Source organism: Protopterus annectens, chromosome 3.part1 (genome assembly GCF_019279795.1).
Source record: "Protopterus annectens isolate FY-2018-M chromosome 3.part1, PAN1.0, whole genome shotgun sequence".
In the NCBI taxonomy this organism is placed as follows: Eukaryota; Metazoa; Chordata; order Ceratodontiformes; family Protopteridae; genus Protopterus; species Protopterus annectens.
The window spans coordinates 1068346474-1068418562 of NC_056732.1; positions in this window are offsets into that span (position 1 = coordinate 1068346474).

A 72089-nucleotide genomic window follows, 5' to 3' on the forward strand; every position below is an offset into this window, starting at 1 on the left:
GAAGTGCTTCAAAACTGCATGGCTCTCCCTTCACCCTAGCGGCGAGAGGCGGTACTTGTGCTTTAATCCAGGAGGAGTGCTGTTCATATATTCCTGACCATAAACACGAGATAGACAATCACCTTGAGGTAATTCAGCAAGTGTCAGCCATGACCAAACCAGGACCAAACCCACTGATGGACTTTTTCCAGAAATGGTTTGGGGGGTGGAGTACTATCCTAATGAACACTCTGACTGCTATTTGTGTAGGAAAGATCCTACTGGGAGTATGTGTTTGCTGTGGCATCCCCTGCATGAAAAGACTGATTAAAGACTTTATAGACATGTCAGTTTCTGAAACCTTATATCAAAGTACTGAGTTTGAAAAACTGTTAAAAGATTGAAAATGCTTTCATAAGTTTAAACTGAATGACTCTCTTAACTGCAAATCCTAAGTGGGAAGAGGTTAGGAGAAGAAAAAAACTGTTTATGCTTATTTTGAAAGTAGAATAAAAGTATTAAAATGGGGGAAATGTCAGAAAAATATGTATTAGTGTATGTATTAGTATTATGCTTAGTGCATTTAAGGCTTGAAAAGGGTTAACACATTTATTCTATTTCACACTGCATAAAATCTGTACAAATTGCAGAAGCTTTCTAACCTTGTATTGTCATGAAATATGCGCAGCTATAATCTTTGCTTATGCTTTGGAAATTTACAGGGAAGCAGATAATTTCTGATTGTGTCAGGAAAATAATGAATAGATGTATCACTTGTATTAGACTTAGACAAGGAGTTCCGCTTGTGCTGTGAGAAAATACACAGCTGCAGAAGCTATAGATAATCAGAACAAAGACTGCTTGAAAATATGAACTGCAATCAGCATTTGCTTGTGCCTGAGCTAGAAAAGTACCTTGAAATGTAACACATATATTAGAACTACACAATAGAAGCTTGTAATGGGCTAGAGCCCACCAAGGTCAGGTTGTTTTTCTCAAAATGTTTTTCATAAATCCAGTCATGTCAGCAGAAAATCTGAGTAACATCTGCTGTAGAACAATACTGAAAGTTGTGTTTGATTACGTCAACCACAGAAGGCAATGTCTTGTAGAACAGTATAAGAATAGCATTCTTCCTGTTAGTAGTTAGGAAAAATCCTGTATTTGCATGTTTTTGTCTCCTTGCAGCAAGTTATTAAATGTGCCTTATCTGAACCTTACATGTATTGGTCTTTGAAGTTTTTTCCTTTGACACCTACACTCTGTAGATAAATATTCATGAGGTTTATTGCACATGCAGCTGAAGGAATGAGTAGAGAGGTGGGTTCCGGCATCTTTATGAGAACGCATGCCCGGATGCCCGGATGCAATTTTGCAGAGCCTTTTAACTCTTCATTTGTCAAAGCCCATTTGATGGCTCATCCCTTTTTGGCCCCAAATTCAAAGATACCCTATCCAGGTGTGAAAAAGAAGGTAAGATGCTTTCTGCCATGGACATATGTTTTTCTGCTCCTCAGAGACCTCACCCTACAGGTCAGAGAGGTGGTGGAAAAATGTGGTTCAAGAAGTCTCAGGACTCTTACCAGGACACATGTGGAGATTTTTCCCCCAAAGGCAGAGGGGGAACAATAATGGAAGATGCCACCCTCATGGCAAAGGAGCACCACAGAACCAAGGGTTATGAGATTCTTTCTTTGGAAAACCTTTTCAGTGCTCCTAAAAGGAGACTCGATGTCCACTTCTGAGGCAATCAGAGGTAAATTATCCCTGTACTGGAAAGCCTGGCAAAATATAACTTCTGATTTATGGGTGCAGAGGATAATATCCAGGGGTTCTCAAATTCCCTTTTCTCAACAACTGCCCCAAACAGGAAAATCCCAGACATTCCATCCAGTCAAAGGGATCAAGCAGTCATTCAAATTCAAAAACTGCTGGAAAAAAAGAGTGATCCAAGAGGTGCCCCAAGACCAGAGTGGATTAGGAACTTACTTAAGGTTCTTTTTATTTTGCAAGAAAACAGGGGACTGGAGATCAGTTCTGGATCTCAGTAGATTAAACAAGTCAGTTTGACACCAGAAGTTCCAAACAGTCACGGTTCAGTCTATACTTTCTTTCCTGGAACAGGATGATTGGATGTGCTCTATAAATCTTCAGGACACACACTACCATATAAAAATGGACAGATGCTCCAGAAGATACCTACGCTTCTGGTTGAGAGCCAGTCACTACCATTTCATAGCATTGCCCTTTGGTCTCACTACCACCTCCAGAGTGTTCATCAGATGCATGCAGTGATTGTGGCTCACCTGAGATGACAATGATTCTGGGTGTTTCATTACTTAGATGACTGGCTCATATCCACTCTAACCAGGCATTTACTTATCCATGCAAAAGACTCTGTTCTTCAAATATGCACAGAACTAGGCATAACAATAAATTACCAAAAATCACACTCGGACCGTTTCCAAACACTAGAGTTCATAGGAGCAATATTGGATACCACTCAAATGATTGCAAATCTTCCTCCATCCAGACTGTTAACAATCAGGTGACAAACACACAGATTAATTTGAAACAAGAAAGTAGCTACTCATCATGTTCTACAGACTTTAGAATCAATAGCGGCAGCAATAGTGTTAGTTCTGTTAGCCAAATTTCACATGCAGATACATTAATGGCTTCTAGCTGCCCAGTGGTCAATTATCCATTAACTGATGTCTCACCAAATTCTAATAACAGACACATGCAAAAGGATCCTCTCATGGTGGATTCAGTCAGAACAGTTGACGCAACGTCGACCCTTTGTTCTCCCTCAAACACAGGCCACAGTGACCACAGATGCTTCCCAGATGAGGTGGGGGGCATTATCTGGAGAAGACAGTACAAGGAACCTGGTCTGCAGATGAGGCCAGTCTGCACATAAACATCCTGGAGATGACAGCAGTGCTTCTGGTGTTGCAAGCATTCCAGACTGTTCTTCCTCTGGGAACAGTGGTTATTTTATCAGATAACATGTCAGTGGTCTGATACATAAACAACAAGGAGGAACCAGATCATACCCTCTGTGTTGAGAAGCCCTCAGAGTGTGAACATGGGTGATCTCATTTAACCACTTTTTTATAGCAATGCACATTTTGGGGAAGTCCAATGTGATTGCAGACAAGTTGAGCAGATCTATCCTCATGCCTCACAAGTGGTCCCTCAAACTGGCAGCAGCGAAGGACATTTTCTGAAGATGGGGCCAACCTTGCTGCGACCTCTTTGCATCTCCCCCAAACAGCAAATGCAACAGCTACTTTGCCCTAATCCAACCACCGGGGGAGTCCCTGAGGGATGCTCTCATACATGATTGGCTTCCCAGCCTGTTGTATGCCTTTCCTCCGATTGATTCCCAAATTCCTTCAGAAAGCCAACAGGTTGAAGAGAACAATAATCCTCATTACTCCATACCGGCCTTGACAAGTCTTATTTCCCTTCCTCTGGCCTCACCTACAGAAGGAACCCTGGATCCTGGAAACCGTGCCAGACCTGCTGTCACACCTGGCAGGAATGACTCATCCCAACCTTTACAACCTCAAGCTGACAGCTTGGTTCCTCCAATTCCATTGATTGCCAGACAACCCATGCTCTTCCTTACTGATCCATCATATTTTGATCACATCTCATAAGTCATTCACTCAAAAACTTTATAGGAATAGATGGAAGAGGTTTGTAATTTGGGCTCAACAGCACAATGTAGATCCCTGTACAGCACCTATTCAATCTGTCCTAGAATTTCTATCCCACCTTTTTAATAATGAAACATCTGTCTCTACAATTAAAGTACAATTAGCAGCCATTTCAGATTTTCATATTCGGAAGGATAACTTATCTCTCATCTCCCACAAACCTTTTCAAAGCCTTCTTAAAAGGGACTCTGTTATTAAGGCCTCCTCAGAAGGATCCTTCTCCCCCATGGGACCTTAACTTGGTATTATGTCTGACTGTTCAGCCCCCATTTGAATCTGCAGTGACTTGTGATATTAAATTTCTGTCTTAGAAAACTATCTTTCTAGTGGCTATTACATCGGCAAGACAAATATCAGAAATCCAGGTACTATCTTCCCAGCCTCCATATCTAATTTTTCTTAAAGACAGAGTCTCTCTGCATACTAATCCCTCCTTTCTGCCCAAAGTAGTTTCGCAAACAAATATTAATCAGGCTATATATTTGTCTGTTTTCTTTTCTAATTTCAGCAATAAAGGCAAATATGTTCTACATTTGTTGGATGTCCATAGACAGTATTTGCATAGGAATAAAGAGTTTCAGAAAGCAAGCCAATTGTTTATTGCCTTTGCAGGCCCTAGAAAGGGCCTACCAGTATCAAAGTTACCTTATCTAAATGGCTGTCTAATTGCATTTCCTTTATTTGCACCACAAAAAGTATAAATCCTTTTAAATCTTTCAGACCTCACTCAACCAGGGCAATGGCTACATCAACAGTCTTTCAAACCAATGCCTGTATGGACGAGATTTGTGCAGCCACATGGGCCAATTGTCATACCTTTATCACTCATTACAAGTTGGATTTGGTCTCCAGGGGAAGATCCTCCTTTGGTTCGATGGTTCTGAGAAATATCCTCCCATGAGTCCGCCCTGGACTCAATTCCATATGTAAGGATGAGATGAAAACTTGACAATATCAAATAAAGAAGTTATGTACTCACCATAATGTTCCATCTGTATTGTTGATTTTTTCACCTCTCCTCACATTCCCTCCCTCCAGCCATCTGCCTTTGTTTTTTCTGGTTGATTGGGAAACAGAATTTCAGGATGTTTTATTATCGCTAATACTCCAGAAGTGGTCTCCTTAAAAATGTTCAGACTTAAGTTCTCTTTCTGTGTTTTTATGATAATAATTACAGCAAACAAGTCCTAAGGTGACAGGGAGAGACGATTGTGGATAAGGGGAGGTATCCAAGAGCTTTTTTGGTTTCCACGAGCTTAGTAACAGTTGAGTCAGATCTGATGAATTGGATCCAGACCCATATGTGAGGAGAGATGAAAAAATTGACAATACAGATGGAATGTTATGGTGAGTACATAACTTCCTTTTCTTTCCTTACTAGGGACTTCCTGCCAAGTCATTCATCATTCTAGTAAATGTAGTTATGATGCAGCAGACTCTTCTAGGGCTGCTGTTTTTGGTTCAGTGATGAGGAGGTATCCATGACTTAGGCTTCAACCTCTACCTGATGATGGATGTGCCTCTGGATTCCAAACCTTTGTTGGGGAAGCTGCTGCTGATTTGCTTAAGTCTCTACGGGCTAAGGGTAAGGCCTTACAGGAGCTTAAACATGCGTTTGTTTCTCCTGTGCCTAAATTTCATAGCAACTACCCCACTAAGCCTGCCTTTGTTTGCAGACAATCCCTCCCTTCTACTAAAGGTAAGAATAGTGGCCATACCTCTCAACCTGGAAACATCAAAAATCTGGACAAGGCCCTTGAAAAATCGGTACAAATCTGTACACTGATTAACATCTAATTTACATACATAATTATGTAACCCCACCCACTCCATTGGAATTGTGGGATACCAACTTTCAAACATAACTGAAGAACGGGCAACCAAAATATGGCACCAGAGTCCCCCTGCAGCCATTCCAATGTCCCATTACCTGACTATGTCGCCCCAATTACCATAAACACTAGTGTGTGCATACTGCTTTACTTCTACAATGATTATTCGGATTTTATTTTTACAGCACTGACTGCACAACAATGCAAAAACACTACTAGACATCTAGTAAAGGCAATATTGTCTCACAATGAAAATAGTTGGCATTAAAACTTGTCTGCCCTCGAAACTCACATTCATTGAAACAGCATTGAAACCCACTCACACCACATCCAAAGAAAATCCATTTGGCCAGTGCACCAAATGCAAACACTCGACTGTTAGCATTCTTCAACTAATGACACACAATGCATTTTAACCTGAAAATCCAATTAAATTTCAGGCGAGCTTCATGTATTGGCCTGCATTATTTTGCACATTATCATGAGACTTGTAATAGCACTATCGGAGGACCTTTCACAACCCTTCTAATACACAAGTACAGCATATAGTAAAAAGGAAACTCAAATGGCAATGAAGGAAAAAACAAAACTGAGGCTAAGAATGTACACAGCTTTACATGTATATCTGCAAAGCATATTACGATACACTTGTGTCTTTACAGACAAACGTATATGAATTATTCATTCACAGAGGTAAAACCATCCTTAGGTAATGAAAACTGCAATCAGATATATTCTGAAATGTCCAGGCCATTTTTTTTGAAAGTGCAAGTTGTTATGCTGTCATAATGAACTGTAGCCTTAAAAGAACAGAAAAAAAACAGAATTAGATAGATAAAAACATTATGATTTGCAGGGAAACCACACAACAGCTAAAAACACCACTTGTAATCAACTGTACAATAATACAGATTTCTTTACCACTAGAGTTACAATAGAGGAAACAAAAAACAGTGCAACGTCTTTATATAATCCATCCATCCACAATCAACAACATGGTTTAACAGCAACAGTCATCTACAGCCAAGTTCACACTACCAGGTGGCATTATAATCATTTAAGGAAATTAGTAACTACTGATTTTGCTATATAGGACTAAACTACTTAAGGGCAGTTTGTCAATCCGAAAAGCAATTACAAAAGCCTTATGTAATATTATTGCAACTATGCTGTGGGTCTGTGAATGTGAGCAAACTTTCCAGATGTGGTCATGAATATAAAGAACATGAAATAGCAGTTTAATTCAGGAAGCACTGGCAAACAGCAAAGCACAAAGGATAAAAGTTCTTTGTTGCTAATAAGATGGAAGTTACTTTGATAACAGCTGGGGTTAGATTTTTTGAATGAATACCATACACCATTAACATCACAGAGATTTGACTGAAAAAAATTAGCAGAGAGCTAAAAGATTAGATGCCATTAACATCTGAAGCAGCAAAACGTTCTATCAATGATATGCGTTGTTGTAGAAGAAACTAATAAAATAGATCTCTTAACTGCATTTGTTACTTAAGCAGTATGTTACTTTAGCAGAAGTTTCACTCAGAAGATAAGAAGTCTGACAAATTCCATAACGACCTTGCAAATTAAAACTAAAAATATTTATTTTATTTTTATTTAATTTATTTAACATTTGTTGACTGGGAAAGTCCGAATAGGTTCCACAGATCCTGTATTCAGCGGAGGCCCGCGGAGAAATGCTCCAGAAGCATGTCTTTAGAATGTGGGAGGAAACCCACGTGAACGCAGGGAGAACATGCAAACTCCACACAGAAGGCACCCCAGCCGAGAATCAAACCGGAGAACCTCTTGCTGTGAGGTGACAGCGTTAACCACTGCACCACTGCGCCGCCCCAATATAATATATCTGCTTGCGAAAAAGTGCATTCCCAGCAGGCCTAAGAGAGCTGTGGGTAGGTAATAACTATCAAGCAGTGTAGGTATTCTCAGCAAATATTAAACATACTAAGCAAAAAGTAAAGAGCTTATTTATTCCTTGTTTATGAAAGCAAGCGACTGCCATTATTACTTTGAATTTACCTTGGTAAGCTACGCTCACATTTAACTAGGAAGGTGCAGTAACATTCCCAAACACAATGTGTACTGATACTACAGCAAAAGTAGTCAATGTCTTTATCAGATAATGTATCTGACAGAGACTCTGCACAATTCAATGTCATATAAATACGTTCTTAGAATCCTTTATATTATATTACAATCTTCTTGTGCACTACAAGTATGTGAATACAGTAATTGTGTGTTTTGTTTGCAGGCTTCAACACTTATCCTTCATGCTCCAGTTTATATTATTATAAGGTCATTTTTACATAAAGACGATAGATGCACCCCCCCAAAACACAAACTTCTCTGGCAGTTATTTTCTTAATCCTTAATTTACTTACTTTGCAGAATAATCGTATCTAAACAATTTATTTTCTTCATTTTGATGCCAAAGAATGATGCTGTATAATCCAACAACCTTACCAGTCCGATAATGATACAAGAGTAGTCAGAACATGAAATAGAAGTTAATCCAACACCAGCAACTGTTTGTTGCCGTTCCAGGTTCCCGCTCGCATTTCAGACAGGCCGGAAATGCATGAGCTCCTTGAGCTCAATTCCGACAGGCTGTGAGAGTGAACTGACATCATCGCGCAGGCTGGTAACCCTGAGGGAGCTGACGTCATCACGTACGCAATGACATCAGCACTAACAGCCGTGAAAAATTAAAAACAAAAGAAAAAAATCAGAACTGAAGGGGTGCCACTCAGGAATCATGGCACCCCTTCATTTGAACCCCAAAACTCGGTAAAAACCAAGCAATTCGGCACAGTTGAGAGGTATGATAGTGGCAAACAGGCTCCTCCTACTAAGGCTACTCAGTTTTCAGGGACTCTGAGGCTCTCCTTTCCAGACAAACCAAGTGCTGTATGACTCTCTGTCTCTTCCCAGTCGCATTCTCTTTCTCTTCCTGTTTGACTTCAGATCACTCAAGATTCTTGGATTCTGTTGATTATTCATCAAGGATCCTTATGGTGTGGAAATCCCGTCCTCCTTTTATAGACATTCCTCAGCCTCCTTGGGAACAACTTCCCTTTTTCCCAAGGGTTCTTCAAAAGCTCTTGACTCAGGGTACTAATCAAGAGGTGCCTGTGTCCCAAAGGGGGAAAGGGTTCTACTCCAGACTGTTTCTAGTGTCCAGAAAAGATGGCACTTGGAGACCGAATCTAGACACCTCTCATCTAAACACTTTCTAAATGTGCCTTCCTTTTGGATGTTGTCCCTTCAGATTCTATTTCCTGTCTTACTCCCAGAGGCCTATATGGGATCTCTGGATATCAAGGATGCTTATCTCCATATTTCGATCCATCCTCTTTTCAGTAAGTTTTTATACTTCTCTGTTTCTTCCTGGCATTTACAGTTTTCTGCTTTGCCATTTGGTCTTTTTACTGCCCCACAGGTGTTCAGTTGCTCCTGTGATTGGATTTTGCAGGTTCTGAGAGATTCAAGTATTTCTTTACTTAGACAACCTGTTGATTCATGTGTCCTCTCCAGAAACCCTTTTGGAAAATCTTCATTTTGCCATTTCCCTTCCTCAGAGTTTGGGGTTCACTATAAATTTCAAAAAGTTTTCTCTGACTCCTTCTCAGGATCATATTTTTCTGGGTTGCTGGATTCAGATGGTGCCAATGCTTACTTTCCTAACACTTACAAAGGCCTTAACTCTCATTTCTTTCTTTCAAACTCTTCTACCTCTGGTTTCCATTATCTCCAGGAAGTTTTTGAGAGCTCTGGGTTTTATGGCATCCACCATTTCAATGCTCCTTCTTGCCAAGCTTCACATGAGAAAGTTTCAGTGGTTTCTGATGTCAGTGTGGCTCCAACATGCACATCCTCTAGACTTTGTAGTTCCTCTTCTTCCTTGTCTCAGACAGGAACTTCACTGGTGGATTCAGCAGTTGTCTCTGAATCCAGGGATCCCTTTTCACCCCCTTCTTCCATCTCAGGAATTGTTCAGAGATGCTTCAGACATGGGATGGGGGCAACATTTGGCTTCCTAAATGTACAAGGGGGTGAGGTTGCCTCACCAGGAGAAGGAACACATTAACATCAAATAGATGAGAGCTCTTCTGCTGGCACTTCAGGCCTTTCATTCTATTTTCTGTCCAGGGACTCTCAAGGTGTTCACAGACAATACCACAGTGATGTGGTGTATCAACAAAGATCGAGGAATTAAATCTTATCTTCTTTGCTGTTTGGCACTTCTGGTAAGGGATCTTGTTGTCAAGTATCAAGTGATTCTTCAAGCAGTTTATATCCCTTCCAGTCAGAACATTGTGGCAGACACTTTGAGCAGGTCCTTAACTCAGTCCCTTGAATGGATGCTTCGCAGGGATGTGTTTCTGGACATTATCCACCAGTCGAGTACTCCTCAAGTGGATCCTTTTGCCTCCCCTCTGAACAGACAACTTCCTCTGCTTTGTGCCAGAGTCCCAGGTCCTTTGGTGTAGAAGGTGAATGCCCTGCCATTTTCTTGGAAGGGGATGTTTCTTTATGAATTCCCTCCCCTTCCTCTCATTCTAAAAGTCTTGTTCAAGATTCAACAGGATGCTCCCAAAATCTTGCTGGTTTCTCCCTTTTGGCCACTACAGCACTGGTTCCCACTACTTCTGCATTCTGCATTTAGCCATGGGCAAACATCATAAATTACCTCACAGCATGATCTAATCACACAAGACAAGGGACCTTTCATCCATCCCCACCTGTTCACACTTCAACTGACACTGTGGGCACTAGGATTTTGATTCCTCACAGACATCTGTTTTCTTAGGACATGCTGTAAGTCCTGCAGGAGGCCAGAAAAACTACTACTAGGAAATCCTACTTATCCAAATGGAAGAGGTTTTCTATTTGGTGTCTCTCTCATAACCTGGACACACTTACTGTGGATGTTCCTTCTGTTCTCTTATTTGTGTGAATTGTTCAAGGCTGGTTTGGCCTATTTTTCTATTAAGACCAGGGTTGCCAGACGTCCCTATTTGGGCGGGACTGTCCCGAGATCAGCAGCCTGATCCCGAGTCCCGCCCTGCCGGTTTAAATCCCGGCCAGCCTCCGCTTTGTTTGTTTTTTTTTTGATTGTCCCGTATACCTGGTATACGGGCCAATCAAAAATTGCTAAAACGGACTTCTTGTGTTCGCATTAAACACGAAGCTCCGTGTTTACGATTTTGATTGGCCCATATGCCGGTATACAGGCCAATCAAAAATCGCTAAACACGGAGCTTCTGGTGTTTAATGCGAAACTGCAATGCACTAAACACGAGAAGCTCCGTGTTTAGTGCAGAGTTACTGAGTGAGCTCAGTTCTTTAATGTGGAACTGTGTTCCGCATTAAAGACCTTTTTTTTGGTCTTCAGTCTCCGGGTCTCCGAAGACCTTTTTTTTTTTTTTTTTTTGCTCTTCACTTGTCGTGAGAGACCTTTTTTTTTTTTTTTGTCCCTACCTGGGGGTCTGCAAATCTGGCAACCCTGATTAAGACCCACTTAGCAGCTGTCTCTGCTTGTCTGCCTTTTTGTTATCCTTTAGCTTCTAGATTTGAGGTTAAACAATTTCTTAAAGATGTCCTTAATATTAGACCTCCCAAGAAGCCTGTTCCTCCTCCCCCCTGGAATCTTAATTTTGTTTTGAAAAAGTTGACTCAGGCTTCTTTTGAGCCTACTGCCTCAGCTTCCTTGCAACACTGTTCCTGGAAGATTGCTCTTTGTTAGCTCTTACCTCTGCCAGATAGGTGTCTGAGTTGCAGGCCCTTATGGCTTGTCCTCCTTTTTTGATCTTTCATGAGGACAAGGCGTCCTTGCACACTAACCCTTCTTTTATGCCTAAGGTAGTTAATGAGCTATCACTAAAGCAGTCTATTAATCTGTCTCCTTTTATCCCTTGTCTGCAATCTGACAGTTTGGGGGGGGGGGGGGGGTTGCATACTTTGGACATGCATAGGCAACTCAGGGTTTATTTGGATAGGACTAAGGCTATTACAAAATCTGATCAGTTATCTGTTTCTTTTCATCCTAGATCTTTGGGATGTGCTGTTTCCAAGCAAACAATTTCTTCTTGGATTAGGTTCATAGGTTCATAGGTTGGTACTGGGCTATCTGCCCGAAGGCATATATTAGCCCAGCCACGTTGTGCAGTATTCACCTCCCCTTTAGTAGTTCCCTAGACCCTTGTACTAGCAGCTAGTACCCTTGGCCCTATCTAGTAGTGTTGTTGGTGTGATCCTCGGTGTGAACTTTCTGTTACCCATCCACTCATCAAGGTTCCTCTTGAAGAGTGATAGTGAGGGGCTCTGTCTTATGTAGATCGGGACCCTGTTCCATAGTAAGGGAAGTCTCTGCGAAGGGAATCTATCCCTCCAGCATGTTCTATTCATTGTTGTGTTGAGGTTTATATCCCTAGAGTGTGTAGCTCGAGTAGATTTGGTTTTGCTAAGATGGAGCATGTTCAACAATTCTGGGTTGGACATGGCTCTATACATTAGACAGAGATCGCCTCTGAGAAGGCAGTATGCAACAGAGAACAGTTTTAGCTTTTTCAATCGTGCTGCATAGGGCAACTGTTTGAGGCCAGTAATCCTCTTGGTTAGGTACCTCTGTGGTCTCTCCAGCTGCTGGAGGTGTCTAGCCAGGTACATTCCAATTGGTGCATTGTACTTAATAATGGGTCTGATGAGGGAAGAGTAGAGGGGCACCATTACATCCTTAGATCTTGATGCGAACCCTTTCGTGATCAGATGGGTCACATAGAAGGATTTTCTAACCACTTTGGCAACATGGTTATCAAAGGAAAGCTGACTATCTACTTGGGTCCCTAGATCCCTTATTTCTTCTTCAGATTTCATGGGATTACCTCCTATGTTGTATTTTGTGGGTACTCTGTTTTTTCCAAAGGGGATTACTACACATTTTTTGCATTTAGCTTGAGACCATGGCTTTGACACCATGCATCAGTCTCATTTAGGCCCTTCTGGAGGATCTCCATGTCAGCCGGAGACTCTATTATAGCACCCTGTTTGCAGTTATAATCAAACTTAGTCAGCCACAGCCCTTCCGTGCTTGCCTGTACTTCTGAGAAGTATATGCCAAACAGGAGGGGCCCCAGGACAGAGCCCTGAGGCACACCACTCATTACTGGTCTAGATTTGGACATAGATCTCGCTACTCTTACTTTATGGGATCTGTCTGAGAGCCAGTTTGCGATCTATCTTGTGACGTAAGGGTTTATGCCCAGGCTGGTAAGCTTATCAATAATACCTGAATGGGGAATGGTGTCAAATGCTTTAGCAAGGTCAAGGTAAGCCGTGTGTACCTCCTTTCCCTTATCTATAGCCTGGGTAACTGTCTCAAAGAAATCCACCAGGTTCAGGAGGCATGATCTGCCCTTGATGAAGTCGAACTGTGTGGGGTCCAGCGACTGGAGGTTCCCAATCTCTCCATTTATGAGTTCCATAATGATTTGCTCCATAGCCTTACAGATCAGACTGGTCAGGCTTAATTTCTAATTTTTAATTGGTCAGGATTTCTAAGGCTATTTCCTTTTCTTACACTTTTCAGGGTAAGAGCTTTCCTTCTTCAGTTAAGGCTCATTCTACTAGAGCTGTGGCTTCTTCAGGTGCTTTCTTTCAAGGGCTTAGATGCTATTTATATTATTGAGGCAGCTACCTGGACTTCTGTGCATACTTTTACCAAGCACTACATGGTGGATGGTATCTCTAGAGCTAGGGCTGTTGTTTTGCTAGTGCCATTCCTCATGGCTTTTTAGGGGACTCTTCTGCGCCTTCCCCCTCCCAAGTTTCCTCTTGAGCTTTGGCACTCACCCATCTGTTAAGAATAGTGCAGCAGTGAATGTAAGGACATAGTACAGTTGTGTAAAATCTTATCATAATGGTAGATGTCCATGCCTTCACTGCTACAGTATTCGCTCCCTCCATCCCTCCATCCCCCTAGTCTTTTGCCTTCCCGAATGTACAGGTTACCTCTTGGGTTTCTTGGACTGTGTTCCTACTGGGGTATTCAGTTCTGATTACGGTAAGCCTGAACATCAGCTTTATGCCCTACGCTATGCAAGGAGCATTTGGGTGATGTTCAGCATATCTTTTGAAAGCAACAAGTAGTCTTTAGTAGACTGGCTGGACGTTTGAGCTTCCACAGCAGGGAATCCCATCTGTTAAGAATACTGCAGCAGTGAAGGCAAGGACATCTACCATGATGGTAAGATTTTACACAACTGTACTCTACCCAAGCAGCATATAAATGTCATATGTTAGTTCTGCACTTTTCCTAGTGCATGTGAAAGTTGTGCCACGGGCCTAAAAGCTCACTGCAGCTTCAAAACATATAGTAAGGACTCAGTATATCTCTCACTTATCTACTATGCTGGCTATTTGCAAGATGTGCAGTAAATTGTATGCTTGCAACAATGTTTCTAAAGTAACAGTTGTACAGTTTTAGTAGTCCATATAGTGATGCATGCAGTGTCTTACACTGTACCTTCACCACAGTCTGAAGCAACATTATACCCAGGCTAGGTACCAACATTATAAATCTCATTAGGATATGTCTGACTGGTGCATTATAACAATGCCAATGGGTAATTAATAAACTGCTTGGAACATATTGCAGTGTACAAATGAATGTGGCATTGGCAGTAATAGTCCTACAACAACAATCAAATCTTCCAGCAATAGTTTTGACTCCTAGATGTCATGGATTTTACACACAGCTACTGAGAAAGAGGCTATGGAAACCATCACTTGGGAAGCCATAAGCAGATATGCCTAACACACACACACACGCGCACGTGCACGCGCACACGCACATGCACACGCACTACTGTATCTTCAGGAAAAAACAGCATAGTAACCTACAAAATATAGACTGGCATTTGCAGCTCCTGAAGAAATATGAGCACATAGATACAAGTGTCTGTCTGCCTACTGCACACCAGCTTTGTAATTACCAGAAGACCTCAGCAGATGAGATGGAGAGTGGATAACAATCATGAGAGGAATGTGGAGCTTCCTGTGTATTGTATTTATGCTACCACTTGTGTCTGTAAATAGAGAAGTGGAGAGGACTGATCACAGACTCTTTTTAGGACTCTTGCTACAACATCAGATGAAAAGGAGATCATATACCCATTTGATGTGTTGACATTAATCTTTAAAGAGCTGGTGAGACATTCTGTGTCCATCAGCTGATGCCTCTATGCAGGAGTATGACGGTTAGGAGGCTGTGGCTAACTGTGTCAGATGTGTCTGACAGAATGAGGAAAACAGTACAGAGCACATGTCTTTTAATAAGCTTACTATGCAGATGTTATGTGATGACAGGAACAGCTGTATCAACTTCATGGGCTTAACGGAACAAAGGCTGGGTATCTGTTATTCTGAGGTGCTAGGGTTTAACTACTGAAGTCCACTGCAGTCCATTCTGGGGGCAAAATCTGATTTATCGCTCCTATCAAGCTTGATAAATGCACTGAAAGCCATACCAGTGTAGCTTCCAGACACCTCTGAAGTAACAGGTGCTTTTTAAATTACTGCTGATTGATGAAACACAAATAAAACAGCACTTTCTGCTTAAAAACATCCCCTTTTAAGAGCACCTGTAAACCAAATTCTTACCTTGGAAATTACCACGGGTAGCATTGTGATGTCTTTATGTGGCTGAATTTAGGTAATCAGTGGTCATACTCCATAGTCCTTAAGGAGGGAGCAGTGGTTCTGGTGACCAGTTGCATTCCATAGCACATGAGCAAAGGTTTTGCTGATTCCAGCCATGGGTTTGGTTTGCCAAGCTGGTAACAGTAGCCCAGTCCTAGTATAGCATGTGTGTTAGGGGGTTAAAATAAACTCACCCTAATTGCTATCATCTGTGGACGCTGCCAAGCACACAGACCACTTCTGTGGCTGCTGAGATGACAGCCCCCATTGATCATTGTTTTTCCTTTGCTGAAAGCTCCCAGGTGGTGGGGTGGAAGAAGAGGGAAGAGACCTAAAGGAAGATGAGATGAAGGCAGGTACCGATGGATAACGCATTAGAAAAATATATAGCGCAAAACAAATAATATTAATTTTCTAAACATAAAAATACTGCCCCAGTCACTTTTTCTTAAGTTCCCTCACCTCTTCCTTCTTAACCCATTCTTTATGCAACATTTCAGAACAATGCCCTGCAATAAAATATAAAAGTAATGCTTGTATATGAAGCATCTTGATGCATGTGAAATCCTCCTAACAATCATGAAAAATATTATGTAGAGACATATGATTTGAAAGAAGGTAAGGAAATTTTCCCAGGGTCTTGGCCATATTACCTGCAGTCAGAATAAATACCACCTTCGGTTTCCCATGAATGTAGACTGTTCCTAATGGGGCTAATTATCAACAAAACACTCGAGATCAGAGACATTTTTTAAATATCTTCTCTTAGAAAATCGATAATATAAATGGATTTTTATTTTTATATCTTTTGTGAAAAGTCTGTAACTGTTATATCTTGCATTAATGACATTTGTATATCTGCATCATGGCTAATAATGTTGTACTTTGTAAGAAGCTACTGAAAATCTTGAAACTATTTATAGAAAAAAGAAAACATTCAGAAACGTCATAACCGTACCATAGTGCTGCAATAAGAAGACATTCAGAACCACAGTGGGCTGTCTCCTTAGCCATGCTAAATGCTAATGAGGCATTCTGGGGTAGAAGCATATGTTGATTAGCCATGTGTCCTGTGTCAGAACTTCCTACAGGAAGACATTTACATAGCTAAGCGATTCAGAGAATCTCTTGACTGTAACTTAGCACAGTCACTCCTGGACGCTTGCTGTAATGAGCACGACCAAAAGGCCATGTCATTCACTGCAGTGAAGGTAAGTGCTGGGGGTTTAGTTGTCAGGCAGTGTTAGGGAGTGTGTGAGTGTGTTCATGTGATGGGCTGCATGTATGAGTGTGTGTGTATGTGTTTGTGTGTTAGTGTGTTTGTGTGTGTGTGGTGTGTGTGTGTGTGTGTGTGTGTGTGTGTGTGTGTGTGTGTGTGTGTGTGTGTGTGTGTGTGTGTGTGTGTGTGTGTGTGTATGGAATGAATGTGCAAATGTGTGTTTGTGAGATTGTCTGTCTGTATCTGTGTGGGTTGTGGTGTCATATTTTCACTCACCCCAAGACTACCATGCAAGGCCTGCAACAGTGAGTTGGGGGGGGGTCCACTAGCCACCAGGGATAACTCTGCAGACATGGGTGAGGGGACCATTAGCCACCAAGGATAACTCTTTAGACATGGGTCAAGGTGTAACACTAGACACTAGGGATAACTCATCAGACATGGGAGGGGGGACATTAGGCACCAAGAATAATGTGTCATGTCTTAACAGTACTTAAACATAACGAGGATGGGTGGGAAACAGTAGATGCCAGGAAGAACTTTTTATGCCTTAACAACACTTAAACATAAGGGATGTGGGAACTCTAGACACCAGGGAGAGCACTGAAGATTTGGGTCAAGATAAACACTAGATATGAGGGATACTCTATATTGCATGCCTTAAAGGTAGTTGATTAAAAAAAACTGTTGCAACTACACACCGGGATACTATTATAAGTAGCATGCCTTAAAGGCACTAAACAGATTCTTTTTCTTTGTTTGCACTGAAGCTGCCTTGCTATTCTAGCTGTTTTTGCATTGCCTGTTACCATTTTATATGTTTATAGGCATTTGGGATTATTTTTGCATTGTTTGTACTACTTTTACACCATTTTAATCATTTTCAGCTAATACTTCATTGCCTGATATCAGTAGTTGCATTTTAGTTATTCTGAGCTGTTCTGTTTTATTTAATACTGTTTTGCGTATCTAAATCACTGCCTTGAGTGAATCTGCTTAGCCTGAGGTGGCAGCCCTCTTAGAATCAGCTGTGAGTCATCTAAGTAAGAGGTAGACTGAATGCCCTTCTATATCACTATTGCAGTATTCTTCACAGTAGAGATCTCCTGCTAAGGATAGCTAGTATATCAAAGCCTTTGGATCTTGTATGTACCGTATGTCCCACGTATGCCTCCCATACAGGACGTAGGGCATAAAGGTGTCATACAGTCTCAGTTATCCAGAACTTGTTTTCACCAATCTGAACGCCATCATCATTCATCGGTCTGAATGCTCTTTTGCTGTGCTGAATACCTAGCCATCAGATAAGTGCCACATTGGGGTCTTTTTTCTTTTTCCTTTGGTATTGTTCTTCTTTGGTTATCTAGCGTTCATGTCATCCAAGTAGGGAAAATGTCAATGTGGGAGGCAGATTCCCCATAAGAATCATCATGAACACTGTGTGTTTTGTCTGGGTGTTTGCCACGACCATACATTCTGTACCATTTGTCAAGCATTTGCTTCTAAGACTCTTAGAAGTCAGTTGTCTTCCTTGGCCATCCATCTTGAGAACCATAGGATTAAACTGTTAGCCCATAGTAGCACGGAAGAATCTTTTAGCCCTGAGGTACAAGAAGAAGGCCAAGCAGAAAATGATTGACTTCAACAATTGGCTAAGTTTCTGGTGTCATTCTAAGGGGATCCAGTATCTGTCTGCCTGGGATGACATGATCGACAGACCTCGATGCTTCACCAGAGATGGCCTGCACCTGTCACCCCAGGGTTTCCGGATACTGGCCAAGGCTCTTGCCACCCCTATAGTGCCTTTTTTAGGCACTGTCCTAAAGACAAAATTACCACCATAACAGCTACAAACAAACAAAAGCTGAGGGTTATGCTACTCAAGCTAGAAGTCTAAATCTCAAAATGCACTCACTCGAAGCACTCCTTAAAATGGAGAACATCAACATCTGTGTAGTGACCGAGACCTGGTTCATGGCTCTGGAGAGCACCCCAGCACTACCAGGCTATAATTCATACTGCACCTGGTCAGATCTGACCACAAGCTAAACACCATGGATATCCACATCCCCCCCCCCCCCCAAGGAAACCACCATAAAAAATCTTCTCCAAAGCCAATTTTGGGCTTCTAAAAGCAGAGGTGGCTAAATTCACGACACCCATGCAAATGGAAAATAGGTGCATGACTGCTGAATCATACACCAATGCACTGTATGAGCACATACACAAGTGCATGGAATTGTACATACCAAACAGAAACCAAGATGCTCTCCTCCAAAAAAAGGAAGCCAATCTGGTGGTCCCCTACCATAAACAAACTCTACAACAGAAGGAAAAAACTGTTGCAGAAAAGGGTGAAGTCCCAAGACTGGAAAAACTCCTTTGTTAGCCTCAGCAAAAAAGTGAGATCCATCATCAAATCTTCTAAAGCTAGCTATGAAAACAAAATTGCTGCAGATTCTAAAGACACCCACAAGGCATTCTACAGTTCTGTCAAGAATCTACAATGGCAATACTCAGATCTGCTCTGAGTTACAGCACAATGGCAATACATATACAGAACCAACTGATATTGCCAACATATTGGCCGACAGGTTCAGTGTGAACTTTACCCTCTTTTCACCCCGTAAAGGGCCTATCACAATACCTGAGGAAAGCCAGGTCCCTATTATCATGGCTACACAGGTAAAAAACGCACTGTCCAAAGCCAAAAATACAGCTTCCATGGGACCTGATAATATCCCTGGCTGTGTTCTACATGAATTACAAAGTGAACTGGTACCACACCTGAGTACCCTGTTCAGTCATAGCCTTATTTCAGGCTTTGCTCCTACCGAATGGCACACTGCTATGGTCATCCCACTCCACAAAGGGGGAGCGGCTACAGATCCCGGGAACTACTGTCCCGTTAGCCTGATGAGTCTGATATGTAAGGCTATGGAGTGCATCATCATGTACCTTATAGATAAGTACATAGGGAATCTCCAAACTCTGGACTCCATGCAGGTTGGGTTTGTGAAAAGTAGATCATGCCTGCTCAACCCGATAGACTTCTTCGAGTCTTTCACCAGAGCTGTGGATGATGGCAAGGTAGTTCTAAAAACCCTACTTAGATCTTGCCAAGGCCTTCGACACCATCCCTCACTCAGGAATCATAGATAGACTCACTAAACTAAGCATAGACCCCTATGTAATAAGATGGGTTGCCAACTGGCTCACTGATAGAACCCACACTGTGAAAGTAGTGGACTCCAAATCTGACTACTGACCAGTTACAAGTGGTGTCCCACAGGGATCAGTCCTACGTCCTCCCCTGTTTGGCATATACTTCTCTGAAGTTCAAGCCAACACAAAGAGACACTGGCTGACCAGGTTCACAGATGATTGCAAACTGGGAGCTATTACTGATTCTCCAACTGATGTAAACATTCTACCATGGCCTTAAGCTCAATGCCAAAAAGTGCATTGTCATTCCCTTTAGGAAACATTCGGTGCCCATGAACTACCACATAGGCAGTAGTCCACTAAACACTGAAGGTGTGATAAGAGACCTGGGGAAACAGGTTGACAGCAACCTCTCCTTTGATAACCACCTAGCCACTGTAGTCAGAAAGTCCTTCTATGTGGCACATCTCATTACAAAAGGTTTCGTATCCAGGAAGAAAGAGGTCATAATCCCTCTCTACTCATCCCTCATTAGACCTGTTATAGAATACAATGCCCCATTTGGAATGTACCTCACTAGACACCTACAATAGCTGGAAAGGCCACAAAAATACCTCACTAAGAGGATCTTAGGCCTTAGACACATGCCCTATAAGGACATACTCAGATAACTCCAGCAATACTCTGTCTCTTATCGCCTACTTAGAGGCGATCTCTGCTTGACCTACAAAGCCATGTCCGAACCAGAGCTGCTAGATATGCTACACCTAAAGAAATCCCAATAGCTCTGTGCCACATGCTCCAGGGACCTTAACCTCATTACACAATAAAAAGAACATGCTGGAGGGACAGGTTCCTAACCCAGAGACTTCCCATACTCTGGAACAAACTTCCCATTCACCTCAAGCAGAGCACTTCACTGGCCCACATTAAGAGAAATCTTGATGAGTGAGTGGGCAATAGGAAATTCACCCTGGGGATCACTTCAGTGGCCTTGCTTAACAGGGGCACTGGGAACTAACTTTGAGCGGCATGATGCCAGGGAATCTTCTTGGGCTAGGGTTATATAGGCTCCATGGCCGTTAGCCTAGTACATGCCTATGAAACTAAAAGAAATGTCAGACAGAGTTCTTTGGCTGTCCATCCGCTTCCATCAGATGTTTCTCTAGAAGTGGGTGATAGCTCTGTAGGCTGTCCAGTGTCTTTGTCAGATTCCTCTGCTGAGACCACTTTGGAGGCCGGCATGCATCCTTCCTTTTGCACGTCCTCTGAGACTTTGCAGGTGTCTGCTCCAGATCTCAAGAGGGAACTGTGGTTGATCATCTTGGAGGGCCCTAGAGGGATTCTGCAGATTCTGGTCAGGGAAGAGGTTCAGGGTTCTCTTACTGAATCTTGTCAAGGGTCGGATCCTCCAGTGTTTGTTAGGGCTGACATTCCTACCAAGAAAAAGCAGAAGACAATGCATAGTTGTGATCATCATAAGGATCCTCAAAGGGAATGGCAGGAGTTTGCTCAGGGCCAATTTACTGCCTTAATGGCCATGAAGTCTCCCCAGTGGCTTTCTGTACCTACTCCACAGTGGATTTCTAATCCTTCCAAATGAGCTATGGAACCTGATTTCTCAGATGAGGTTTAAGATTCTGATGATGGGTCCCTATCATACTCTTCCCAAATGCCTTTGCCTTTGGCTTATGGTTCTGATGAAGAGGAATCTGTGAGTCCTGAGTTTCCTTTTGAGGAATTGCCTTTTGGAGACATTGTAGCTAGAATGATGGAATACTTTAAGTATGGCTCTTCTCAATTGTCTGATATCCAGAAAAAGTATTATGAGCTGCTTCAGGTGGAAATTCCTACACTTTCTGCAGTACCTCTTGTGCTGACTACTTTTTTAGACACCTTTATAGCTGTTTCTAAGTATCCTGATTCCCAGCCTCATGGTCTAAAGAAACCTGACAGGTTCTATAAGGTTTCTGAGAATTGTCAACTATTTAAGTGCCCTCCTGTTGAACCTACTTCTGCCTTCAGCTAAGAATAGTAAGGCAATGGAGAGAATTTGTAGGATGGTTTGTACTGCTTCTACTTTGTTTTTTTGTCCATCAGTTACCAGACCCACGTGACTAGATATGTTCTGGCCTTGATTGCCCAGGCTTGTCAGGTTATTTCTGACCTCCCTGATTCTGAAGCAAAATCTTCTGCTCTGTTTTGGGTTCTACCTCTCAGGTGGCTCGCCACTTTATCAAGTGTAATTATGATGCTGCCGATGCCTCTTCCAGAGCTGCTGCCTTTGGATTGTCATGAGGTACTATTCTTGGCTTTATCTACAGACTTTACTCATCCCTCATCAGGCCCATAATTGAGTACAATGCCCCTTTCGGGATGTACCTTACCAGACACCTGCAGCAACTGGAAAGACCCCAAAAGTACCTCACCAAGAGGATCATAGGGCTCAAACAGATGCCATATGCTGCCCGGTTAAAGAAACTCCAGCTCTACTCAGTGGCATACCGCCTGCTCAGAGGCGATCTGTGCCTGACGTATAAAGTCATGTACAACCCGGAATTAATGGACATGCTGCACCTCAGAAAATCCAAATCCCATCGAGCTACGCGCTCAAGAGACTTGAACCTCAGCACTGAAATAAATAGGACATGCTGGAGGGACAGATTCATAACCCAGAGGCTCCCTTCACTCTGGAATAAAATCCCAGTCCAGGTTAGGCAGAGTCCCTCATTGACTCTCTTCAAGAGGAATCTTGATGAGTGGATGGGAGATCATAGGTTTACCCCGGGTATCACTTCTGTGTCATTGTTAGACAGAGGCACAGTATACTAACCTCGAAAAAGGGCATAGCAAAATTAATTTAAAATGGTTGGCGAAAGCCAAACACACTCTGGCTAGGCTTATAAATGCCCTAGGGCAGATAGCCTAGTATGAACCTATGAACCTATGAACCTATATGCTTTTTTCATGTTTTATTCATGTTATTTGTTGTTTTAAGATATGATGTTCTTATCTGAATGCTTTATAAAGTAGTTAGGTTTTGCCTCTGCTTAATTATCCCGACTAGCTGAATGACTAGTTTGTATTTATGGGTTTGTTACATAAGATAGCTCTAATGATAGGAGGTTATTTAACTAGTGTGTTATTATGTGTTTTCAAATAGTATGAAGTGCCTGTGTTAGGATGCAAAAGCGCTCACTATTAAATGTTATTAACCTCAGCTGTGTCTGTTTCCTGGACGTTTTTTGTTTGGACATATTTTTGTCTCCCCTATCCCTAAGTTCCAGAGGAATTATCCTACTAGGTCTGTTTTTGTTCTCAGGCAAACTCATCAGGCCTCTAAAGACAATAAGGGTGATGGGTGAGCTCCTTCTGCTAAGTCTTCTCAGGGTCCTGTGGCTCAGAAGCTTCTTTTACCCGACAAGCCTAATTTTCTTTGGCATTTTGCCACCCCAACCCTGGGCCAGATTCCCTTGTCCCTTTGGCTCTCCTTCTGTTTCCAAACTGGTGTCTCATCACCTCAGATTCTTGGGTTCTAGCTATCATCCGTCAGAGTTACTTCATGATATGGAAGTCTCTCCCTCTTTTTTCAAGGATTTCCCAATCTCCTCTGGAGCAACTTCTTCATTTCTCAGAGGTTCTTGGGCCCCTGATGAACCAGGGAACTATTCAGCCTGCCACCCCCCTTCCCAAGTAGGAAAGGGAATTTACTACAGGATGTTCCTGGTTCTTTGAAAGGAGGGTACTTGGAGACCTTTCTTGATCTCTTCTTGCTCAACACTTTTCTCAAAGTTCCTTCTTTTTGGATGCTTACTCTTCAAACCATGTTTCCTCTTTTACTACCCCTGGCTTTTCTGGTGTCCTTGAATTTAAAGGATGCTTACTGTCATATTTCTATTCACCCTTCACAGGAAGTGTTTATGTTTTTCTCTTTCTGCCTCTCATTTTCAGTTCTATGCTTTGCCCTTTGGCCTCTCTACTGCTCCAAGGGTATTCAAATGTCTATTATTCAAATGCTTATCTCCTGTGATTATTTTTTCCAGGATCCAAGTCATTCAGACTTTTCCTTATTTAGATGACCTGTTGCTTCAGGCACCTTCTCCCAGTTGCCTGTTACAGGAGCAGGAGTTCATCATATCTCTCCCTCAAAGTCTGGGATTCACTATCAACCTCCAAAAGTCTGTCCTGACTCTGAGTTCCAAGATTCAGACGGTGATAATATTGACTTCTTTTTCACCTCCGAAAGTCCTGTATTTAACAGTTTTATTTCAGTCTCTTCTTCATCTCCCTGCTATTCCAGCCAGAGTTTTACTTTGAGCCCTGGGGTTCATGGCCTCTTCTATTCCAGTGTTCCATCTTTCCAGACTGTGGAAACTTCAATGGTACCTGAAGTCAATTTGGCTTCAGCATTGCCACCCTCTGGATTTCAGTGTGCCTCTCCTCCCTTGTCTAAAGAGGGAATTTGAGCAGTGGATACAACAACTTACCCTCAACCCAGATCTGTCATTTCAGCCTCCAATTCCTTCTTAAGAACTGTTAACTTATGCCTCAGGCATGGGGTGGGGGGCTTCCTGTGGTCAACTAAAAGTTCAAGGTCTCTGCCCCCCCCCCCAACAGAGAGCAGACCATATCAACATCGAAGAGATGAGAACTCTGATTCTGGCCCTTCAGGCTTTTTACCCCGTGCTGTCCAGGCCCTCTGTAAGTTTATACAGACAACACCACAGTGGTGTGGTATGTTAACAAACAGGGATGCACAAAGTCTTACCTTCTCTGAAGGCTGGCTCTTCAAGCCTGGGATCTGGCTCTCAGTTCCCAGTTAACTCCTCAGGCAGTGCATATTCCTTAATAGTACAATCTAGTGACACACTCCTTAAGCAGGTCCAAACCAAAAGCCCACAAATAGATTATTCTCAGAGACATGTTTATGGACATAGTCCATTGGTGGGGTATTCCTCAGATATGTTTCTTTCCCTCCCCTCTGGACAGGCAGCTCCCTCTTCTCTGTTCCAGAGTGCTATACCATCTGGAGGGGAAGACAAATGCTGTTTCTTTTCCTTGAAAGGGGATGTTTCTCTATGTCTTCCTTCACCTCCCTCTATTTCCAAGAGTCCTGCAGAAGATTCAGCTGGACTCCCCAGAAATCTTGTTAGTTCATTAAGTTTCTTTGGTAACTCAGAGTGTCACCGAAAACATCATGGTGTGTCACCTTTGACATGCATGCGTGTCAGAGGTTCACCATCACTGATCTAAACTGTCTCCACTGAGTTGCATGAACATCCTTTTAGATGCACCTATCTGCACAGCCTGAGTAACACTTGCTTTGAGCAGTACAGATTTATGCTGAACTTATTGAAACGTGGTTTCAGAATAGTGAAAACACCCCCCACAGTGCAGTTTTTTAATGCCTGTCACTCCTTTAGACCCAATACTGAATTTGTCATTGTAGCTGGTAGGAATGTATCTGTGTTCCTAAGAAACCATTTCATCGTCAGACCCATAATGCTGGAGAATGACCTAGTCCTCATCCGTATCCTTCTTAATGATAAACAAAACCAAGTACCCCATAGTATCCAACTACTGTACCTACCCTGTACCCCTCATGATACTGGCAGACCATGAGGCATATCTTAATGAACTGACATTCTTCACCACAAAACCCAACTCTGTCCTCTTGGGCGACTTCAACTATCCCTCCACTAACTAGGGAACCTACACCACCACAAACAAGTATGAGCATAAATGTTTCCATTGCTGATACTTTTGTGAGCTTCATGCAATTGCTCAGTGATGTGTGAGCTTCCGTTCACTTCATCTTAAGTGTTATTGCTTAGTAAGGTATCAAAGAGGGCTGTCTTTGCAGACCTGTCCTGTGGGAAACTTATGAGCTACTGCTTGTACCGTATGTCTTGTATCCATTTGCAGGTGTGTTTGGAATTCTATCCTGACCATAGTTACATAATGCAAGGATCCATTTGAACTGAGTGTGTATACCATATAAGGCCTTTGAGTTAAGATCCTGCAGTAAGTAGGTTTTCTTCTCTCCATTCTACTGCCTTTCTGCTTTCTCCTATACAGAGGAGAATTTAAAAAGTGATCAGATATTTTGCATTCTGTGGTCATAGACAACATTAGGCACACATGATAACAGCAACTGCAAGGGTATGACTGCTCATCCTTGACTACCTGAGGGGTCCTAGTACACGCCTATGAAACTAAAAGAAATGTCAGACAGATTTGTTTGGCTGTCCATCCGCTTCCTTCAGATGTTTCTCTAGAAGTGGGTGATAGCTCTGTAGGCTGTCCAGTGTCTTTGTCAGATTCCTCTGCTGAGACCACTTTGGAGGCCGGCATGCATCCTTCCTTTTGCACGTCCTCTGAGACTTTGCAGGTGTCTGCTCCAGATCTCAAGAGGGAACTGTGGTTGATCATCTTGGAGGGCCCTAGAGGGATTCTGCAGATTCTGGTCAGGGAAGAGGTTCAGGGTTCTCTTACTGAATCTTGTCAAGGGTCGGATCCTCCAGTGTTTGTTAGGGCTGACATTCCTACCAAGAAAAAGCAGAAGACAATGCATAGTTGTGATCATCATAAGGATCCTCAAAGGGAATGGCAGGAGTTTGCTCAGGGCCAATTTACTGCCTTAATGGCCCTGAAGTCTCCCCAGTGGCCTTCTGTACCTACTCCACAGTGGATTTCTAATCCTTCCAAATGAGCTATGGAACCTGATTTCTCAGATGAGGTTTAAGATTCTGATGATGGGTCCCTATCATACTCTTCCCAAATGCCTTTGCCTTTGGCTTATGGTTCTGATGAAGAGGAATCTGTGAGTCCTGAGTTTCCTTTTGAGGAATTGCCTTTTGGAGACATTGTAGCTAGAATGATGGAATACTTTAAGTATGACTCTTCTCAATTGTCTGATATCCAGAAAAAGTATTATGAGCTGCTTCAGGTGGAAATTCCTACACTTTCTGCAGTACCTCTTGTGCTGACTACTTTTTTAGACACCTTTATAGCTGTTTCTAAGTATCCTGATTCCCAGCCTCATGGTCTAAAGAAACCTGACAGGTTCTATAAGGTTTCTGAGAATTGTCAACTATTTAAGTGCCCTCCTGTTGAACCTACTTCTGCCTTCAGCTAAGAATAGTAAGGCAATGGAGAGAATTTGTAGGATGGTTTGTACTGCTTCTACTTTGTTTTTTTGTCCATCAGTTACCAGACCCACATGACTAGATATGTTCTGGCCTTGATTGCCCAGGCTTGTCAGGTTATTTCTGACCTCCCTGATTCTGAAGCAAAATCTTCTGCTCTGTTTTGGGTTCTACCTCTCAGGTGGCTCGCCACTTTATCAAGTGTAATTATGATGCTGCCGATGCCTCTTCCAGAGCTGCTGCCTTTGGATTGTCATGAGGTACTATTCTTGGCTTTATCTACAGACTTTACTCATCCCTCATCAGGCCCATAATTGAGTACAATGCCCCTTTCGGGATGTACCTTACCAGACACCTGCAGCAACTGGAAAGACCCCAAAAGTACCTCACCAAGAGGATCATAGGGCTCAAACAGATGCCATATGCTGCCCGGTTAAAGAAACTCCAGCTCTACTCAGTGGCATACCGCCTGCTCAGAGGCGATCTGTGCCTGACGTATAAAGCCATGTACAACCCGGAATTAATGGACATGCTGCACCTCAGAAAATCCAAATCCCATCGAGCTATGCGCTCAAGAGACTTGAACCTCAGCACTGAAATAAATAGGACATGCTGGAGGGACAGATTCATAACCCAGAGGCTCCCTTCACTCTGGAATAAAATCCCAGTCCAGGTTAGGCAGAGTCCCTCATTGACTCTCTTCAAGAGGAATCTTGATGAGTGGATGGGAGATCATAGGTTTACCCCGGGTATCACTTCTGTGTCATTGTTAGACAGAGGCACAGTATACTAACCTCGAAAAAGGGCATAGCAAAATTAATTTAAAATGGTTGGCGAAAGCCAAACACACTCTGGCTAGGCTTATAAATGCCCTAGGGCAGATAGCCTAGTATGAACCTATGAACCTATATGCTTTTTTTCATGTTTTATTCATGTTATTTGTTGTTTTAAGATATGATGTTCTTATCTGAATGCTTTATAAAGTAGTTAGGTTTTGCCTCTTCTTAATTATCCCGACTAGCTGAATGACTAGTTTGTATTTATGAGTTTGTTACATAAGATTGCTCTAATGACAGGAGGTTATTTAACTAGTGTGTTATTATGTGTTTTCAAATAGTATGAAGTGCCTGTGTTAGGATGCAAAAGCGCTCACTATTAAATGTTATTAACCTCAGCTGTGTCTGTTTCCTGGACGTTTTTTTGTTTAGACATATTTTTGTCTCCCCTATCCCTAAGTTCCAGAGGAATTATCCTACTAGGTCTGTTTTTGTTCTCAGGCAAACTCATCAGGCCTCTAAAGACAGGAAGGGTGATGGGTGAGCTCCTTCTGCTAAGTCTTCTCAGGGTCCTGTGGCTCAGAAGCTTCTTTTACCCGACAAGCCTAATTTTCTTTGGCATTTTGCCACCCCAACCCTGGGCCAGATTCCCTTGTCCCTTTGGCTCTCCTTCTGTTTCCAAACTGGCGTCTCATCACCTCAGATTCTTGGGTTCTAGCTATCATCCGTCAGAGTTACTTCATGATATGGAAGTCTCTCCCTCTTTTTTCAAGGATTTCCCAATCTCCTCTGGAGCAACTTCTTCATTTCTCAGAGGTTCTTGGGCCCCTGATGAACCAGGGAACTATTCAGCCTGCCCCTCCCCCCCTTCCCAGGTAGGAAAGGGAATTTACTACAGGATGTTCCTGGTTCTTTGAAAGGAGGGTACTTGGAGACCTTTCTTGATCTCTTCTTGCTCAACACTTTTCTCAAAGTTCCTTCTTTTTGGATGCTTACTCTTCAAACCATGTTTCCTCTTTTACTACCCCTGGCTTTTCTGGTGTCCTTGAATTTAAAGGATGCTTACTGTCATATTTCTATTCACCCTTCACAGGAAGTGTTTATGTTTTTCTCTTTCTGTCTCTCATTTTCAGTTCTATGCTTTGCCCTTCGGCCTCTCTACTGCTCCAAGGGTATTCAAATGTCTATTATTCAAATGCTTATCTCCTGTGATTATTTTTTTCAGGATCCAAGTCATTCAGACTTTTCCTTATTTAGATGACCTGTTGCTTCAGGCACCTTCTCCCAGTTGCCTGTTACAGGAGCAGGAGTTCATCATATCTCTCCCTCAAAGTCTGGGATTCACTATCAACCTCCAAAAGTCTGTCCTGACTCTGAGTTCCAAGATTCAGACGGTGATAATATTGACTTCTTCTCCACCTCCGAAAGTCCTGTATTTAACAGTTTTATTTCAGTGTCTTCTTCATCTCCCTGCTATTCCAGCCAGAGTTTTTCTTTGAGCCCTGGGGTTCATGGCCTCTTCTATTCCAGTGTTCCATCTTTCCAGACTGTGGAAACTTCAATGGTACCTGAAGTCAATTTGGCTTCAGCATTGCCACCCTCTGGATTTCAGTGTGCCTCTCCTCCCTTGTCTAAAGAGGGAATTTGAGCAGTGGATACAGCAACTTACCCTCAACCCAGATCTGTCATTTCTGCCTCCAATTCCTTCTTAAGAACTGTTAACTTATGCCTCAGGCATGGGGTGGGGGACTTCCTGTGGTCAACTAAAAGTTCAAGGTCTCTGCCCCCCCCCCCCAACAGAGAGCAGACCATATCAACATCGAAGAGATGAGAACTCTGATTCTGGCCCTTCAGGCTTTTTACCCCATGCTGTCCAGGCCCTCTGTAAGTTTATACAGACAACACCACAGTGGTGTGGTATGTCAACAAACAGGGATGCACAAAGTCTTACCTTCTCTGAAGGCTGGCTCTTCAAGCCTGGGATCTGGCTCTCAGTTCTCAGTTAACTCCTCAGGCAGTGTATATTCCTTCATAGCACAATCTAGTGACACACTCCTTAAGCAGGTCCAAACCAAAAGCCCACAAATAGATTATTCACAGAGACATGTTTATGGACATAGTCCATTGGTGGGGTATTCTTCAGATATGTTTCTTTCCCTCCCCTCTGGACAGGCAGCTCCCTCTTCTCTGTTCCAGAGTGCTATACCATCTGGAGGGGAAGACAAATGCTGTTTCTTTTCCTTGAAAGGGGATGTTTCTCTATGTCTTCCTTCACCTCCCTCTATTTCCAAGAGTCCTGCAGAAGATTCAGCTGGACTCCCCAGAAATCTTGTTAGTTCATTAAGTTTCTTTGGTAACTCAGAGTGTCACCGAAAACATCACGGTGTGTCACCTTTGACATGCATGCATGTCATAGGTTCACCATCACTGATCTAAACTGTCTCCACTGAGTTGCATGAACATCCTTTTAGATGCACCTATCTGCACAGCCTGAGTAACACTTGCTTTGAGCAGTACAGATTTATGCTGAACTTATTGAAACGTGGTTTCAGAATAGTGAAAACACCCCCCACAGTGCAGTTTTTTAATGCCTGCCACTCCTTTAGACCCAATACTGAATTTGTCATTGTAGCTGGTAGGAATGTATCTGTGTTCCTAAGAAACCATTTCATCTTCAGACCCATAATGCTGGAGAATGACCTAGTCCTCATCCGTATCCTTCTTAATGATAAACAAAACCAAGTACCCCATAGTATCCAACTACTGTACCTACCCTGTACCCCTCATGATACTGGCAGACCATGAGGCATATCTTAATGAACTGACATTCTTCACCACAAAACCCAACTCTGTCCTCTTGGGCGACTTCAACTATCCCTCCACTAACTAGGGAACCTACACCACCACAAACAAGTATGAGCATAAATGTTTCCATTGCTGATACTTTTGTGAGCTTCATGCAATTGCTCAGTGATGTGTGAGCTTCAGTTCACTTCATCTTAAGTGTTATTGCTTAGTAAGGTATCAAAGAGGGCTGTCTTTGCAGACCTGTCCTGTGGGAAACTTATGAGCTGCTGCTTGTACCGTATGTCTTGTATCCATTTGCAGGTGTGTTTGGAATTCTGTCCTGACCATAGTTACATAATGCAAGGATCCATTTGAACTGAGTGTGTATACCATATAAGGCCTTTGAGTTAAGATCCTGCAGTAAGTAGGTTTTCTTCTCTCCATTCTACTGCCTTTCTGCTTTCTCCTATACAGAGGAGAATTTAATAAGTGATCAGATATTTTGCATTCTGTGGTCATAGACAACATTAGGCACACATGATAACAGCAACTGCAAGGGTATGACTGCTCATCCTTGACTACCTGAGGGGCCCTAACAACATGCCATTGGTTTAAGATAAAGTGTATAATCAGATAATAGATGTGAAATAAGAAGAATTAAAACAGAAAGTGCTTTCATTCCCAGATTCGTTGATGTAGTGCATGAAGACAAATACTCTGAACAGAGTGAAAAATAATGGGAGGATAAAGGCTCAAAATCAGGAGCACATTAAATATTACTCTAATTCTGTTAAAAATTCAACAGAACAACATGTTTTGCATCAACACGCATTTCTACATACTACTACTAATAATAATAATAATCTACCCCAAAGAATTACCACATTGACAATACTTCCCTAAGAGTTGACCCAGTTGCTAGGGATATGGAACCTATGTGGGCAGCGACCTTTCACCCAACATGTGTCCATTGTTGTAAAAAGTTCCTTCTATATTGCACAGCTTATAAATAAAAGAATTGTGTCTAGGGAGGTCGTAGCCAGGCTGAGAGCAACACATTAGCCATACTTTATTTCACTTTCCATCAACATTGCCATTATGCTTGAGTGTGGTGATTTGCAATGTATTTAAGAGTAACAAGTTGAGCATAATTTATTTTACTTTCCATCACAAACATCAGGCTTGCACATGATAGGTGGCTATCACAAACATCAGGCTTGCACATGATAGGCAGCTATCACAAACATCAGCCTTGCACATGATAGGTGGCTATCACAAACCTCAGCCTTGCACATGATAGGTGGCTATCACAAACTTCAGCCTTGCACATGATTTGTGGCTATCACAAGTATCAGCCCTACAAATGATAGGTGTGTTTGGAATTCTGTCCTGACCATAGTTACATAATGCAAGGATCCATTTGAACTGAGTGTGTATACCATATAAGGCCTTTGAGTTAAGATTCTGCAGTAAGTAGGTTTTCTTCTCTCCATTCTACTGCCTTTCTGCTTTCTCCTATACAGAGGAGAATTTAATAAGTGATCAGATATTTTGCATTCTGTGGTCATAGACAACATTAGGCACACATGATAACAGCAACTGCAAGGGCATGACTGCTCATCCTTGACTACCTGAGGGGCCCTAACAACATGCCATTGGTTTAAGATAAAGTGTATAATCAGATAATAGATGTGAAATAAGAAGAATTAAAAGAGAAAGTGCTTTCATTCCCAGATTCGTTGATGTAGTGCATGAAGCTGAATACTCTGAACAGAGTGAAAAATAATGGGAGGATAAAGGCTCAAAATCAGGAGCACATTAAATATTACTCTAATTCTGTTAAAAATTCAACAGAACAACATGTTTTGCATCAACACGCATTTCTACATACTACTACTACTAATAATAATAATAATAATCTACCCCAAGGAATTACCACAGTGACAATACTTCCCTAAGAGTTGACCCAGTTGCTATGGATATGGAACCTATGTGGGCAGCGACCTTTCACCCAACATGTGTCCATTGTTGTAAAATGTTCCTTCTATATTGCACAATTTAAAATAAAAGAATTGTGTCTAGGGAGGTCGTAGCCAGGCTGAGAGCAACACATTAGCCATACTTTCTTTCACTTTCCATCAACATTGCCATTATGCTTGAGTGCTGTGATTTGCAATGTATTTAAGAGTAACAAGTTGAGCATAATTTATTTTACTTTCCATCACAAACATCAGGCTTGTACATGATAGGCGGCTATCACAAACATCAGGCTTGCAGATGATTGGCAGCTATCACAAACATCAGCCTTGCACATGATAGGTGGCTATCACAAACCTCAGCCTTGCACATGATAGGTGGCTATCACAAACTTCAGCCTTGCACATGATAGGCAGCTATCACAAACATCAGCCTTGCACATGATAGGTGGCTATCACAAACATCAGGCTTGCACATGATTCGTGGCTATCACAAGTATCAGCCTTACACATGATTGGTGGCTATCACAAATATCAGCCTTGCACATGATAGGTGGCTATCACAAACATCAGCCTTACACATTATAGGTGGCTATCACAAACATCAGCCTTGCACATGATAGGCGGCTATCACAAACATCAGCCTTGCACATGATAGGTGGCTATCACAAACATCAGCCTTGCACATGATAGGTGGCTATCACAAACATCAGCCTTACACATGATAGGTGGCTATCACAAACATCAGGATTGCACATGATAGGCAGCTATCACAAACATCAGCCTTGCACATGATAGGTGGCTATCACAAACCTCAGCCTTGCACATGATAGGTGGCTATCACAAACATCAGCCTTGCACATGATAGGTGGCTATCACAAACATCAGGCTTGCACATGATTTGTGGCTATCACAAGTATCAGCCTTACACATGATTGGTGGCTATCACAAATATCAGCCTTGCACACAATAGTGGCTATCACAAACATCAGCCTTACACATGATAGGTGGCTATCACAAACATCAGGCTTGCACATGATAAGCAGCTATCACAAATATCAGCCTTGCACATGATAGGTGGCTATCACAAACCTCAGCCTTGCACATGATAGGTGGCTATCACAAACATCAGCCTTGCACATGATAGGCGGCTATCACAAACATCAGCCTTGCACATGATAGTTGGCTATCACAAACATCAGCCTTGCACATGATAGGTGGCTATCTTTGGTGGTTTATCAGGAGTTCAGGAGTAGCATGTGAGGATGTGTGTGAAAGCAACTGGTAATTGACACAGTGACTAGTTTTGCCATTTCACAGTTCTTGGCCGTGACTTTTTCATTCTTAAGCCTTTTCTGTCCTCCTTGTCTCTCTCTGGATTTAGCATATGACAGAAGTGAAATGGCATTCTTCCAATTTGTCTGAAGATGAGACTGCAGAGTATGTGTGTTTCTGCATCTTGGCAATACCAGTGTGTGCATACCAGTGTGTGTGTGTGTGTGTGTGTGTGTGTGTGTGTGTGTGTGTGTGTGTGTGTGTGTGTGTGTGTGTGTGTGTGTGTATGTATATATATATATATATATATATATATATATATATATATATATATATATATATATATAAATATATATATATATGTATATTGTTTGCCTTACAGACACAAGGTGCAGGGTTTGGTTCTCACAGGGGATACATTGGCTAGGCTTAAAGTGTCCCACAAGGGCAGTTAGCTTAGTACTAATCTATGAACCTGTATATATATATATATATATATATATATATATATATATATATATATATATATTTACTTTATTCAGCTGTTCTTATTGTAACTGTATTAGTTTGCTGTTCTGTGTGCTGTTATCTGTTCAGTTGCTCTTACTCTGCACTTATTACTGCTTGTTAGTAGCCTTCTAATTTATTGCCTTCTGCACTTGTTTTTAATCATTTAATTTAATTGCATTTATTTAAACTGTATTTTCCGTAATATTGCTACACACTCAAGTGTGTTAGCCTGCACTGCATTTGAATTGTATTTACTGCTGTTTTAGCTGCTTTTCTGTAAAAAAAAATTCTATGCTTGTTTGCTGTCTTTCCTGTAACTAGTCTTGTTCAGATACAGGCTTGCTGTATCCAGGACTGTTGGTAAGCTTCTGAGCCCCCCCAAGCCTTTCTGTGTTGGAGGGAAGCCTTCTAGCTTATCAGTGGGAGTGGTAAGCACTAGGTAGCCTGTCTATCACAAGAGGAGTGGGTTTTGGCCCAGAAATTGTAGTTTATTGGTCGTTTGGTCAGTATTTCCATATCTTTCTACTTTCTGGTTTCAAAGCCCGCATTTGTGCTTGTTTCCTGCCTATCCTGAAACTAGTCAAGTCCAGATACAGATTTGCTGTATCCAGGACTGTTGGTAAGCTTCTGAGCTCCCCAAGCCTTTCTGTGTTGGAGGGAAGCCTTCTAGCTTATCAGTGGGAGTGGTAAGCACTAGGTAGCCTATCTACCACAAGAGGAGTGGTTTCTGGCCCTGAAATTGTAGTTTATTGGCCGTTTGGGTAGTTTTCCATCTCTTTCAACTTTCTGGTTTAAAAGACTGCATTTGCGCTTGTTTCCCACCTTTCCTGTAACTAGCTTAGTCCAGGTACAGATTTGCTGTATCCAGGACTGTGTGTAAGCTTCTGAGCCCCCAAGCCTTTCTGTGTTGGAGGGAAGCCTTATAGATTGCCAGTGGGAGTGGTAAGTAATAGGTAGCCTATCTATCACAAGAGGAGTGGTTCCTGGCCCAGAATTTGTAGCTTACTGGCCGTTTGGGCAGTTTTTTTCCATCTCTTTCAACTTTCTGGTTTAAAAGCTCATGTTTGCGCTTGTTTTCCACCTTTCCTGTAACTAGTCTAGTCCAGATACAGAGTTGCTGCATCCAGGACTGTTGGTAAGCTTCTGAGCTCCCCAGGCCTTTCTTTGTTGGAGGAAGCCTTCTAGCTTATCAGTGGGAGTGGTAAGCACTAGGTAGCCTATCTACCACAAGAGGAGTTGTTTTGGCCCAGAAATTGTAGTTTATTGACCATTTGGGCAGTTTCTCTATCTCTTTCAACTTTCTTAAGTAAAACACAAAAGGAGTGCCAAAGAATCCAAAAGCCACGTAGACCTTAACGCAGGTTTATTGAGCAGAATAAAAAGAGTGTTTTCGCCACTACTATCGAGCAGCTTCTTCAGAGGAACAGGAACCAAAAGCGATCACAGGCTTTCTGGTCCTATTTAAATATTAAAAACAATTAAGCATCAATTACATTCATTAAAATGGATAAATTAATTACATCACTTCCTATATACAAGTAGTCAAACTTTTAAAAGGGAATTTCATGGAAACAACCTAACATGTCATAATCCCCTTCAGTAAAAACCAGTAGAAGCAAAAAAATCTATTAATAAAGATACTAAGTACTACTCTAAACTAATAATACAATATCTAAAACATTAGATAAAATGACATGTACAAAATCCTAAAAGGTACTATTCTTTTAGTTTTATCACTATTATGACTAAAACATATAGAGGTACTTCTACTGGTTTTTACTGAAGGGGATTATGACATGTTAGGTTGTTTCCATGAAATTCCCTTTTAATGATGGTGATGTAATTAATTTATCCATTTTAATGAATGTAATTGATGCTTAATTGTTTTTAATATTTAAATAGGACCAGAAAGCCTGTGATCGCTTTTGGTTCCTGTTCCTCTGAAGAAGCTGCTCGATAGTAGTGGCGAAAACGCTCTTTTTATTGTGCTCAATAAACCTGCGTTAAGGTCTACGTGGCTTTTGGATTCTTTGGCACTCCTTTTGTGTTTTACTCAAGTTTGTGTTTGGTGCTTCATTCTTTCAACTTTCTGGTTTCTTCTGGTTTAAAACCCCACATCTGCACTTGTGTCCCACCTTTTCTGTAACTAATCTAGTCCAGATACAGATTTACTGTATCCAGGAACGTTTGTAAGCTTCTGAGCAGTGCCAAAGTCTGTTCTTCAATTTTTCCCTTAGATCTGCTAGTTCTCTCCTCTCGTGCACATTTACTAGCTTGTTACTTTAGCACTTTACCAGACTTCTTGAAGCAATTATTGCAGTACACAAAAGTGCTACCAGCACTATGCATTCTACAAGGTAACAGCTCCAGTGCTTATTAATTCCCACCCCTCCAGGCATGTCTAATGGTCAGTTCCCTGTGCTTTCCCCTATTAACCTGGTGAACTTGGGCATCCTGAGGCAATGTAGCAACTGCCTTGTGTACACTGACAACCCTCTCCTCTTACGTCCCAACACTCAGACTTGTGAGAGATGCACTTATATATCCAAATTGGAAGCCACGCACTCTCCAGCCAAGACCAGAATAGCTGGTCAAGAGGAGAAGGTCAACACTTGCACCACACCACATGGAGCATATAGACCTCTGGAACACACACCAGCATTGCCTTCACATATAAACACAAATCACACACCCACCTTTGCGGAGGCTCACAATAAAAATCTAAACAAACAGCAGAGACCTCCAAGGCAGAAATGCATTTGACCAGTACAACACAACACTAATCATGAGACACATAACTCTCCTAAACAGTGTGCCACTCAACCAAAGCCCCTGAGGGAAAACAGCATGCCCAATACACTAGTCATAGGTGACTCGACAGTGAGACACACTGATGTCCCACTCACTAGGTTGAATAAGGAGAAAGTAACAGTCAGCTGCCTGTCAGGCACCAGGACCACCACATAACACATGCACTTAGGTCCCACAACAACAGGTACAAATATGACTCTGTCATTTTACATGTGGGTGTGAATGACCTGAGATGTACCTCCCTGGACTACATGAAAAGAGACATGGAGGAGCTTTCAGATTATGTAGCCCAGGCAGGTATGACCCTAGCCCTGAGCAGCATCCTACCATCACCCAGAATAATACCACAGTACAAGCAGAAAATGATTGATTTCAATAATTGGCTAAGTTTCTGGTGTCATTCTAAAGGGATCCAGTATCTGTCTGCCTGGGATGACATGACTGACAGACCTTGATGCTTTGCCAGAGATGACCTGCATCTGTCACCCCTGGGGTTCCGGATACTGGCCAAGGCTCTTAGCACCCCTATAGTGCCTTTTTTAGTTGGTGTTCCAAAGACCAAATTACCACTGTAACAGCTGCAAAGAAATGCAATTTGAGGGTCATGCTGCTCAACGCTAGAAGTCTAAATCTCAAAATGCACTCACTCGAAGTACTCCTTAAAATGGAGAACATAAACATTTGTGCCATAACAGAGACCTGGTTCAAGGCAGCAGAAAGCACTCCTGCACTACCAGGCTATAACTCATTCCACACCTTTTGGCCCCAGAACTTGGACCGAAGCACCAAAGGTGGTGGTGTCTCCATATTCATAAAGGATGCACACACCTCCAGACTGCTAGCCCAACATAATGCATCTGAGATATTCAGGTGCAGCTGACACTGGGTAAGACAGCAATTCAGGTTGTAGCCTGCTATAGGTCCCTAGCCATGTCCCAAGATTCACACTCCACATTTGTAAGCACCCTGGAGAAGATTAGGGCCCAACCAAACACTCTCATACTGGGCGACTTCAACTATCCCTCCATTAACTGGGAAAACTCCTCATGTACCAATACACTTGCCCAACACTTTCTGGAATTCATTAATTGCAATGCGCTGGACCAACTCATTCTTACCCCCACTAGAGGTAGCAACATCCTTGACTTGGTCATTACTAAAATGGGTGACTGTTGCTCCACACCAATAGTCAACTCTTCCCTGGTTAGATCCGATCACAAGCTAATCACCTTGGAAATCCACATTCCTCCCAACCCCCAACAAAGGTAACCACCATGAAAAACTTCTCCAAAGCTAACTTTGGACTCCTAAAAACAGAGGTGGCTAACTTCAAGGCACCCAGGAAAATGGAGGATAGCTGCATGACCGCCATATCATACACCAATGTACTGTACAAACACGTACACAAATGCATGGATCTCGCCATACCCAATAGAACTAAGATGCTCTCCTCAAAAAAAAGGAAGCCAATCTGGTGGCCCCCTGCCATAAACAAACTCTACAACAGAAGAAGGAAACTGATGCAGAATAAGGTGATGTCCCAAGACTAAAAAGACTCCCTTATCAGCCTCAGCAAAAGGTTGAGATCCCTCATCAAATCCTCTAAAGCTAGCTATGAAAACAGAATTGCAGCAGAGAATAAAGCCATCCACAAGGCCTTTATAGATATGTAAAGATGTAATGAATCTCCATGGCATTACCCAGATTTGCTCTGAGCTACTGCCCAATGGCATCTCCTATACTGAGCCCACAGATATTGCAAATATACTGGCAAACAGATTCAGTGCTAACTTTACCCCTCTCTCCTCCCAAAGGACCAATCACAATACCAGTAGATTGCCAGGCACCAGTTATTACAGCTGCACAGGTTAAAACAGCACTGTCCAAGGCCAATAATACAGTTTCTATGGGACCTGACTGTATCCCTGGCTGTGTTCTACATGAACTACAGAGTGAACTGGCACCTCACCTGTGTGCCCTGTTCAATCACAGCCTCACCTCAGGCTTTGTCCCTACCGAATAGCACACTGCTACAGTCATCCCTCTCCACAAAGTAGGAGCGGCTACAGACCCCGGGAACTATCACCCCATTAGCCTGATGAGTCTGATATGTAAAGCTATGGAATGCATCATCATGGACCTAATAAACAAGGATATAGGGAATCTCCAAACTCTGGATCCTGCAGAGTTTGGAGATTCCCTATATCCTTGTTTATTAAATGCATCATCATGGACCTAATAAACAAGGATATAGGGAATCTCTAAACTCTGGATCCTGCACAGTTTGGTTTTGTGAAGGGTAGGTCATGCCTGCTCAACTTGGTTGACTTCTTTGAGTCAGTCACCAGAGCTGTGGATTAAGGTAAGGTGATTCATACAGCCTACCTTGATCTGGCCAAGGCCTTTGCTACCATTCCCCACTCAGGAATCATAGAAAAACTTACTAAGCTAGGCATCAACCCCTATATCACGAGGTGGATTGCAAACTGGCTCACAGATAGAGCCCACAGTGTGAAAGTAGCTGACTCCAAATCAGACTGCCGACCCGTCATGAGAGGAGTCCCACAGGGTTCAGTCCTGGGTCCACTCCTGTTTGGTATCTACTTCTATGAAGTCCAGGCTAACACAAAGGAACTCTGGCTGACAAAGTTTGCAGATGATTGCAAGTTGGGAGCTATTATTAACTCTCCAAGTGATGCTGACATCCTACAGAAAAGCCTCAATAAGACCAATAACTGGTGTCAGAACCATGGCCTTAAGCTCAATGCCAAAAAAAGTGTCTTTATCCCCTTTGGGAAAAAAACAGTTCCCTTGAATTACCACATTGATGGTAGTCCACTGAACACAGAAGGCATTATTAGAGATCTGAGAACACAGGTTGTCAGCAACCTCTCTTTTGACCACCACACTGCCACTGTGGTCAGAAAGTCCTTGTATGTGGCACATCTCATTACTAAGGGTATTGCTTCCAGGAAGAAAGAGGTCATTGTCTCCCTCTACTCTTCCCTCATTAGGCCAATCATCGAGTACAATGCCCCAATTGGCTTGTACCTCACTAGACACCTGCAACAACTGGAGAGGCCGCAAAAGTACCTCACAAAGAGGATCCTAGGCCTTAAACACTTGTCCTATATGGACAGACTCAAAAAACTCCAACTATTCTTTGTCTCATATCGCCTACTTAGAGGCGATCTCTGCTTGACTTACAAAGCCATGTCTGACCCAGCTCTGTTAGAAATGCTACATCGAAAGAAATCACAATCCCTCGGCGCCACATGCTCCAGAGACCTCAACCTCATTACCACAATCAACAGAACATGCTGGAGGGACAGGTTCATAACCCAGAGTCTGCCCATGCTATGGAATAGACTTCCCATACATGTCAAGCAGAGCACCTCACTGGCCCTCTTGAAGAGAAATCTTGATGAGTGGATGGGAAATAGAAAATTCACCCTGGGGATCACTCCAGTGGCTCGACTCGACAGAGGCACTAGTAACTAAGGTTGGGTGGCATGATGCCAGGGTAATCCTATGGGCTAGGCTTGTAAAGGCTCCAGGGCCATTAGCCTAGTACACACCTATGAACCTATATGTGTGTGTATGTGTGTGTGTGCGCGCGTGCGCGCACAAAGCTATCATTAATTTTATTTGTGTATATGCCCCAGAACTCAGCCACAGTCCTCCTTCTAATTACACTTTATTAACTCTTTCTTTACTCTAACTTGCACACAATTTCTTTTTTTTGCTTTAATATAATACCAATGTAATAACACCCAAAATGAGCCTATACTACTTTCTGTCACACTTTTACATGCTTTCCACTCCAGCCTACAACCTACACCTTCTCCCCTATAAGAATTTTTCTTCCAGGTAACCAGTGATATATCTGTTTCTCTCACATATGCCTTTGCATTCTGTCTATGTAATCCTCTATACACACACACACACACACACACACACACACACACACACACACACACATATAAATATATATATATATATATATATATATATAGAGAGAGAGAGAGAGAGAGAGATATAAATATATATAGCTATATATATAGTATCCTACTAAAATTCTTCTTTCTTTAAACATATCCACCAGTATAACCCTTTCCCCTCCTATGTTATCCATCTTTAAAATTTTCACTGGATATGTTAGCTACTCTTAAATGTCAAACCTGACTGTAATCAACCACGACATGTTTCAGTAACTCAGATGTGTATAAAAGTTATGTAATGTGGTATTATAAAACTGACTGCATTGTCTATATTATTTTTGTAATTTTTCTGTTATGTAATATATTTCTTCTTATCTGTTGAGCTTCTCTTCCCAGGCCTCACTGAAAAATGAGAGAAACTCCAATCAGAATTTACTGGTAAAAAGAGAAATAAATAAATAAATAAATACATAAGTAAATACATAAATAATATAGCCAAACTGCTGAGTATATATGCATAACTCTTCTGAATAGCAGTTAATAAAGCAGTTAAGAAATCATTATCTTTCAAAAATAAGACCCATTGTGTTTATAGGAGGCTGGTGTCCCCTTAATACAAACTGTAGAAGTAGATTTTGACAATGACTTGCTGGTGGCCTTTGCCCTGAACCCCATCTTTTCTAAACTCAGCCCTACTGTGCTTATGCAGGGCTAGAGATGATGTCGCCATTACTTCCCTCATAATCAAACATCAGAGGTTTGCACTGAAAATTGTTATGGCTTGTTTAGGGCTGAATATAGTGTGGTCATTATTTCTTTAACTTTCCTCACAAACCTCAGAGTTGTGAACAGAAGGTCACTAAGCTTGTATTGAGGCTGGGGACAGTGTGGTCATTATCTTTCCTCACAAACCTCAGTGTTGTGCATAGAAGGCCACTAAAGCTTGTGGAGGATTAAAGCACTGTCAAGGATCAACATGTTGTAATACATTACTGTGATCATTTTTTTTTTCATTTCCCTTACAGTCAGACATCAAAGACATGTACAAATGGCTGACTTTTGGATAAGGAGTAAGCAAGTATGCTATTTATGTATATCTGCCAGAAACAGGTTGAAATATGTTACTGTGTTCTATTTGTTCTTTCAGTTTCATCTTAGCCTGACATCATTGCATAAGATAACTGCTTTTTGAGAGTAGGCATAAGGAGGCATGCTATATATATATACCTATATAGATAGATAGACATAGCTGTCTGTATCTAACTATATGTATGCATGTGTGTGTGTGTGTGTGTGTGTGTGTGTGTGTGTGTGTGTGTGTGTGTGTGTGTGTGTGTGTATAGATAGATAGATACAGAGATAGAGAGACAGATAGATGAATGACAGCAGCACTTGAAATATACAACTGTGGTTGTTTCCACTTCTACTTTCAGACGGATGCAGAGGATACACAGAAGGTGAATATCCTTTTTTTTAGGGAAAGCATAAGGAGGCAGTCACTATTCACAGTTAGGATTTAAGTATCCTTGCAGACATTTTTCTTCTGAGTTTGTTGTGAACTGCTATTTTTATCCCCTTTGAACATTAAGCCTTAAATACAACTTATTTCTTCCTTGAAATGAAAAAAAGTAAGACTGAATCTCTTTCTTACTCATTATTTCTGATCAGGATGTCACTGGATGAAATTGTTGTAATTCATCTCAGAGCATCTATCACCCCATAATGCAATGATTTCCTGCATAATTATTATAGTGCAGTCTTAGCCACTTAAGATGTGTTGAAGTGATGCAGAACAAAGAAAAGTCGGAGTAAAACTAACTTTCTTTTGTTAATTACAATTTTTGTGCTGGGATGAAAAGATTGTTTAAATGAAAAAGCTCTAAAATATACTCCTTGGCTTATGTCAGCTATTTCATCCACAGTTATTTCCTATGATCCTAAGATCTTACAAATCAAGATGTAAGAAATGCATGTTTTCTATTTTGTAATATAGATATTTTAATTTATGTTCATCTTATGTGCATTGTAAACAGATTTACCTGCATCCTCTGTACATCATAAATTACCCAAGCAATCAGAAACTCTCCTCTAAAACTCACTCTCATTGTGGTTGAGCTAAAAAAATACGCTCACTGCATGAACTAAAAATAAAAACTAAACTTCAAAAACAACTCTGCCCATAAATAAATCAAACTGTACAACCTAAATTAAACATTAGATTTACTATCAAAATTGTTTAGACATAACAAAAGATAAGACAGAAAATAAACAGTGACCAGATAATGTGAAAATGTTATTACTGCCAAAATAGACATGGTCCTACGGGTCTATATTATAACATCGAAGTCTTACAACTTTGAATGTTATAATATCGAACCCTTTTCAGCGAACGCTGGAAATAGCGAAGCTGCAGAACAGCAAATATTTTCCTAGGGAAAGTATTCAGTGGGCTGTTTCTGCAGCTTCGCTATTTCCTCAATTGTGGAGCGAAGGTTACGGACCTAGTTAAGGTAAGTGTGCGAACGAAGGTGAGTGTGCGATAGGGACCTTAGGGTTAGGGTATGGGTAAGGTGAGTGTGTGATAAGGACCTTAGGATTATGGAGCGGGTAAGGTGAGTGTAAGATAGGGACTTTAGGGTTAGGGAGCAGGTAAGGTGAGTGTGTGATAGTTAGGGACCTTAGGGTTAGGGTTGGGTTAAGGTAAGTGGATAGCTAGTGATGTATGTATGGTTTAGTGTAGGGTTTTGTGAAGTATATGTGTGTGGATTATTTATTTTGGTGTGCTTGTGTTGTATGCATGTTTGTTGGAACAGCAAATTTTTTCCCTGGGAAAAAATTCGCTATTCTGACTGTTCGGTTTTCTGGTGTTTCGATTTAATGGGGTCGATATTATAACATTCAAAGTTGTTAGACTTCGATGTTATAATATAGACCCAGTCTTACATAGCTAAACAAGATGAAACTACATAAAAATACAATTGAGCTATAAAACTAATACATCTTAAAATATCTCTTGTAATGCTATTAAATATTAGTAAAATCTTACTTGACATTTAAAAATGCATACAAGAATAACTAGAGTAGAAAACAACAAAGAAAGAATAACAACAAGGGCCTACAGAAGCTACTTAAAGCCCTTTCCAATAGACATCATAAGCAAATAACACAATCATCCTACTGAACTGAATAATAACAACTAATTCATAATATAAAAACTTAAAAAATCAATAAATGCAATGTGTTTGGGTATAGCCTACACAACAGATATGATATAAATGAAATATCTGATTTTGGTACATTACAAAACTAGTACCCTAACATAGGTTCATAGTTCATAGGAAGTTATTAGTCTAATCGCCCTAGGATCTTTACAAGCCTAGACATGTTAGAGCCATGAGTACACCAGTTGACTATACCTAGAAGGTCATTGTTTGCAGAACAATACTATGATCAGCACTGAGTTTCCCTGTCCATGAGGCCATAGGTGCCACCCCCAGGGTGAATTTGTGGTCTCTTATAGATTTTTCAAGGTTGCACTTAAATAGGAACATTGAGGAGCTGTGATTCACATGAAGTGGGAGATTATTCCAGATGAGTAATGACCTCACTGGTCTTTGATGTGATGCCCTTTTTTATGAGACAGGCAGTGCAGAATCAAAGTTTAGATTGCTATCAACCTGCATTCCCAAGTCATGCACCACTGTGTTTGAGCTTAGAGGGCTAACTAGCAGGGGCTACTTCTTTGCCAAAGGGGATAATAGGGCATTTTCTTGCATTTAGTTTCAGTCCATGGCCCTGGCAGCAGTCATTTGTCTGTGTAATGTGATGATGTTGCTGGGGGACTCTATGATTAATCTCAGTTCATCTGCAAACTTAGTAAGCCACGGGCCATCAACTTTTGACTGGACATCAGAAAAATAGATTTCAAACAATAGAGGGACCAGTACAGATCCTTGTGGTACACCACTGGTAATTGGTCTACTGGTGGAGGTGGATTCCCCAACTTTAACAGTGTGCATTCTATCAGTGAGACAGTTTTTTACCCATCTAGTGACAAATGGGTTGATACCCAATTCGGAGAGTTTCTCAATGATCCCTGAGTTGGGACTTGTGTCAGATGCCTTGGCTAAATCAAAATAGGCAGTGTGCACTGCTTTACCCTCATCCAAGGCTTTTCTCAAAGAAGTTCACTAGATTTAATAAGCAAGATCTACCCTTGATGAAACCAAACTGTTTTGGGTCAAGAGTTTGAAGGTTGTCTATGTCTTGGTTGATAAGGTCCATGATGATTCTTTCCATGGCCTTTCAGAAAAGGATAGCCAGGCTAATGGGTCTATAGTTCTTAGGGTTTGGTGATGGATCCCCTTTGTGCAAGGGGATTACTTTTGCTGTTTTCCACTCCTCTGGCACAAAACCAGTGCTCAAGCTATGGTTAAAGAAACAGCTAAGTGGTTCCACTAGGTCTTGGTTTAGATTGTTTAGTATGCAGCCCGGAATGTTATCGGGTTCCATAGAGGCCATATTTTTGGCTCTTGAGAGTACTTGAATAACCTTTTCTTTGGATATAAACGGTAGAGGATAGGTGTTAGGAATGCAATGGGGTATGGCTGGAAGGAACGGTGGGGTGAAATTGTCACCAAATTTGTCAGCCAGTAGGTTCAAAATTTCTAATTAACTAAAGTATAATTCTAACTGAACTTAATGTATTATTTATTATACTGTTAAAACAATAGCAAAAAATTGCCAGTTTGTGTCTTTTGGCTTTTCCCGGTTAGGGGTCGCCACAGTGGAACTCCGGTCCGCTAATGATTGGCAGTAGAGTTTTATGTGCTGGCTTGCCAGGCCTAATGCACAACCTTCAACGAAGGAACGCCCGTTCATGCATGTCACCACATAGAAGACGCTCTAACTGAGAATCGAACGAAAAAAAAAACTTGGGTAACCTACATAAAGTTCTAGCCCTCAAACTACACAGTTACTTACAACATCCCATTGAAATGAATACAAAACACTGCTGCAAACTACATGATACTGAAGAAATGGATAAATGGAATGTGTGTGGGTGTGCTTTGTGCAATAAAAGTAATTTATTATAAAATTAGGGAACTCATTTCATGACTCAGGGGTTAGAGGAGTGATATTGTAAACCAGGGGTCATGAGTTCAAATCTCATCAAGACCTCTGCTTATCCTTTAAATTTTACTGCAGTGGGTTAATGCAGAAGTTGTGTGTGTCAAAGGTGTATAGTTCAAATCCCCCCTTGTAGTTCGATTTTTAGACCAATCATTGAGTATAATGCCCCCTTTGGCAAGTTTCTGTCCAGACACATCCAACAACTGGAATACCCACAAAGATATCTTACTAAAAGGATACAAAGTTTATAGGTTGTTATTAGACTAACCAGCCTAGCCATGCACCCCAAATCCATTTGGATCCCAAGTATCACGGGCATCTATATGGTAGGGGGCATATTAGTGGGAGGTAACTACGGGATTTTTGTGGGGGCTGTTAGAATAATATTTTTTTTGTCAGTTTCTTTCCTTAAGGGATATGGGAACCAGACTGAGGGGTAAATTTACAATTTCCCATTCAATTGCCAAGGTTTCATTTGAATAGGGTCAGTGATCTCTGTTTTACATAGATAGGAAGCCTATTCTATAGTATGGGGATCCTTTGGGACACATCTATCTCTGCAGTCTGTTTATGTCACAAGTGTAGTTCAGATCCCTAGATCTAGTGTTTCTGGTGCTGTTTGTTTTCATGTGGAACAAATCCATCAGGGCTGGGTCTGATGAAGCCTGTAAGCCAGACAATGATTCGCTTTCAACAGCCTGTACCTTTAGATGATCAGTGTAGGACAGGGTATTCATGCCTTGAATTCTGTTGGTGAGAAACCTTTGTGGGTGTTCCAACTGTTCAAGTCTCTGGTTAGGTACATGCAAAAGGAGGCATTATACTCAATGACAAGTCTGATAGGGGCTGAATAGAATGGTAGTATAATTTTCTTGGACCTGGATATCAAATCCTTACTTATAAGGTGGGAGACAAGGAATCATTTTCTTACTATCTTAGCTATGCATTGGTCAAAGGCCAGATTGCTGTCTACATATGCCCCAGATCCTTTACTACTGGATTGACTATTAGGAGTGTTTTATTGATGGAGTAATTAGCTTGGGTTGACAGTTCCTCAAAGAGCATTATAATGCATTTTTTTGGCATTGAGTTTTAGGCCGTGGCTTTGGCTCCAGACATTTGTCTGTGTTAAACCCTTTTGCAAGATGGTGGTGTCTGTGGGGAATCTATAATAGCTCCCAATTTGCAGTCTGCTGCACACTTGGTGAGACAGAGGCCTTGAATGTTTGCCTTGATTTCTGAGAGGTAGATGTCAAACATTAGGGGGCCCAGCACAAAGTCCTGGGGTACTCCACTGGTGACTGGAGACTGGAGGTGGTTTCATTGATTCTGACTTCATGGGTCCTGACTGTGAGCCAGCCACCAATCCAACAAGTTATGTAGGAATTTATACTGAGCTCAGAGAGCTTCTCAAGAATTCCAGAGTGGGCTATTGTATTAAATGCTTTGTCCAGGTCAAGATACACAGTATGCACTGTTTTACCCTTGTTCATTGCCTTGATGACCCTCTCAGAGAAGTCTACCAGGTTAAGTAGGAATGACCTTCCCTAACCAAAGCCAAATTGAGATAGGTCTAGTGTCTGTAGTTTGTCAATGTCCTTTTTTATCATTTCCATGATAGTTCATTCAATAACTTTGCATATTATGCTTGTTAGACTGATGCATATGCTGTTCCCTTGGCTGGTAGATGGTCTGGCCTTATGGAGGGGAATGACTGTTGCAGCCCTCCATTCACTTGGAATGTAGCCTGTTTTGAGGCTGTGGTTGAGGAGTGCCTCAAGTGGTCCTGATAAGTCTTGTTTTAGACTGCTCAGGAGGCAACCACAGATGTTGTCATGACCCATAGAGGTGGCTTTCTCCTATGTTGGTGAGTTGAAGATCTAGTATGTTTGATCTCCTGGTTAGAGTGTGCAGTATCCATGATGTTTGTGTTAATAAAGTGAAGCACTGTGCCTGTGAGTTTGAGGCAGTCTAAGTTTCCCACTCTACAGAGGGAAAGTTAAAGTTGCTCATGAATAGGGTGTTTGGTTGGATGGTGAGAGCCTCTGGTATGTTTTGGTAAGAGTTGTGAGACTCTAGGGGCATAGATGGTGACCTGTAGTTAGCCATGATATGGTTAGAGACCTTATCTATGGTGATTTTCATATGGATGAGCTCCATAGCATCATCCTGTTTAACCAATCTGGAGGTATGTTTGTTGCTAACGTAGATCGAGACACCTCCACCTTTGGCTCCAGCCTGTGTTGTTCATGTTCTAAATGTGTGGAAGACACTGTAGCCTTGAACTGCCTGACTACTTTCTATGTTTTTTCCAGTGTTACTTTTTATACCAAGTCTGGATAGCAAAGATGTTTACATTCTCCACAGTTAGGAGGGTTTGAATAGTGTGAAGCATTGAGCAGTAACACCTTAAGGTTATTTGGAGATTTATTCACTATGTAGGTAGTTTTGTTATTTTCGCATTGCCTAAAAAAAAGTCTCTAAGGGAGTGTATATGTTTTCCCCAATATCTGAAAGCCTTGGGGGGACAGGCGCAGCCCATCCTTGGCAAAGCAATGTGGACTGTTGACCATATTGTCCCATGTTGACTGATACTGGATCCCCCTGGACTTGACACTAGAAACTAAGCCAATTATTAAAGTCATCATTTTATGTTCACATTGTAGCATCATCTGGTAAATGTAGAATGCTGTTCACTGCAAGGCTTGTACCTGTCTGTGACACATATTCCGTGAGATCTATTATGCCTCTTTTCATATAGTGCTGTGAGGTACATCTCAAGTCATTTACACCCACATGGACTAAGATAGAATCATATTGGTACCTGGGATGCAGTGACTTGAGTGTGTGTGTGTACGATATTGTAGATCCTGGCTCCAGATAGGCAACTAACCATTATGTTCTCCTTGTCTAGCCTGATGAGTGGGGCATCTGTGTGACACACAATGGAGTCCCCTATGACAAGAGTATTAGGAAAAGCAAATGCTTTCCTTCTGGGCCTTGCTGTTTGGGGCCCATTGGGTGCAGGCTTATGTGAGATATTTGATGCTGTTTATGGTGTGTGTTTTAGTGATTGCTAAAGAGCAGTGTTACTGTTAGGCAACTTTGCAGGTCTTTGAAATTTGGTAAGGATTCTTTAAGCACCTCAGAATAAGACAATGTGTGTGTGTGTGTGTGTGAGTGTGTGTGTGTGTGTGTGTGTGTGTGTGTGTGTGTGTGTGTGTGTGTGTGTGTGTGTGTGTGTGTGTGAGAGAGATGAGTGATATGTATGAGGGATAAAGTGTGGATATTCTTGACAACCCCATTTGTATGCAAGATTTGTGCCTCCTAGGAAGTTTAGAATTTACATGTCTCACATATTGTGTTATTTTCTTTAATTTTTAAGTGGTTGTGTGAGAACATGAGACGATTGCTACATTGCTTTAGGATGCCCAAATCTATTAAGCTTGCCACAAAGACATTAGGAAATTGTATATTCATGTTATCCGATTCTGTAATAAGGTGGGCTGTTTAAGATTAAGGATTGGGTTTCAACATGGGTCCCCTTGGATAGTTTCTGAGGTTATGGGCGAGATGTTATATAGTGTTAAGCTATGGTAGTGTTATTCTATACACAAACTAATTTCAGGGGTCAAGGACACAATATCATATAGTACTAGTGCTATTCGATAAACAAGCTAAATGCTCTAAGCTTAATTCCATGTAATACCACACTGTGTAACAGGTTTTAGACCTAATCGTAACTTTATAGAGAAATTTTACTGTCTAGGCATTTGCTAGTATATAGGGAACTGCTAACAGCCACTGCAAGGTGGGCAGCTCTGCACAAACTCAGCTGATTTAAAGCAGAGAAAAAAGCTTGAAAACTGACTCCTATGCCCTCTAGCTAATAAACAGCTAAACTTTGAGGTCCTGTCAGTGCCTCCCAACTGAGAGAGCCCAGGTAAATAGCTTCTGCCACAAGATGGATGATCCTGGAATTTCTTAATGTAAAAGCACAGAAAAGGTAGCTGTCAAGTGTAGATTGAATAACAACTAAGCTCCTGGCTAATTCACCTTTCTGCAAGGCAATTTGGAGGCACACAAAACTAGAAAAACCAACAAACAAAGAAATTATGATTTTTGACTCAAAATTAAATAAATGCTTTAAAATGCTCAAAAACAGTAGAGATCACTGTATAAAGCAAGTTCAAGTGCAGTAAATCAAGAAAATATTCACATCTTAGCCTAGATTACTGTGAATGCAGTTGAAATCCTTGAAAAGCATTACTGAGCCACAGTAGAAGTAAGTGCAGAACCTTGCAAACTCAGCTGATTTGTAGCAGAGAAAAACACATGAAAACTGACTCCTGTTTTCTCTAACCAATACATGACCACACATTGAACTCCCTGGAGTGCTCCTCAGCTCAGAAAGGACAGGTAAACACCTTCTGCCACAAGATGGATGACTCCAAAATGTCTTAATGTAAAGCACAGCAAATGTAGCTCTAACGTACAGATTAAACAACAAAAAATAACAAACTAAGCCCTGACTTATTTGTCCTTCTGCAAGGCAATTTGGAGATAAAAACAGAACTAGAAAATCCAAAAAGATGACAATTTTGCCACAAAATTAAATAAATGCTTTAAAATGCTCTAAAACAGTAACAATCACTATATAAAGGAAATACAAGTGCATGGCTCTCAATGCAGTTGAAAGATCTGAAAAGTGCTGCTGAGCTCTGTAGAAGTTAGCCTAAGACCTACTCAATATGCCCTACATGGACCTCCTCAAAGCCATCTCACTATTCTCACTATTCTGAAGACTGCTAAGAGACCTGTGTCTGGTATACAAGGCACCTCCAACCCAACATTGATGGACCCACAACATATCAGCAAGTCAAATAGCATCATAAATACTCAGCCCAGTGATCTAAACCTGTTCTGTAAAATCAACAGAACAGTTTGGAGGGAGAGGTATATCTCGCAGAGACTATTAAGCAATGCTCATCCTTATCCATACTCAACAGCACTTTAAATCTTTGGATTGTAATAAAAAATTTACCACAGGACTCCCGTTCCATTACTAATGGACAGGAGCAACTCCTACATGTTTTATCTCACACTTGGGTCCCCTCAGTTATCTATGGTATGACCCCAGTTATTCTCACTAGAGACAATATATATTTATCAGCCATGGGATGAGTTTTTAGTAACTATTTACATAATGTAAATCAGATAGAAAAACAAGCCATACATGAAACTCAGAAATAATTAACAAACTATTATCACCACAGCAGATAAAGGTGGGGCAGTAGTAGTTTGGAACAAAACTGATTGAAGAAAGCAGACTCACAGTTGGTGTGTAAGAGATATTATCAAAACCCCCTTCTGGCCCTACTACACAGTTTAAGGTACAAATAGATCAACCTTTGGCTGAGTGGGTGGATACAATGGTTATAACACCAAAATTACAATGGGAATTAACTGCTGAGTATCCTTCAAGACAATATTTTTATGTATTCCACAGGATTCATAAATTGATTGCACCCACTCCAGGAAGACAGGCTGCTAGTGGAAAATGCGCTTTTACAGAACCATTATCAGTATTTTTAGAACAGTATTTGTAACCTTTGTTGGAAGAAATTACAGCCAGAATTAGAGATTCTACACAATTTTACAGTTAATGGAGGACATATATATTAAAAACACCACATTTATGGTTTGTTTGGCTGTGGCATTATTAAACACAATATCCCATAATATGGGATAGAAGCAGAAGGCTACTTTTTAAATAAAATACACACACACACACAAGCACGCACGTGCACACACGCACACACACACACACACACACACACACACACACACACACATATATATATATATATATATATATATATATATATATCACTTTTCAGAATAAAGATGTCTTTCATAAAATCATATGTTCTTGTTTAATGACAAATGTTATCTGCAAATAAGTGGAATGGCTATGGGGCTACAATTGCCCCCGTATATTTTGACATTTTTATGGGATATTCTGAGATTAAATATGTGTATTAGAACAATATCTTACTGTACAAATTAGAAATGTGGCACAGATACCTTAATGATGGTTAGGCTTTGTGAAAGGTACCAAGGATGAATTAAATTTGTTTTTGACAGATTTTAACAGCAATGATATGGATATACAATTTACATACTCAGAGGATTGGTGTGTGAGCCATTTTTTTATGTTTTGGTTATCACTTAGTTGATGGATTGGTTAATACTACATTATATAAATAACCATTTCATAAAAATGCAGTATTATATGCTCATATTTACCACCCCAAACATGTTATTAATAATATTCTCCAGTCACAATTTCTTAGAATAAGAATACATCATCAGGAGGAATTTCAATAACATGTGATTAACATGAAATAAACATTTACTTGAAGGGGGTGCGACTTAAAGACAATACAGAAGAGTAGGAAACAAGTAACTACTTTATCAAGAAAATATTTATTGATGTATAAATGGCAAATATGTAAAAAACAGATAAATCAGTACAACTGATTGCAGCATGTGGTATTAACTCATTTTTGATATGGAAAATATTGAATAATCATTGGGGTATTCTATCTAATGACATTTTTTTTCAAAAATATAGTTTCTGATAATTGTAAGATATACTATAGAAGAGGTAAGACATTGGTTCAGAGTTTTTCTGGTTTCAAGAAAACTGCTGATATTGGCTCACAAGGAAATGATAGCATTAGGGGTAATTATTCCTGTAAGCATTGTGCTGATTGTAAGAGAATATGTCAACCTAAATATTTCCTCTCCATAATATACACCTGGCAGATCCATGAAATTAGAACTTTGGTAACTTGTGTCACACAGTGGGTGATCTACATGGTAGCCTGTCAGTGTGGTGATTTTTATGTGGGGCAGACATCGCCGATGTGGAAACAGAGGATTTCATTTCACATCAGTGAAATTGTAAGAGAGAAAGAAGTGCACTTTTTAAACACATGGGCAGACATATATTTGTGTGTGTGTGTGTGTGTGTGTGTGTGTGTGTGTGTGTGTGTGTGTGTGTGTGTGTGTGTGTGTGTGTGTATGTGTGTGCGTGTATGTGTGTGTGTTTACATATGTATACAGAAGCATATATATATTTTTCAAACCTAAACACACTCTTCTACTTTTAAAATAAAGTGGGGGGCTTTGTCCCCCACACCCCCCAACTATATATACCAACTCCGAGATCGCTCTACATTGGGGAAAGGGCAATTTCTTGGTAATCGCAACATACACACACAAGTACGGAATTCACTTACCTAGCCATTCTAGACAGTGTAGCGTCCTTACATTACAAGTTACACTTACTACCATGGCCAACTAAAACTTTTTGGAACTCCAGTTTACATCTTTTTCAGTGTTTGATTAGATGAACGATCGATCAAAGTGTGTCAAGCATGTTGTACTCGACATTTTGATCGTTCGTTCATCTAATAGGAACCCTTGCTATAGACATTGTGGGATCACTAGTAAACTGTAGCAATACATATCAGTATATATTAGCTATGGTGGACTATGCTACAAAACTTTCAGTAGCAGTGCCATTACACAGAGCTAATGCTAAGGTTACTACCAAAAAGTTAATGCTGTTCTTCAGAGTGGGTATCCGTACAAAAGTACCTAATGACCAAGGCAATCCCTTTGTGTCAAAGGTATTGCATCAGTTATGCCAGTGTTTTAAAGTCAAACAGTTAAGACATCAGTCTACCATCCACAGACTGATATATTAGCAGAGCTGTAATAAAAAACTTAAATCCATGCTAAGGAAAGTTTTCGATGCAGATGGGAAAAACTAAGACTAGTTATTATCTTACGTGCTGTTTGCAATCAGAGAGGTATCACAAGCTTCAGCTGGGTTACCCCATTTGAACTTTTGTACAGCAGGCTTCCAAGAGGACTGCTTGGCATTGCTGAGAAAACTTGAGAAGATGAGCAGGTACCAATTAGAAATGTGACACAATGCTCTATTAGCTAGCATAATAAATTAAAGCTGGCAATGCCTTTTGCAAGGAAGTACACATCAGTGAGTGCAGAAATGCAATAACAAGTTTATCATAAGAATGCCTGATTTTGAGAATTTATTTATTTATTTATTATTTATTTTACATTTGTTTAACAGGATAGTCCGACTGGATACATGTCCATTTTCAGTGGAAGCCCGGGGAGAAAAGCTCCACAAAGACAAACTTACATAGATTACACAGAAGTTAGCAAACAATTATAAAAACAAAGTGATTATATACAATGGGTTAGTAGTGTTCCCTAGTAGGGACTCACAATTGTCATGGACAGACAATTAAAAGTAAGAGACATCAGATTGGAAGCAGAGCTTGGTGATGTAGTTACAAGTTATGATAATTGCAGAATATGCTTTTAGTTTATAACTTAATCAGGGTTGGTACATGGGCATAGCCAATTCACTTTGAGATACTGTTTGAGGTTTTTCTTTAAGAGACTTTTGGAGAATTGTAGGGTTATATAGTTTGGCAATGAATTCCAGGTTTTGCCAATGATGTTGGCAAACAGGGATTCACCAGCAGAGTTATTAGCTTTGTGGGTTTGGACCAGTAGTTTATTGGCTGACCGTAGGGATCTTAGATTGCTATATGGCTTAATAATATTTTTAAGTGAGGGGGTATACTCAGGGTGGTAAAAAATTTTGTGCGCTATTAAGAGTTGATTGAATTGAATGAAGCTGGGCAGTTCTTGCCACTCTAGTTGTTTAAGGTTCTGGCAGTGGTGGGTTCTATAGGCGGAGCCAGTGGCGAATCTTGCAATATGATTGTAGCTATGGGACAGCTTACCTAGTTCAGATTTGTTGAGGTTTGAGAGTACAGGCAAGGCATATAAGAGAGTAGAGAGTAGGTGTGATTGAACGATTGCAGTCCTAGCCAATGGGGTTAAAAATGTCTTGTTTCTATACAGTGATCCAAGCTTCTTATTGATGGTCTGTATGGTTTTGTTGACCTGTAGGTCAAATTTGAGATTATTGTCTATGATAACCCCTAATAGATTGGTGTGATTATCTGGGGAAATAGTGGTACCATTGTTAGATGTGACAGAGAATGAAAGTGTGGTGGATCTACTAGTGGGAGAGAAGAGTAGAAGTTTAGTTTTATTGGGGTTCAGAAGTAGGCATTGATTGGTGAGCCAGTTCTCTATAGTGTTAAATGTATTTTGGGTTAAGATTTGCACGTCGGATGGGGAGGTGGCTGAGCAGATGAGAGTGGAATCATCTGCGTATTGGATGCAGGTGGCTTTAAGGATACTGGAGGTTGTTGATAAAAATAGAGAAAAGTAGTGGACCTAGTACGGACCCTTGAGGGACACCAAGTGTGAGAGGTAACTGGCTGAAGAGTTTGCCCTGCTGTCTACCAGTCAGGTAGGACTGGAACCACTGGATAGCAGGCTTGTTGAGGGAAATAGATTTTAGTGAAAGAATGAGAAGTTCATGGTTGACCATGTCAAAGGCTTTTGATAGGTCAAGAAAGAGGGCAGAGGTTAGCCTATTGTCATTCCTGTTTTGGTTTATGGCAGTAGTAAAGGAAAGGAGGGCTGAGGTGGTGCTGTGGTATGGCCTGAAACCATGCTGGGAGTTGGATAGTAAGTTATTCTGTGAAAGGTATTGCATTAGTTGCTTGTGTACACATCTCTCCATTATTTTGGCTAGTGGGGAAAGAATGGCAATGGGTCTATAGTTGGATATGTCTGAGGAGCTACCACCTTTATGGAGTGGGATGATGTGAGATATTTTCCAGAGGGAGGGGATAGCATTTTCGGATAAGGTTCTGTTGATGAGGATAGATATGGGATATGCAATGGCATCTGCAGCTATTTGCAGGTACTCTGCAGGGAGGAGGTCAGCAGCGAGGGTGGTAGGTTTTAGATTTTTTAGAAGTGTTTTGATAAAACTAGTTGATATTGGTTGGAAGCCAAATTCCGGGTGATTATTAGGTAGATTACGCATGTGGTTTAAGTTAGAGGGGGTTAGTTGATTTGCTAGGGATTGGATTGTTTCAGTGAAAAAGTTATTAAGGATGCTAGCTATTGTCTCTGGGAAACTATGGGTGTAGTTAGCTGGGATTGGGGTGGTGGAGTGACCTGGACAAAGTAGTTGATTTAAGCTTGCCCAGAACTTTTGAGGGTTGTTGTGGTGTTTTTGTAGGAGATTTTGGTAGAAGAATTTAACTCGGGAGATTAGGTGTTTGTGCTAATCCCTTGCACAGAAAATGTTTCTGTCCAAGTGCAAGGGTTCTTCAGGGTGACTGAAATAATAAATACAGTGAACTATATTGTTAGACAGCCAGGAAAGAGCAAGAGAAAAAGAAAGAGTAAGACATGATGAATTTATGACATTAAGGAGCTAAAGCCATGGGAAAAAGTTGACAAATGTTTTATTGCTCTTGCAAGCTAAAGTTCATACAAAACACACTGAAGACTTTGCACCTGAAGTGCAGTTAAAGAAATACTTATCACAAATACTAAAGCAGGAAGCATATCTCTCAACCTCTTATCCAAGAAATGTAGGCAAAGCCAAAAATATTGGGGGTACAAAGATCCAAAATCAGGGACAGATTTTGAATATTGCTCCTATAAATTTAGAAAGTTGCTAGAATAACAGGTTGTGTTTTCACATGCATTTTCTGAACCATATGGTCTGAAATTCAAATGTCTGTCATTATTTAGTAACTTCAGTTTTCAATGATTTGACAGAAAACTACAGATTTTATGAGAAACAGACAAAAAAAATATGAGGTAAAAATCTGAGCACTCTCTGAAAATCTGGACAGTTGAGAAATATGGGCCAGAAAGTAAGAAAAATTCTCTTAAGAAAAAAAGGAGTGCTTTCAGAAAAGCCTGAGAAAACTAAACCGACAGAGCATAATACTGAGACCAAAGCTGGAATGCAGGCTAGATTGAGACCTTATACAATACTAGAATTACAAAACCAGTTAGTAAGAGAAGTTCAGAAGATACTCATGCTAGCTATGACACAAGAATCACAAAGTGAATGAAGCAGCCCAAGAGTGATAGTTCTTACAGACTAATGGAGTTTTCTGATAGACTAACTTTTCATTTTGTATATGTGACTTTACTTTTTTCTCTCCTTTGCTTACTGATCATGACCTTCCCCATTCACCTGGCAACTTACAGGGGCTGTCACGTCAACAGCCATCAAGATTTTAAACTTATTACACCTATGTGAGCCCAGATGAATAGATTTTTCACATTATTAGCTCATTTCACCAGCTGTGTCCAGCTGTAGCACGTGAACATTCTGTTTATTGGGTGCTCATTCTAGGCCCTTCAGGCTGCCTTGCTGTAACACCCACCATGTGCTGGACATTATTATTGCAGTGGACTGGGCTGCCTCCCTCCCCAGGATAGGAAAGCTAACATCCAGCGCTCCCTCCCATTATCAGTGTCTGACTCTTCCAGGATTAGTACATAATTCCAGCTTGTCTGTATCAGAGTTAAGGATTTATCCCTCGATGCCATGGAGCCAGTGATATTCAATTTACAGTTTTAGTATTGATACATATTTGTTATACAGCATCTCATAACATACTCCCTGGGATTCAATAAACTTTGTGTAGGCTTCGTGCGAAGTCTACATGGAGTTTACATTTGTGAGGGGCGATGTGCAGTGAGCAGCAGCACTCATTGCATATTCATGCTGCGCAGTGTTTAAACATAAATAAGTGAGGTTTCTGTTGCCAGCCATGAAACCATGTAAACAAACACAGATAGCAATCCTGTTTAAATCAGAGCACGGAAGGTCTGCTGTTTTGCACAAAATGCCACAGTGATTACCAGGTCTTAACAGATGGCTCTTAATTTCTTAGTGCAAGATATCTAGACAAAGGCCAACATAATGGGGGGAAAATGCATGTTTGACATATTTGCTCATTAGAAGTGTGCTAGAATAACCAGGGTTTTGTGTTAAGATATATGTTCTAAAGTATTTGAAATCTGAAACTCAAAATGTATGTAATTATTGAGTCATATCAGTCCTGAGATCATCCTAGTGATGTGGCAGAAAACCACAACTTTGATAAGGAACATTCCAAAAGATATATAAGGCAAAAACTGCACATTCTGTGAAAATCTGGACAGTTGACAGGTATGATAGTAAAGTATATGGTCGAAACACAGTAAAAGACAGTTTCTACAGTGAAGATGATTGTGAAATGCAATTCCTGACATTCTGTACTGAAGTTGTGCAAATGATCTATAAGAGTACATGGACTTCCGTGTAAAATAAACACTCAGGGGATATGTGTGTACTGAATAGGGACACACAGATGAATTGTAGGAATGAACACAGGGAAAGAGGGCAGATGAAACAACCTAATATATATAGCAGATGTCACCATGTCAGTGGAAGATGGCTGTAGCAGCAACACCAGTCACATGTCAGTCTGGTACATTAGGGACTGCACAGTGAAAATATGTATTATGTGACTGTTACACAAGGTAACATAAAAATGGGGAGGATGTCTGTGTGAGATAAGCATCCTTACATGAACAATGCAGAGGACATATTTCAGGGATGGTATATACAATCGGGGTAGGCTACATTTTGTGAAGCTGTGCAAACTTATTTGCCTGAATATGAGTGTAATCTCAACAGAGGTCTCCAGCAAGTGGGACACATGTAAAGGATCATGGACAACATTAAAAGAAGCATGCACAGTCATGGACAATAGAATAATGCCACTAGTAATCCCATGCCTCTGACATAACATACGTGATTTAGAGTGATCAGAGATAATTATGGACAAACACACTTGCACAACTATTATGATAGTCTATAAGGGTAATCACGCACACTGTCCCAGCACTGTGACATCTACTGGAGGTGTTAGTAGGGACACTGCTATGCCTTTATATGACAGTATGATTAATACAGGCTAGTTGACTGTTGTGCATGGGATATATATATGGTACAATCCACACTGTAACAAATCTTACCCATGCCATTAATATTGTCAAACACCTTTGTATGTCCTGTGTGCATCACCAGAACAGGTAGCACACGTGCATCTGGTGTAACAACTTGATGTGGGTTATGCACCATCACACAGTAATGCTGATGCCACAAAAAGAATACCTAGACATGGCCAATAGGACATGTGACAGCTGACTTTGACAAAGGTGGTACACTTCAGTTACACATCACTGGAAGATGTGTACAGGCTTTACCTTTATAATGCCGCAAATAAAATATGCTACCAGTGAAATATCCGACTTAAAATGTAGGAAACTGCACTTTTGACTGCTTCTTCTTCTTCTTTCGGCTGTTCCCATTAGGGGTCGCCACAGCAGATCATCTGTTTCCATTTCTTCTTGTCCTCTGCATCTTGCTCTGTTATACCAACCACCTGCATGTCCTCTCTCACCACATCCATAAACCTTATCTTAGGCCTTCCTCTTTTCCTGTTACCTGGCAGCTTCATCCTTAGCATCTTTTTCCCAATATACTCTGCATCCCTCCTCAGCACATGTCCAAACCAACATAATCTTGCCTCTCTGGCTTTGTCTCCAAACCTTCCAACTTGGGCTGACCGTCTAATATACTTATTCCTAATCCTGTCCACCCTTGTCACACCCAGTGCAAATCTTAACATCTTTCACTCTGCCACATCCAGCTCTGAATCCTGCCTTTTTGTCAGTGCCACTGTCTCCAACCCATATAAAATAGCTGGTCTCACTACCCTCTTGTAGACCTTCCCTTTCACTCTTACTGGTACTTCTCTGTCACAAATCACTCCTGACACTCTTCTCCACCCAATCCATCCTGCCTGTACTCTCTTCTTCACCTCTCTTTCACACTCGCCATTACTCTGAACTGTTGATCCCAAGTATTTAAACTCATCAACCTTTGCCACCTCTACTCCCTGCATCCTCACCATTCCTCTATCCTCCCTCTCATTCACACACATATATTCTGTCTTAGTCCTGCTGACCTTCATTCCTCTTCTCTCTAGAGCATATGTCCACCTCTCCAGGGTCTCCTCCACCTGTTCCCTACTCTCACTACAGATTACAATGTCATCTGCAAACATCATAATCCATGGGGACTCCTGTCTGATCTCGTCTGTCAACCTGTCCATCACCATTGCAAATAAGAAATGTCTCAGAGCTGATCCTTGATGTAATCCCACCTCCATCTTAAACGCATCTGTCACTCCCACCACAGACCTCACTGCTGTCACACTACCCTCGTACATATCCTGTACCACTCTTACATACTTCTCTGACACTCCTGACTTCCTCATACAATACCACAACTCCTCACTAGGCACCCTGTCATATGCTTTCTCTAAGTCCACAAAGACATGGTGCAGCTCCTTCTGACCTTCTCTGTAGTTCTCCATCAACACTCTCAGAGCAAACATCGCATCTGTAGTGCTCTTTCCTGGCATGAAACCATACTGCTGATTACTAATCATCACCTCCCTTCTTAACCTAGCTTCCACTACTCTTTCCCATAACTTCATGCTGTGACTGATCAGTTTAATCCCTCTGTAGATACTACAGCTCTGCACATCACCCTTATTCTTAAAACTCTGTACCAAAACCCTTTTTCTCCATTCCTCAGGCATCCTCTCACTTTCCAAGATTTCATTAAACAATCTAATTAAAAACTCCACTGCCATTTCCCCTAAACACCTCCATGCTTCCACAGGTATGTCATCTGGACCAACAGCCTTTCCATTCTTCATCCTCTTTATAGCTATCCTTACTTCCTCTTTGCTAATCCACTGCACTTCATGATTCACTATCTGCACATCATCCAACCTTCTCTCCCTCTCATTCTCTTCATTCATCAGCCCCTCAAAGTACTCTTTCCATCTGCTCAACACACTCTCCTCGCTTTTGAGTATGTTTCCCTCATTATCCTTTATCACCTTTACCTGCTGCACATCTTTCCTAGCTCGGTCTCTCTGTCTAGTCAATCGGTACAGGTCCTTTTCTCCCTCCTTAGTGTCCAACCTTTCATACAACTCTTCATACACCTTATCCTTAGCCTTTGCCACATCTCTCTTTGCCATGCACCTTGTCTCCTTATACTCCTGTCTACTTTCTTCATCTTTCTGACAATCCCACTTCTTCTTCACCAACCTCTTTCTCTGTATACTCTCCTGTACTTCCTCATTCCACCACCAGGTCTCCTTGTCCTACTTCCTCTTTCCAGATGTCACACCAAGCACCTTTCTAGCCATCTCCCTTACTAGCTCTGCTGTAATTACCCAGCTAATCGGTAACACTTCACTGACACCCAGTGCCTGTCTTAACTCTTCCCTGAACTCCACCTCCTTTTTCAATTTCCATCACTTGTTCCTTGGTGCTGCCCTCACACTCTTCCTCCTCTTCTTGATAACCAATATCATCCTACAAACCACCATCCTATGCTGCCTAACTACACTTTCCCCTGCCACCACTTTACAGTCTCCAGTCTCCTTCAGACTGGCCCTTCTACATAAGATATAATCCACCTGTGTGCATCTTCCTCCACTCTTGTATGTCACCCTATGCTCCTCCGTCTCGTTAAAATACGTATTCACTACAGCCATGTCCATCCTTTTCGCAAAATCCACTACCATCTGACCTTCTGCATTCCATTGCTTAACACCATACCTACCCATCACTTCCTCATCCCCTCTGTTCCCTTCACCAACATGCCCATTGAAATTTGATCCAGTCATCACTCTCTCACCCTTGGGTACAGTCATCACCACTTCATCCAACTCACTCCAAAATTTTTCTTTCTCATCCATCGCATACCCAACTTGTGGAGCATATGCACTAACAACATTCAGCATTACACCATTAATTTCCAGCTTCATAAACATCACTCTATCTAACACTCTTTTCACGTCCAAAACACTCTTAGCATACTATTCCTTCAGGATAACCCCTATGCCATTTCTCCTCCCATCTACACCATGATAAAACAATTTCAACCCACCTCCAATACACCTAACCTTGCTCCCCTTCCATCTGGTCTCTTGCACACACAATATACCAACCTTCCTTCTGTCCATCATATCAGCTAGCTCTCTCCCTATACCAGTCATACTGCCAACATTCAAAGTTCAGACCCTCACTACCACAGTCCTAGCCTTTACCAGCTTTCGGGCATGCCTTCACCCTCTTCTCCTCCTTCGGCCAACAGTAGCCCAATTTCCTCCAGCACCCTGTTGGCCAACAGTACTGGTGGGGGTCATTGTTAACCTGGACCTCGACCAATCCGGTATGTATACCTGTACTATTGTCCGCATGTTTGATTTGGCAAAATTTTATGCTGGATGCCCTTCCTGACGCAACCCTCCCCATTTATCAGGGCTTGGGACCTGCACAAAAAAATGCACTGGCTTGTGCATCCCCAGTGGCTGGGTTGCACTTTTGAATGCTTAAAACAGCAAAAGTGCTACACAACGAATTCCACAATCCATAAATGTCGAATGTGTTTGAAACATACAATATTTCCAGATGTCTCCAAATGCTGTTATTGATGGGGGCAAGCCCCCCTGTTAATTTAATATACTAAGCTCCAGTGCTCCAGGACCTAGCCAGTCGCCTGCTGTTAACATGGTTGCTCCTGCTGGTAACAGCTCCTAACAAGCTCCCTAAGTATAAGGAACTTAACAGTACATGTAGTGAAGCATGCAAAATGCAGACCTCCCAACCCTGCACTGAAAAGCTATAAGGGACGCTCTCCTGGTAACAGTTCCTAACAAGCTCCCTAAGTATAAGGAACTTAACAGTATGTGTAGTGAAGCACGTGGAATTCGGACCTCCCAACCCTGCATTAAAAAGCTATAAGGGTAATAACCCTAACTCTTAATGGATGTTTTTTAAGCGAGCTGTAGCTAGGTCCATCACTGGAAATACCCTCAAAAAGCCCCATTAGAAAACTGCTGCAATATAGCTAAACTTAACCATAAAAATAAAAATCCCTCAGTCACTAGTGTTTTAAGTTCATCTAGTGACTACCTCTCAGCTAACCCTCCTGCAAAACAGTAAATTAAAGCAAATTTAAGACTTAAAACTTGCCTAAAAGGCCTTTTGGAAGTAATAGTACACCTACCTTGCAACCTCCAATCACTGGCAAATTGGAAAACTGGTTAAGCCCACTGAACTGAGGATACATATCCCTCCCACACTAACCGCCATTTTCAAAGCTCCAGTGCCTCAGGACCTAGCCATTCACCTGCTGTTAACACGGTTTTTAAATATGTTATAATCTGTATCATATCTCCTCATGTTGCTTGATTTCTGAAACTACTGCTGCTACAGACTTTTATCAAAATGAACGATATTAGAGGCTTAAGAAAACAGCATTAGAGTAATGGATAGATCTTTGCTGTAGTTGAATACTTACAGGATATATGAATGCCTGTACTACAAGTATACTTAATTTGATGAAATAAGAGTGGTACAGACTAGTGTAAGACATCAAAAGTGTTTCTGGCTTGTACTCAGCTGTTTAAACTATCTCATGACTCTGTATTTGTTAAAATAAGTCTGCTACAGACCAGTGAAAAGATAACAACAGTGTCTGAATTGTACTCTACTATTTAGACCACCACACTGTTATATGAGATTACACTGGATAATTACAGTTCAAAGGTCGCAGCATAGCACGTTGAAACCTGGAATACCTACAGTCTGCATATAATTCCTATTAATAAATTACAAATTGCGGTAGAATGTATTTGTAGATATATAGGTGTGCATGCTGTATGGCAATATGTTTTAACATTAGAACTGTCTACTGAGATGTGAATATATATACAAGGGGACGCTAACTATTTATAGGAATGGAAACTGTGTACTTGAAACACTGCTGGTAAATTTTACAAATCTATCCCCACAGGTCGCTCCCCTGGTAACAGCTCCTAACAAGCTCCCTGAGTATGAGGAACTTAACAGTATGTGTAGTGAAGCACGCGGAGTGTGGACCTCCCAACCCTGCATTGAAAAGCACCATTTTCAAAGCTCCAGTGCCCCAGGACCTAGCCAGTCGCCTGTTGTTAACACGGTTTGTATATATCTTATAATCTGTATCATATCTCCTCATGTTGCTTGATTTCTGAAACTACTGCCGCTACAGACTTTTATCAAAAAGAACGATATTAGAGGCTTAAGTAAACAACATTAGAGTAATGGATAGATCTTTGCTGTAGTTGAATACTTACAGGATATACGAATGCCTGTACTACAAGTATACTTAATTTGATGAAATAAGAGTGGTACAGACTAGTGTAAGACATCAAATGTGTTTTTGGTTTGTACTCAGCTGTTTAAACTACCTCATGACTCTATATTTGTTAAAATAGGTCTGCTACAGACCAGTGAAAAGATAACAACAGTGTTTGAATTGTACTCTACTATTTAAACCACCACACTGTTATATGAGATTACACTGGATAAGTACGGTTCAAAGGTCGCAGCATAGCATGTTGAAACCTGGAATACCTACAGTCTGCATATAATTCCTATTAACAAATTACAAATTGTGGTAGAACGTATTTGTAGATATATAGGTGTGCATGCTGTATGGCAATATGTTTTAGCATTAGAACTGTCTACTGAGATGTGAATATATATACAGGGGGATGCTAACTATTTATAGGAATGGAAACTGTGTACTTGAAACACTGCTGCCTGCTGGTAAATTTTACAAATCTATCCCCACAGGTCACTCCCCTGGTAACAGCTCCTAACAAGCTCCCTAAGTATAAGGAACTTAACAGTACGTGTAGTGAAGCACGCGGAACGCGGACCTCCCAACCCTGCATTGAAAAGCTATAAGGGTAATAACCCTAACTCTTAATGGATGTTTTTTAAGAACTGTAGCTGGGTCCAGCACTGGAAATACCCTCAAAAAGCCCCATTAGAAAACTGCTGCAATATAGCTAACCTTAACCATAAAAATTAAAAATCCCTTAGTCGTTAGTGTTTTAAGTTCATCTAGTGACTACCTCTCAGCTAACCCTCCTGCAAAAAAGTAAATTAAAGCAAATTTAAAACTTAAAACGTGCCTAAAAGGCCTATTGGAAGTAATAGTACCCCTACCTTGCAACCTCCAATCACTGGCAAATTGGAAAACTGGTTAAGCCCCACTCTGCTTGCCCTTGCTTTGCTTGGGCTCACTTCGCACCCCACCCTGCCTCCAAATCCCACCCACCTTTACTATTGCTTAATTTATATCTCCCTAGCCGCACCCAACTCCTCTACAACCAATCAGCAGCAACCAATACTACAACCTCAACCAACCCCACCTGCCACCACTAGTTCCCCTCCCGTCCACTACTCCCATACTAGTACTAAATCTCAACCTAACTACTATGTCTATCTCCACACTTTTATTGCTAACCTTTCTGCCATCCCTGCTACTCATCCCATATCTACTCTCCTCCTATGAGAACACAGGATACCTTGGCTTTCACTATCCTAGATTCCGAACCTCAACTCCTTCACTTACACACAATATCCCTCAACTTCTCCCTTCCCATATTCTTTACTCACCAACCCCACCCAATTATGTCCCTATCAGGCCTAAATACATCTGCCTTGAACCAAGATACTATTACTGTACTCTACTCAGGATCTGGAAACTCATAACTAGGATAAAAAACAACCTCACCATGGATGATGACTTCCCCCCAAACCCTGGTCCAATCGCTACTACTGCCCCTAATCTCTCCACCAATTCCCTGACCAATATAGACCCCTCACATAGACCCCCACACTCCTTGCTGGCCTGCCATCTAAACATCAGGAGCATTAATAACAAAATCCAGCACCTACATGCCCTCCTGGCAGTATATTCACCTGATATACTCTGCCTCACAGAAACATGGCTAAAACCTGCCACTAAGGACAATGAAGTCCTGCCGCCTGGGTACAACATGCATAGACTTGATCGTACCCAAAGAAAGGGCGGAGGGGTAGCAATACTCTATATGTTTACCTTATCTGTCACCATAGACACCCTACAACCCCACCTATTCAATAACGCCAAAATTATTATCACAAAGCTACATATTAACAACCAAAAAACCATAAACATTGTCTGTGTCTACATTCCCCCAGGGAAGAACACAGATACCCTTGAGGAGTTCCTAATCTGGCTCAATAACAACCAGCCACAGGAAACCATAATCCTTGGGGACTTCAACATTGACTGGAATGCCTGTTCCTCTCAATCTCCGACAACCCATGTAAACTTTCATGGATTTACCCAAACCATAACCTCACCCACTAGGCTAAGTAAATCACAAAACAAAGCCAGTACCCTGGATTGGATACTCATCAACAACTCCCCACATCTCTATATGGCAGGCACCTTACCAGATGATCTAAGTGATCACTGCCTCACATATATACTCAAGCTTAAGATTAACTACTGTCACCAATCCACCAATAGAACTATAAGAAGCAACAAAAACTTTCATCTCCAAAAATTTAACAATGAACTAAAGGCATGCAACTGGTCTGCCCTAAAAAGCCTCCCCCTAGATGAAGCTGTCACTTATTTCAACGCCAAATTCCTGGCTATTCTCGACCTTCATGCCCCTAGTCGGACTAGTAGAACCAAGGTCAATGCTGCACCTTGGCTCACTAAAGATACTAGGACCAAAATTGCATTAAGAAATAAAGCATGGGCCACCTACCAGACAACTAAAACCCAACCTGACCAACTCTTATTTAGGCAACTAAGAAATTATGCGAAAAAATCTATCACTATAGATAAAAAGAACTACTACTACTGCCTACAACAAGTACACAAATCTAAACCTCAGAAATTCTGGACAGGAATAAACCGACTCCTCCACCCAGGACAAACCACCACCCAAACCCATCTGCCACTAATCAAAACCCCCCAGAAGACATTGCTAACTCCTTTAACATCTTCTTCACTGAAACCATCCAAACTTTAGCAAACTAACTCACACCCACTAGTTCTAATTCAAACATAACCAATTCCAAAGCCATAACTCCCTTCAGTCTTCAACCAGTCTCCACTCAACTCATTAAGACCCTACTTAGGAAACTAAGTCCCACCACCCTGGCTGCAGACCTCCTCCCAGATGATTAGTTACAAAAGGCTGCAGATGCAATTGCATACCCCATCTCTGTCCTTATCAACCGAGCCATATCAGAAGCCATTATCCCCGACATATGGAAAATCTCACATGTCATACCTCTTCACAAGGGGGGCAGTTCCACTGAACTGTCTAACTACAGGCCCATAGCTATTTTGTCACCACTAGCTAAGATCATGGAGAAGTGTGTTCATAGTCAACTCATGAAATATCTCACACAGAACAAACTACTATCCAACTCACAACATGGCTTTAGGCCTACTCACAGCACCACAATCACCCTCTTCTCTTTCTCAAACACTATAAACCACAACCGTAACAATAACAAATTTACCTCTACTCTCTTCCTAGACCTATCCAAGGCCTTTGACATGGTGGATTACAAAATGCTAATGAACAGCTTGGAGGCCTACAATGTAAACAAACAGGCCCTCCAATGGTTTGATTCCTACCTACAAGGCAGGCAACAGGCAGCACTGTGGCAGGTTAAACTCTCCTCACACCTCCCCTTCAGACTTGGAGTCCCCCAGGGCTCAATACTAGGTCCCCTTATTTTCTCCATCTTTATAAATGAACTTAGCACAGTCATTCCAGAGGCCATCTGCATTCAATATGCAGATGACTCGACCTTGATCTGCTCTGCCATCACCCCAGCAAATCTTACCACAATATTCCAAAGCACCTTCAACAAGGTTGAAAAATGGCTATTAAACCAATGTCTAATACTAAATCCCAACAAAACTAAGTTACTTCTCTTCACCCCAATGAATAGGACCACCTCACCACTGTTCAACATAACAGCTAATAATGGTACCATCATCTCCCCAACAACCCAAACTAAACTGTTGGGTGTCACGATCGACAACAACCTCAGGTTTGATATTCATATCAATCAAACTATAAAAACTATCAATAAAAAATTTGGTAGTCTCTATAGGATCAAATCCCCGCAGGCTAGAATTGCAATCGCCCGCTCCCATCTTCTATCTACCCTTCTTTATGCCTCCCCTCTCTTCTCCCACCTGAGCAAAACCGATCTTAATAAATTGTCATCATGTTACAACCACATTGCTAGATTTGCAACGGGCACACCCTACCATACCCACCACTGCTAGAAGCTGAATCTCCTGGGTTGGCTGGAACTACCCCACCTCCTACAGCTCAACCATCTCAAAGTTGCCCATAAAATTCTCCACCATCCGGACATTACTCCATCCCTAAGAAACATAATCTGTCCCTAGAGCAACAATCGAACACTCTGCTCATCCACCAAACTTCTAGTACTTACGATCAAATCCAACCATGCTGCAGGCGACTCCCTCTTCGCCAACTCTGTCGGTAAAAACTGGAACTCACTACCAGCTGACCTTACCCTAGATTCTTCACCAAGGATATTTAAATACAAACTTAAAAGCCACCTCAAATCACACTGGATATGTCCCTGTACCAACCCCGACTAGTACCCCACACATCCCCCCACCTCACTTTTAATAAATGTCCTTGCCCATCCATCCCTCTTCATCTAACCAGGGAGATCCTTCACGATAGCTACTCAAGGTATTGTATGTGTAAATAAAATGTCTTAAACCCAAGATAATATGTTATCAATACCAATTACTTGAATTGAAATGTATGCCTCAAGCCTCATGGATGGTTGTATTTACTATGTCTGCAATCAGCTTGTATGTCTGTAACCTCAATTACTGGACTATGTATTTTTGCAATGCCTATAACCTAAGTGCAATGTTCCTAGTATTTGTAATTTGTATATGTAATTTGGAGCTTTTCTACCCGGGACTCCACTGAAAATGGACATGTATCCAGTCGGACCATCCCGGTTAACAAATGTAAAATAAAATAAATAAATAAAAATAAATAACTCCAAGAACACACTACAGTGAAGGAAAGGGTACATTTCCCAATCCCCACTGTAGTGGGATCTGCACTTGGAATGCAGAATTCACATCAGCAAATGCACACTGGCATTCACTCATTTGAATTCACACTTATTTTTTTCGACCTTTACAAATCTTGCCATTGTACTTTCACACTTTAGAGCATCACACAACAGCATCATGACCTTATGAAGGTAAATCATGTATGGAGGTACATGAAGAAGGGTGCATTGTACTCAGTTATTGGTGTGATGAAGGCTCTGAACTATGGACATATTATGGCCTCTGATGTGGATGTCCTTCACATACTCAGTAGTTGTGTTACATACAAGGGAGTAGTCAACAGTGGGACCACAAGCTGGTGGATGTTCCACTTACCATCTACCCCAGGACACAGGTCACATACCTATTGGTCTGAATATAGGATGTGATATCCGCATTATACTTCGATTGTGTGTTTGTTTTCCTGGCATAACAAATCCCCCCCATGTTTTTTTGTCATTACAGGTGCTGTCATGGCTGTGAAAGCAATCTTTGGTGTGTGTTGATACTGTCTGTATTATAGTAATATCACAGTTGGAGTCAATGATTGCTCACAATCTGTAGTCCTTCAGGCAGCTGTTTGGACACAGGATGTGTATGTCATCTGCAATGTCTATCGCTTAAATAATGGACACAAAATGGCCTACCAGACAGCCCTTATGTATGAATTTGATCACTAGACCTGAGATATAGGTTACTTCACTCACGTCAACATATTTAGATGCCATGTATATGATACACTGGCTTGCCGACTTGGTGATATAGGTATATTTGGCCACATCTGACAGTGCTTAGTGAATACCTCAGTGTGAATTTGTGTTAAATGCCTTGGCCTTTTCAAGTGCAAAAGGCTGATAGTGTTGTTGTCATGCATGCCTTCGATGATCTCTTGTAGGACATCTAACAGACATAACAGACATGATGCAGCATTAACAACTCACACAGGTCTGTTGCACACAGCTGGGATATCAGTAGTGTCCACTTAGAAAAGGTCCATGATGACATCTTGGTCTTCCTCACAGATGAGGTGAGTCAGGATGTGTTGATACATGCATGAATTGGGTGGTGCTCCCCCCCAACTCACATGGAAGTATTTCTACAGCAGCATGGTCTGTGTGGAGGGTGTGTTGAGGTGTGTATTCAACTGTGTCAGGAAGGTGTATGTGACAAGTCAGTTGCTAGGCGATCTGTGATGTTGTCACAATGCATTGACTCTGTGTGATATGCCTGGATGTAGATAAGATAGTGCATGTTGGTTATCCTGAACTGGCCTAGGGTTTGAATACAATCCCTTACACAGGGATCATTGAGAAACTCTACAGTTGAGGATTAAACCTCATATCATTAGATGGACAACCAGTTGGCTCACTGACAGAACACATACTGTGAAAGTTGGTGAATCAACCTATACCAGCAGAGCTGTCACCATTGGTGTACTACAGGGATCTGTGCTTGTCCCTTTACTGTTTGGAATCTAAGCCTTTGGCTTACTGTATTTGCTGATTCTTGCATACTGGGTGCAATCATTGAGTCCACCTATGATGATAACATACTACAGGACGGGATAATACAGACAAATTATTAGTGACAAAGCCACATGGTCTACAAATAAATGCAAAAATGTGTCTTTATTTTGGCCTCCTGCAAAGTGGAATTCCCTGCTAATTACAGTATTGACAACAGTCTGACTATGCTGAAACCCATTTCTCCAAGCACTGCGAACACACACATATACATAGCACTCTGATCTTCGACCACCAAGTGTCCACACCGGTATTGAAAGCCTATGTTGTGTACATCATATGTCACACCATCATATTCAGATCTCAGGATTATATTACAGCACTGTACTTGAACCTCATAAGAACACTAATATAGAGTATAATGTTCTCTTTTCCATGTACCTCACCAGACATATGCAGCAGGTGGAGAGACCGCATGGGTTACTCACCAAGAAAACACAATTCATACAAACCATACCATGATGTACATGGATAGACTGAAATCTATGTCACTGCTTTCTGTATCATATTGGATGAGATGACTTCTGCCTGGCCTCTAGGCCAGTCTCTGACCCTGCCATAGTGGGAATAGTGCACTTCGACAAATCACATATAGCTGATGACATCAGCAGTGTCTGCTGAAGAGAATATGGCAATAACAGTGTCCCACATTTTGGTGTAAAAGGCTCTTTGTAATGTCAGGCTAGTGTACACACACAAACCCCAGTTGACTACAATGAGAATAGAACCCCTACCTATCTAAGTACTCAGACTACAGAGCTCTCTATTTAAGACAAGTGCCACAGATCAAGTCTGACATAGAGTGTCTCAGACAACGCCTTATAGCTGATGACATTAGAGGTGTCTGGTGTGAAGAATATGGCTGTAACAGTGTCCCACAAGTGCACACACACACACACACACACACACACACAATTGACTGCACTGAGAACAGAACCTCTACCTATCTAAGGTACACAGACTACAGAACTCAGTACTTTAAGCATGCACTATGGCACAAGTCTGATTTTTACAAGACTGCAGGTCAGCTTGTACTTGATGACATCAGCAGGGCATGTTGGAGATAAGTTGTTGGCAGGCTTGCATGAAATGGATCTGTAGGCATGTGCAGGCATCAAAATACTGTCAATTCATGGGATTGCAGCAGTAACTATAGGACACACACTTCTGCTCTTCTGACTAGACACACACCCACAGTTAACTGCAGCGAGAACAGAAGACCTACCTAAGTACCCAGAATATAGAAATTGGTAATTTACACAAGTGTCACAGCATAAGTCTGATTTTTACAAGACTGCAGGTCAACTTATAGTGGATGACATCAGCAAAAAATGTTGGAGAGAAGATATTGGGAGGCCTGCATGATATGGATGTGTAGGCATGTGCAAGTATCAAAATACTGTCAATCCATGGGATTACAGTGGCAACTGTAGGATACACACTTCTGCTCTTCTGGTTA